The 72,089-nt window shown below is 37.6% G+C and overlaps 1 protein-coding gene across 2 annotated transcripts; it reads left to right on the top strand.

Annotated features, from left to right (window-relative positions):
• The first annotated feature begins 18,159 nt into the window (after positions 1 to 18,159).
• Positions 18,160 to 65,112, top strand: Ptgfr (prostaglandin F receptor). Of its 2 annotated transcripts, none has more exons than XM_013143157.3 (3): positions 18,160 to 18,288; positions 19,590 to 20,459; positions 61,197 to 65,112. In XM_013143157.3, exons 2-3 carry the CDS (start codon positions 19,662 to 19,664, stop codon positions 61,494 to 61,496), a joined length of 1,098 nt encoding a protein of 365 aa, XP_012998611.1. In that variant the 5' UTR covers positions 18,160 to 18,288; positions 19,590 to 19,661; the 3' UTR covers positions 61,497 to 65,112. The 2 variants fall into 2 exon arrangements, with proteins under 2 accessions (XP_012998611.1, XP_012998610.1); XM_013143156.3 differs by lacking the exon at positions 18,160 to 18,288 and adding an exon at positions 18,672 to 18,841.
• Positions 65,113 to 72,089: the final 6,977 nt, after the last annotated feature.

Raw genomic sequence — 72,089 nt, 5'->3', positions numbered from 1 at the left:
CATAGAGACAGAGAATAGAGCAGTGCTGGCCGGGAGCAAGGGAAGGTAAAAGTAGGAAACTTCGGTGAGAGAATGCAGAGTTACAGTGCTGTAAAATGAAGTAATCTGGCTGTTTAATGTGCAGCATGATTAAAATAGCTAATATAGTTTTACGTAGCGGTTTTAGATTCTTTTACCACATGAACCAAGAAAATTGTGTGATAATGGATGCCTTAATTTGCTTGGTTATCACTTTACTACACATACGTGTGAATGAACATATGCATATACACATTTAACTCTGTGTAGAAACATGTTGTACATGGTAGTATACACAGTGAAAATAAGTTCAAGAACTTTTAACAATAATGTACAGATACAGAATTTTAAAGCTAAAAGTGGACTTTTGCTTGGCATATTGATATACTTTGATTACGAAAGGGTTTTACATTCTTTTATTTTTTAATACTAAAAACAAAACTTGTTCAATTTTATCTGACTGACTTAATTAGCTACCATGCAAGTGTCCTGGGTATTCATGGGAAACTGATTCTAGGACTGCGTTGCTACTAAAATCCGGATGTTTATGTATTTTATGTTAAATGGCATAGTAATCGTGTTAGAGCCTACCTCCCAGTACACACATCTTCCAGTATATTTTAAATTTTCTCCAAATTACTTACAATGCTTAATATAGTGCAAAGGCTACACAAATAAATTTAATTAAAGAAACCTTTCAAATGAAAACTTTATTTCTTCTCGTTTTAATAACAAAATGCCTTATAACATTCAACGCTTTACCTGAACGCTTTGTCCTGCTAGTTCCGAGTGGTTCAGCCCTGGCTTTTCCCCCGCAGGCGCTGTGCAGAGGAGAAATAGCGCCGCTCCTGCCCCGCGCATAGAGGATGGCGTGTGGCTACAGAAACGCAGTGAGTTCAGTGGTGCTCCTCAGCAGACACTGTGGACCTCTGCCTCTTGCCTTCCTGGGAATCAGTTCTGCCTTCCTGGTTTTGAGAATGATGGTGGTGGAGGACTAGAGTTAATTTTTTCGTGATACTCTTTACTGGAAGATATTTTGATTTTAAGTGTTAGCTTTCATATAATTTCTTAAATATGAAAATGCTGAGTGAATTTTTAGCCCATTGAATCCCCAAATCTGTCTTCATTGCATTAGAAAGAAAATGCTGGCAGAGCAAAGTAATACCCTATTTGTAGTTAATAGTAGCTAAAATACTTTCCCTAAATTATTACTTGTAATTCAAATTTTTTGTACAAACAAGTATTCAATCTAACATTAAAAATATTTCTCTGGACTATTGTTTTGAAGATTTGTTTGTATTTTTCTAATTCTATTAAGGAGTCTTACAATTTGCTTACATTATATTGTAGCCTAAAGAATATATATGTTGAAATGTACTTATTCTGTTTAAAAAGCTTACACTTTACATTGGACATATAACTATATCGATATGTAGCAGCACTTCTCATTAAAAATGCACTTATAATTCTAACAGACACTACTCATTTTGCATTCAAGGGAGATCAAAGAGATCACATAATTCCCCAATGAAGTATCATAGGACTGTACTTTGCTTGAGCAGCTCTGGAACATCAGTAGACTTTAAGTAGCCAGCTGCCTTTTTTCCTTCCGAGGTAGCATCAGTCTGTTGTTTAAGTGATCTCCATAAACCGTGACATGTAGAATTCTAATAGAACCTCTCTGGGCAGGTAATGTTTGGTTTATACTATGTATTATATACTTTGTATGAAAAAAACTGATTTAAAGTCAAATACACTGGTGAGATACACGTAAAATACTCAAATCAGTTCTTGGATCCATAAGTGCACAAAATTGTTGATCACTTCGGAATGTTCAAGCACTCTAATGACAAAGTAGAGTTGAAAAGAGGGGATGAAAAAAGGGAACGTTGGGAATTTTCAAAATGCATAATACTCCATGAAAAACATTAGTAAATATCTGAGAGAAATAAAGAGCTACATAATGGGATTTCATCATTAGTATTTTGTTAATTAAAAGGTAGGCAATCAAAACGATGGGGAAAACAGAGGGGGAAACTGTATTCCTAATGGTCAAGGCTGCACTTAGTTATGGTGTCAGTGGGGAGAATCAGGCAGTGACTGTTTGTGAGGTGTCCTGATGAGTCACTACAGCAGAATCATCAGATTTAATTGCTGTTAGTTGAGTTTCGTTCATTAATTTTAATAAATTCCTTTCACAGAACTGTTGCTAGACACAGAACTACCTAAGTATTTGTTTTGAATGTCAAGTGTGTGTTGAGGCAGAAAAGTGTTGAAACCGCTTAATCATAAGCGGGAACGCACTTTTCAGCCACAGCTGTCCAGGCCACACCCATCTATTGGCACCTCCCCGCTCCCATGATGCATTGCTTTGCGTCCCTTGCAGGGCTCCCTCTCCACAGTGGTCTGCCCTGTAGGATAGGTATTGCTGCCCATGTCCAGTTGCTTTGCATGCATTCCATAATTTACATTTTGAAATTCCTTGGTATGTATCCAGTAGTAATACTGCCAGACCATATTTTCAGAAGCAGTTGTAGCTTTCACTTTTTTAAGGCATAAAATGTATTTATTGTAAGGAATTGGTTCATTATGTTGATGAAGCTTACCGTTCCAAAATTTGCAGTGCTTCTCAGCAGGCTGGAGACTGGTGGTGTAGTTCAAGGCCACGAGGTTCTTTGCTGGAGTAATTTCCTCTCCCTCATATGGAGTCAGACTTTTATTCTATACAGACCTTCAACTGATTGGATTCAGTTCATCCCCACTAGGGAGGCAATCTGCCTAATCCAAAGTCTACCAACTTAAATGTAAACTTTATACAAAAATTCTTTAAAGCAAACATCCAGAATAATGCTTGACCAACCAAGTATCTGGGGACCATGGCCCAGTCAAATTGGCACATAAAACTGGCTATTCCAGGAGTGGAATCGAAGTGACATTTGAGTTATTTAGCCAAAGGATCAGTAATTGAGAAACAGACACACATTCATGTGGGTGCTGTGATTATTTTCTTCTCGATAGGTTAGCTTTTGGAACACCCTTTGTACAGGCTCTAATGTTTGGCTATGCAAAGAGCTATGCTCTTGTTAAATGGCAAGCAGAGCAATGAGATGAATTTCTTCACACTTCAGAAACAGTGTAAAGTATTAACAATAATGACTTCGAGGGTCCCAAGCAGAAGCTGAAGGTTGGAGATGGGAGTTGGAGATATTTTATCACTTAATCCATTCCCTCCCATCTCCTCTCATGAGTTTCCATTACAACAAAGTCCAAGTTCCCTATAATTTAATGACCATTCAATAGTGCTTTGCATTATTTAGAATTCATTATTGTATTAAATATATTTGGGAGTAGCATTATATCAGATCTGTCTGATTGCTTAAAAAAGTTCCATTGCACATCCACTTATGGAGATGTGTGCTTTCATTAAAACATTTAACTCATGTCTGTGCCCTGAAGTATTAGTAATGAGCAGAGATAATAACATAATACTATGCATATCCATAGTACAAGATACAGAATAATAACTTTAGAAGAAAGAATAGTTATTTTTGTAGAAATTCAAAGAGAGTGAAATGTTCTAGCTTGGAGCAAGATAGGAAGAGGGACATTTGGGGAAGTTTGGATTGAGGGGGTGATGATTGAACAGGGACTTGAAATATGGGTAGAATTCATATGGAAAGCATTGAAGTAAGGGATCTTCAGGAAGACAAAAGAGTGGAACTACATATTCTTTTCTTTCAATTTTTATTGTTTATTAGTGCATGGTTGCAGTACATAGTGACTATGATCCTTGTGGGAAGTTGGTGCATGCATATAACACATCTTAATTCTGTTTTCTTCCTCTTCTACCTCCCCCCATTTCTTGTTCTCCTTAACATTTGCAAAAGATCTGTTTCCCTATTTCCTATTACCTGTTTTTATTTTTTTCATTAATTTTGTTTTTTATTTTGGGCTTCTCACATTAGAGAATCCATGCAATATTTATGTTTGGGCATATGATTTATTTCACAACAGTATAGTTTCAAGATGCATCCATATTGTTACGAATGATTTCTCTATTCTTTGTGGCAGAATCATACTCAGTTGTGCATAGGTGCCACATTTTCTTTATTAATTCATCTATTCCCAGGTTCTGAGGTGTGACAATCTACATATTATTTGGAAGACAGTGAGTTAAATTGTAGGTCAAATGAAAGTAAAACATAGAAGACAGGAGCAAATTTCTAGTATTTCTATTTTACAGGGACTGCTTTTGTTTTTCAAAACTTAACTATTGCTTTGATATTTTCATTTAAATTTGAATATTTTACAATAATTGCCTGTGCCCTCCGTGGGCCCCTGCCCCCATCAAGTCCAGGGCCTGGAGCTGCTTAACCACGTGCACCTTCAGGAGGAGCTTCTCTCCCAGGCCTGGTGCCCTTCTAGGTGACTTCCAGCTCTGTTAGGCCCCACACTTCCAGCGGCCAGTGGCAGTACAGAGTCAGGGCTGGCTCCCAGGACCCTCTGCCTCAGTGTTTGCCTTGGACTGGAGCTCTACAACTACACTTATGGGTGAGTGGAATGGCAGGAGAGGTAGGGTGAAAGCTGGACCAACTATTGAGGGCTGTATCCAGAGAGCACAGCCCTGTTTCTGGGTGGTCCAGATGGTGCGAAGCCAGTGACAGGCTGTGGTGTGCTTACTAACCTCAGCTTCACTGGAAATTTCCCTTTTGGTCTGCAGGCCTGAGGCAGGGCCAACTTTCCTAAGGCTTTGCAGATGAAGGGGCAGCAGATGAAGTGGTTGTGTGAGCCTGGTTGTGTGACCCCAAAATATGCATCATGGCTCCCTCTCAGGGTACCAGGATCACATAGCCCTCTTGGGGTAACCCCAGCCCAGGCTTAGGTTCACCCTCACCTTTGGCACCAGCCCTAAACCAGGAGCACAGGTGTTGGGGATTGTGGGAAGAAGGTTCCCACAGGGGCTGGCCCAGCTTAAGGCAGGCATGAGAGAAAAGCCGTGCTTGGTTGGCCATGGGAAACTTCTCACTCCAGTACCTGGCCAACAGGTGGGATGGCGCACCAGTAGGGTCTCATGGGTGCAGTCCTCCTGTTTGGGCCCATGAGACCCTACTGGCCCTGGGTGCTTTTGGTAGGCTCTAGCTGCTACACAGGACACCGCTGGCCTTGGTCTGGTTCCTCTGTCCCAGGAAAGTGGGAGTAGGCTGTATGTCTGCCACCTGCCACTCCAGAAAACCACTGGCTCCACACCCATCCACAGCCTTGGGTCTCCCAAGATCTCTGAAGGGACTACATTTTTAACTTGATGATTAATTGGAAATTAGTGAAGGATTTTAAATGCAATTTATGTTTTGGGAATTTTTTTACTGTTTGATTTCAACTAATAAAGGTTAATTAATTGAGATTAAGTAAGTGATATTAACTAAACAAGAGTGTGAAGTGTGATTCAAAGCAGGAAGAAAGAACAAACAGGGAGATGAAATAAAGGACTGTTATACTTCAGTGAATAGTGAAGCTCTGTCTCAGGATTTCTAAGTGAAATTGAAGGGAAGTAGACAGATGGGAGAAGTCCTATAGAGTGTACAGTCTGGACCTTCAATATCTCCCAGAAGCCAAGGGTGAAGGCTTGGCCCAGAGCCTGTGGTGTTCCTGGGAGGTGGATGAACCCTTAGAAGACAGGATCTGGTACAAGGATCTTGTACAAGGCAGTTAGATCATGAATGATGTGTCCTTAAAAGATATTTTAGTACCCCAATCACTCCTCTTTTTTTCTCTGGACTTATTTTTGGCTGCTATGAGGTGAACATGTTGCTCTACCCACATTTCCTCCCATGAAGTGATGTCTCATCACAGGGCCAAATCAACAGAGCCAATTGACCATGGACTGGGATCTCCGAAACTGTGAGTCAAAAAAATTCTTTCTTCTTTTTAAGTTTATTTTGTTGCAGCTATTTAGTTACAGCACTTGAAAGTTGAGTAACGCATTGAGAATCACTTGGATTTGAGAATTTAGATTGAAAGAATTTCATAGTAGAAGAAATTTGAGGTGATTATGTTTCAACTTTGAGAGTGTTTTTGTATGAGTCTAACATTTCAAGTGGTGAATTTTGGGTAAAGCAGATTGCCCTTGATGTAACTGAGCCTCTTTTAATTAACTGAAGATCTAATGAAAGTATCAAGACCAGCCTCCACCAGCAGAAACAATTGTCCAGTAGGCTGCCATCAGACTGGAGCTGGAGCCTGCTGACCATTTGTCTGTAACTGTATCACTGGTTTTCTACAGTAAGCCTTGGACCTGCCGGACTTAGTGCCCTCTTTAGATTCTTGAGCTAAACCATACACACATACCTTTTTGGTTTTGATTTCTCTGGGGAACTCTGACTAATGAAGAATCTTAAAGACCCCTTACATTTGTCTTGTTTTTCTACTCTTTTGTAAACAATATAATGACCTGTTGGAAACCTGGTATTGGTCAAAGAATAGACATGCCAGAAGTGTGTACGTATTTTAAAGTACAGTTTTACTCCCATTCAATTGTGTTTGAACGATCAACTGTGGCAGAGATATGCAGAAATTACTTGATATAGCAGAGAGGTATTCAGCAAATAGAGATGTTTCTGTTTGATCATTATCCTATGATAGCAAAAATATGACTATATGAAAGAACAAACTTCCACATGTTTGAAAAAAATTTCCATTTGTCAGACACAACATTGAGACCTTAGTTTTGCTCCCTGTTGGGAATGACTGACTATAACTGATAATTTTCACAAGCCAAGATCCTCTTACTGTCAGAACAATCACAAAAAGTAGAAATTTTTTTAAAACTGAAAAGATTCATAACAATAGGTTATTTTTGATTTTTAATTTGATTTTTGATAATTTGCAATGAAAGAAACAATGCCATTCATGGTAGAGTAAGTTATCACCAGCTTTTAGAAAAGAAGGGATGATGTTTCAGCTGTAGCTGGTATCAAATGTACAGACAAAGTGAATAATTAGTTCTAAAATTTAATCTGAAAATAACTTTTCCCCTCAAATACTTTTCTGCTTCATGCTTTGGGCAGTTTGAGAGTGACAGTTTTTGGTTTCTATTTATTCACTGTATTCTACAGTTTGGATCTTAAATGCCCCTAAAGGATACTGGGAGGAAGTTAGGTCCCTTGAGGCCTGCCCTTGAAGTGGATATTGGAACTCTGTCCCTTTCCTGTCTCTCTTTGCCTTCTGGTTGTCATGAAATTAATACTTGCCTCTGTCCTACATTGAGAATTTTGACAAAATACCAGAGATAATCAACATACGTAGCAAAGATTTATTCTGACTCATGACATCAGCGGTGTCAGCCCATGATTATTGGGGCTGCCATTTTGGGTCTGAGATGAGGCTGAACACCATGAGGACTAGCATGTGATGGAGCAAAGTTGTTGGTCTCATGGTGACTGTGAGGCAAAAGAAAGATAGAGGAGGGTCTTACTATCCCCTTTAAGGGTGTGGAGCCTGATGACTTCTTGTCGCTAGGGTTTACCACTTAAAGGTTCCACCACCTTCCTGTAGTGTCACAGGCTGACAACCAAACCTTTGCCATTGGAGCCTTTGGGGACATGCCACATCCAATCCACAGCACACACTTCTTATGACGTACTGTCTTGTGGCAGAGACTATACTTGATGTGCAGTCTCAAAAGCCACAGGGCCAGCTGAGCACGGACTGAAACCTCCAAACCATAAGCCACAACACATTTTTCTTCCTTACAAGTTATCTCAGATGTTTTGTCATCCTGTTGAAAAACTACCACCTTCTATAGCTTCTGAGCTCCACTTTTCTATTGCTGAGAGTTATTCAGGCAAAAAAATATACAAATGTACCTACTTATTCCACATACATGAATGACAACCAACAGAAGGATTTTCTGAGTTTTATGGAAGACCCATTATGAAGAGGGCACAGTCTACTTGTCAGTTTAACTATGGGGGTTTAGAGGAAAAACTGCTGTATTTATACTAACCAAATATTTATTGTGTTATACCAGAGGAACCATAATAAGAGACTCACTTGCTATATTTAGTGTCTGAAACAGAAGACACAAATGCAAAAATCAGGAAAAAAAGTCCTGTTAAGTGTGCTAAAATGTGAAACAGTTTCTTTCGTGGTCTCTCTTTTGTCTAGTTATGGTGTTTTGTATTTGTTTTTTAGGTTCTAAGTAATGAAATAAAAATATTAAATTATTAGCATAAATTTTATGATTCATATTTATATTGTGAAATATCAATTTAAATGCAAATAGAACATTGTTTGCTTGTGGGATCACCAAAATTACACAATTTGTATTTTGTGGCTTGTCCTCTGGTGGTAAGTCTAACTGGTCAGAAGAGAAAATATTAAGGCACATCAGGAATGTTAAAAGGAAGAATAGGTGCTCCTTAAGTGTGAGATTTATCTGAGTGACCATTTGGGCCTCGGGGTACACATGAAGCCTGTATAGATGCTCATAGGCAGCCAAGGTGCTTCGTAATTTGAGCCAAATTTGGTGATCTAGGGAGCATCTGTGCTTATTTGGGCATGATGACTACAGGGTTATCCTCCCATCAGCCCAGGGACTTGTTTACTGCATCTGGGCATGAAGATGAAGGAAGGATTTGAACTAGTTATCTCCCAATTCCCTAGGCTCAATGCCCCAACCCATGGTACATGGACAACTCCCAAAGACTTTAAACCTCTGTGCCAGCACCTAAATGAGGGTGAATGAGAAGCTTCTTCTCATTCTCCAAGTCTCACCTGGAGTGGGAATGACCTACCATACTCTGTCCCAAGATGTCCCAAGGTGTCCAAGCACAAGATAAAGCTCTTCCCGGGTGTAGAGTGACAACACTCGCTGAGCCTGGGCAGTGGTAGGTAGGGGGAGATTAAAGAGGGCTGTTAGGGGGTGGGAATGGGTAGCTGAAATCTTGTTCCAGGGAGGCTTCCCAAGGAGAAAGGTGTATGCATCAGGAGGAGGTGCCCAGCCCCTCGCACATGTTCTGTTATTCCAGTGAACTTTACTTGTAAAACACAAATTCAAAATCAAGATGGCAGCTGAAGCACGCTGACACTAAGTGTAGATTCCATCTGATTTCCAACTTGGAGGAACTTCATTAGTTAAATGTGCAGGAAGGCAGCTCAAATGGTGAAGTTCAACTCTTTTTATGTTATTGTTCCCACAGCTGTGATAACACCATCTTTCAGAGAAAGCTGTTTTCTTTTGGCACTAAGTTAGAAGAACCATGAGCTGATAAATATTTTTCTCAAATTTTCTTTACTAGAATTGTATTTTGAGATGAATTTTTAATGGTGCTTTAAGAGGTGATTTTCTTGACTATTTCAAGGATAATCTCAAAATCCTTTGTTGTGTTTTCAGATTTGTTTTGGATTTAAATGCTTATATTTTAGGCTTCGGTAATGTGAAATTTGTGAGAAGGCTGTAAGTATTGACTATAATCAGCCAATTTAAATATTGATCAGCAGCAGCCAAAACATCAAGGAATCCAGAAGACCACAATAATAACTTAACCACACAAAGATGTGCCATCACATACCAATACTTGAACAACTCCAAGACACTGGGAGCAGGGGAGTCTTGGTTGCTTATCATCTTTAGTGAGGCACTATGGGCCAAGGCTCAAGGTCATGGGTCTTTGGAGCTGTGCAGACACAAGAATTAGCTACTCTTGTATGGAGAGATGACTTAATGCCCTAATCTTTGTGTGTCATAGCTGCTTTATGTACAAAATGAGGATTATGCTTTTGCATTTTTCATCATGTTGTGAGAGTTAATTGAACAATGCAAGGTAAGTATCCGGTACAGTACTGAAGATATAGTCAGTGATTAACAAATGGAAACTTTATAACTTAATATGTAAGCACGAGCAAAAGGAGTGAAGGAGCCAAAGTTTGGACAGCAGCGATCCATTTTTGCCATCCTGCCATGGAGGCCTTAGCACTTTCAGTTGTTTGTATGACGCTGTATGTGACTGTGTCCGGTCTATTACTTTCTGTGCTACAGAAACTTATTAGTGGAGCACACCAGTGATCCTAGCACTCTGGGAAGCCAAGACAAGACTGTAAATTTGAGGCCATCCTGTAGTTTAGTGATTTAATGAGACCTTGTCTCCATGTAAAAGAACAAAATGGACTGAGGAGATAGCTCAGTGCAAAGACACTGGGCTCAGCCCCCAGTAGCAAAAAACAAAACAAAATTTAAAATAATCCTTACTTGTTATTTTTACCTTTGTCAAACACTGTATGTATTATATTGCAGCTGCCATTAAAACAATGGCATTAAAATAATCAGTGCCTTTAAAATCAGCACCTTTAATACAATCTCTTTGGGTACAGTGAATGGTTTCTTAGTTGAATCTAGATATGTATGTCAAATATCAGTCAGATAAGTCAAGAAAATAAAATTTCAATAAAGCAAATGGAAATCAAGAAAAGATGAAGGTAAAAACAGGAACTGTTAACAACAATATGGAGTAGCAAGTCACTACATATTTTGCATTTCATAAGGTCAATATTTGCATGGTGCCTTTCTCACTTTAAGAATTAGAAAAACTTATAGAATAAATGAATAGCAATGGACACCTAGGTATCTGGAGGGAGTGTCCAGGATCAGGGTTCCAGATGGAGGGTAAGTAGGTTAGGTAAAATGTGTAAGAGGGTCTGCGCTGTTCGCTGGGCCTTAGTGAAGTAGAAAGGGATTGCAAAGACAAGCAGAAACAGCAAAATGAAACCCAGGATTTGGAGGCAGATTGATTTACATTGACAGGCACTGATTGGGATCACTTTTAGAGAATCAGTCCCTGATCTCTGGTAGTCTAGGGCCTATATGGGGTAAGCAACCAGGAAGTACACCGGCAGAATTGTGTGTCAGTTGTGGATTGATTTATACCATGTGGGTCAGAGTGACCATCTAAGCATCATAGTGATCAGCCATTTCTAAGAGACAGAAGCAACTGGAACTGGAACAGGAACTGTTACCTGGGCAACTGAGACACTGAAGTATATTCCCCCGGGTGGGTGTTTGCATTTTCTCTCCACAGTTTAGTCTGTATCTCACTTTCCTGGTGGCTGTGTGATCTTGAGCAATTTGATTATGTAGAACTTCAGCACAGTAAAATATTCACTTGCTGCCATTCATGTGCTCGTTAAAGCAGCTGGTCACACTTCAGGCACAGGATAGGAGAGAGGTACATATGTTGTTTTTATTTATTGTCTCCCACTCTCTCCTTTCTCCCCATCACCCAAATTTTCTACTCTGCTCCTGTCATGAAGAGTTAACAATAAAATGCTATTGCTGGTATGGGATATTGTGAAAAAATGTTGGTGGATTATTGCAAAACCTTCTTCATCAAAAGCTAAACAATACAAACATTTGTCCTTCTGGTGGTAGAGTGAGCAACAGCGAGCTTGTACATAGAGGACAGCACTTCATGTTTTATTAAATCCAAAGGCAGTGTAAAGACCTGGTAAATTATGGGTTCTGTGGTCAGACTTGGCTTTGTCACATGTGCTTGGCATTCTAACCAGCTCAGTTACTTAACTCCTTTGTGCTGGGGTTCCGTTTGCATCTGTAATGTATCTAGTTCATTTGTTCATTCCTTCATTCGTTCCTGACCACCTAACACACTGCAAGTATGTGAAGATGCTGCTGAAGTAATGATGGTGACTGACTTGCAGTTGGTACAGGGTACAGAAATCACACTCACTTGTGGGGGTTTGAACACTAGGACTAAATAGGAGTCAGTTGATGCCTGAGAGGTTGGAGGAAAATTGGTAACGTTGTAGAGAACTGTGCATACGAGAGTACACAGGTTTCAGGAGATGCGGATCAGCTGACACAGAGAGTTCTAAGGGATAGGAATGAGTTAAGCCTGGCTACACAAGTAGCTGGATATGTTAGGAAGGCCTCAGAAGTCACATTAAGTAGTTCAGAGTTGATGCTACATGTGATGAGAGAGCTTCCCAAATGGTACTTCCCCAGGGGGCTAGGGTTCAGTGGAATTCACTGAGCACAATCTCTTTCCCAAAAGAGTTACAATTCACAGTATTTCTATGGTGAGGAATTCTTTTTAACATTTATTTGAATGCTTTCCAAAATCTAAATGATATTAAAAACTTTACTTTCCTCTGAACTGAGGCTCCAGAGAATCTCCTGGGGAGAAATAATAAAAAATGAAAAGTCATTTTACAAATGAGAGTTATAAACTGAGACAAACATAGTAGTATTTGCATTTTATAAAGACACGATAATATCTGCCACATACAGGGCTATAGGTACTCTTCAAAGTACTTAGCTAATTTAGTTCTCTTAACAGTGTAGGACATGGGTAGTATTAATTTTTGCATGGTTAAACTGAAAAGCATAAAAGAATTCAATCATTTTCTAAAGTTGCAGAACTGGTTCTAAGTGGAAAAGCTAGAGTGTGAGCCAGCTCAGTCTGTTTTAGGACTGCGCTTAGCCGTCAGTTTGTCTGGCTAGGGCCTAGGGACACGGTTTAGCATCAAGTAGGACTGGAAACAATTAGGAAGGGCCGATGCAGTAACTCGGCTAAGGGATGGATTTCACACGTTGTGTGTTTAGAAGATTAGTGATCACGATGTAATAGTACAGTTCCTACTATAGGATGGTTGGTGAGTGCTGGTTTTCTCATGCACATATGGAAAATTAATCTATGTGAGGTATATATTCTGGATTAGTGGGGAAGACAGGGTATAAGTTTAAGAATAAAGCATCACCGATGGGTGGATTAAGAGATACGGTACAGGCTCTGGAAGTCTAAAAGTAAGGTCTGACAGGCTGACAGTCTGAAATGGTTGTGACAGTTTGGGAGCTGTGAGGGAGAATCTGCTACAGGCCTCTAGTGCTTCTTGGTTTACAGATGGCAGTGTTAATGCTTACATTTTGTTTGACCTGTTTGCCTGCCTGCCTCCAAATATTTCCTTTTATAAGGACAATAGTCATGTCAGATAAGGGCCCATGCAGTGGCCTTATTTAAACTTGGTCACCTCTGTAAAGATTATCTTCAAATAAGGTTACTGGACATTAACACCTTGACATGAATTTTGGGGAAAAACTCAATCTATAACAGAGAGGTTGTTTAGTAATGGCACCTCAAAAATTACTTATCCACATAGAGAAAAAAATCCGAACTCTTAAGTTATATCATATTCAAGAATCATTATATGAAAGATTAAAGATGAAAATGTGAATGATGAAAGTCATAAAATATTTAGAAAATATACAGTAGAACATCTATATAATCTAAGGTCTGGAGGGGCTTTCAAAACTCAACAATAAAGTGTTAAAATACAACATAAAAGATGAGGTTTAAAATATTTAATACTAACTGTACTAAAAATAAGACCTGTAAAAAAAAAAAGACAGCATAAAGAAAATAAAAAGGCAAACTGTGTTTTATAAAAAGAAAAGTACTTGTAGAGCATATCATTTACAGAAGATTTATATCTGGAACACTTAATAAATCAGTAAGACAATCCAGTGAAAAAATTGGACAAAAGATATTGAACAAATATCGTATAGATGCAGAGGAAAATGTAATTTATATCCACATGAGTATCATTTTACAGACATCTTGTTGGTAAAAATTAAAAAGCTGGACAATTTCGAGCACTGTCATTAAAGTTAATGAAGGAGGACAAATACAGAGTTCTGGTTTGTGTGTGTGACTTGTTACAGCAGTTTAGCATTATGTTGGAAAGTTAGGCATTCTCAAGTCCTGTGACTTAATTATTTTACTCTTTTTACATAATCTAGAGAAACTCTTACCCCAGCTGAAGAGGAAATGACTCTTTGCAATAGAATACCTCAAAAAATTGGGGGTGTAACCCAGATGGCTATGAGTGAATGGTATTTCAAAATTTAACTATCCAAATTGTGTTTGTTAGCTTTCCTGTTGCTGGGACTCAGTATCTGACACCCACAATTTAAAGGAGGAGAGGTGTAATTTGACCCTGCATTTCAGGGGAATAGGTCTATGTCTGGCTGGATCCAGAGACATCAGGTGTGACAGGGCAAAGCTGCTCAGTTCACAGTGGTCAGGAAGCAGAGCAGAGGAACAGTGCCAGAGAGGAAGGAGTGTGGGAGCACAGAGTCACAGGGTCACACCTTCCTGTCCCACCCAGACACACCCAGAAGTGTGCTTTACTAATTCCGAAGGTAGCTCCCAAGCCAGTCAACTTGACATGGTTAAGTTTAAACATACCACAATATAGCACTTTATCAATGAATAAATTACTATGGTATATATCAACATACATGACCTTTTAAAATCTTTTGTGAAAAAAGTGTCAAAACAAGGCAAATTAAATAACATATTGTTCATCTGTTTATTTATGTAAAAACACATAAAATTCCAATAGAATGATGACATTGAAATTCAGGGTAGTGGTTGTCTAGGCGAAGGATGCAGAGACATGGAATAGAGGCAGAGACATAGGAATAGACAAACTGTTCATAATATTGTAGCATAATTCTTGTTATGGGTTGAACTGTCTTCTCCAAGTAAGATATGTGGAAGTTATAATCCCGAGAATCCCAGAATGCTTCTTTATTTGGCAATAGTATGATTGCAGATGTAATTAATTAACATCTTCTCCTGGTTAACACTCTGGAGTAGGGTGGACCCTAACCCAATATGTCAGATGCCTTTATAAAAGGATGGCATGAGAAGATGGCAACATAGAACAGAAGGGAAAAGGAAGGAGTAAGCTGGAGGGATGTACCAACAAGTTAGGGGGCACCCGAGATTGCCAGCGGGTCACGGGAAATAGGCAGATGGCCTGGAACTCATTCTCTCTGACAGCTCTCAGAAAGAACCAACGTAGGTTACACCTTGATTTTGGACTTCTGGCCTCTGAACTCTTAAAGCAATCCTCTCTGTTGGTGAAGCCACCCAGTTTGTGGTCCTTTGTCACAGTAGCTGAGGCAAATAAATACAGTCTTTAACTGGGTAGGATGTCCTTGGGTTTATTTCTTTTACTTTTGTAAATTAAATGTGTTACAAATATCACTTTTTTTTTTTTTTTTGTCTTTTTCCTTTTTATCGGTACCGGGGATTGAACTCACGACTGCCTGCTTGCAAGGCAGGCGCTTATGCCGCTGAGCTAAATCCCCAGCCCCTATATCACTTTTAATATGTCAGATGATTACATAATAAAAACAGAAAGATAAAAATTATTTTCATTACAACCAAGCTGAGACATGTTTCCACTATCGATCTTTGTGCATATGAATTTCTAGCACACCCCTTGATTTGTATGCTGCTGTATTTCAGCCTCAGTGTCACTGAGTCCCTATTTCTCTGACTTTAATCATATTGTGTGCATCTTCAGTGCAAAGGGTCCTGCATGTAATCCTGAAAGGTGATTGCCAAACACACACCTGTCATTCATTATCTCCTGGCAGACAGCCTGGTATCAGCTTTGCCTTCTGGCATCTAAAATCACATCAAAGTTTTGGGGATGTGTGTCACAAAAGCAAGTGCCTTCTCTTAGTATCTTGGAAGCCACACCCCAAGTGTGTGCTGCGTGCTGTTATCTCTGCTTCCAACAAACTCTACTGGTAAAAGCTGAGATCTCAGTGCATTTCTTGAGTGGATGCAAAAGTGAGTAGGTTTATTATTATCCACTTCTAAAAAGTAACAAGAAATTGCACTACTATTCAGAGGGTTTATCAACCTCCCCCCTACTTTAAAAAAAAAAATCTGTCAGTTCCCTTCATCTGCTAAATCGCCAAGTCTCAAAGGTTATCTTTGAGGCCCTGAAAAATGGCTCTAATTTGGGCTGCATAAGGTCAGAAACGATGTGTACATATGTAATTTCCTAAAAGGCAGGTAATTGTTTATTCTTCCTTACAGATCAGCACTTTGTAAAATATTCTATCTGGAAGAGCTGACAAGCAGGTGTTTTAGAATCTTTTATTAATACTCAAGTGGAATAGTCTTAATTAGAGAATGTAATCTAAATGAGGCATTCTAGTTATGTATATAAAGTAGATTTTAAAATAATGTGGTTATATAATACTTTCAAAAAGAAATTAACATGTTTTTGATTACGTTACATAATGAATGTTATAATTTGACATTGAATTAATGAGAATTTCTCCCCCCCCCCTACTCAGTAGTTACAGAAGCAGAAGTTAGTGAGGTGCTCCAGAGAGAGCCTGAGAGTTACTGAAGTGAAGAACTACAATACTGGAAATGCTCAATGTACTACTTATTAATTTAAACATTTGGTGAGTGGCCAGGCATTGTCCTGGGTAAGGATAGAGAGATGAACAAGAATTCCATAGGAATTCATTTCAGTGGAAATGAATACAATGAAACTAATAATTTCAGCGTAGGGTGACTAATTACTATTAATCATTAAAAGAAAGAGCAGTGTCCTGTGTCATTCGTATTTTAAGTGTGACATTACACAGTTGTTCTCTGGCTACCGATCACCGAGGTATAATATTTCCTGCCAACTGAAGCAAAACATTCAATTCTCTGATCATATCCCAGGAACTATTTTTTTTAATAAGTTATATTCAAGTCAACTTCAAAAATCTCAGTATCTACCACAAAAGAAAACAGTGCAATCATGCTTTTCTGCGGTTAATATTTAATTTATTTTATCTAACTTTTGCATCTAACGATTCCTTTCAGGAATTTGAGGTCCCTTCTGATTCAAGAATAGAGAAGCAGAATTTATTTCCACGTGGCACTGGTTTTTCCCATTGGCAGTAGAACACTATACTAATTTAAAGAGTAAAGTCAGTAATAGATTCATATAATGTTTAGCAGGAAAAATGAGACACAGTTAATAGGAATGGATCGATGTAACATTAGCAAAAAAGCAATTATAGTACAAAACGGCCAAAATCATAGTCGTCAATAAAGTGAATGGCTCTTGTTGTACACCGATCTGCACAAAGTTTGTAAAATGCACAACTCTTCGGGTACACATACCACCAGAAATTCTCTCAACAGGCAGTGAACTTTTATAACCATGAAAAGGTCACTAATCTTTGATTCGCAAGGGCTTTTCTAGAATGCACAAGGGTGATCTGAAAATACGGTAATGTTTAAGGAATTATCACAGTAAAGACATTGCCCTGTCCCAACATTGGTCCCTGTCCCAACACCGCCCCATCCGCAGGCCTCTAGCACACTCATCTCATCGTTTCTTGTCGCTTTCTGAAGCAGTTCTGGAAATCCTCTTTCCTGACTGTCTTTAGGAGATGTGATCCAAAATACAACACATGCGGCTGCCTAGTGCGGCCCCTAGTGCAGCATCTTTTCCACTGGATCTCACACCCTGTGACTTCTAGTTCTTATGGTCAAAATGACCATAAGAAGTAAATGTTTAGAACTGATTCCGGGCCTTGAGGAAAAATGACCTTCAGGACTTCTGCAGAAAGTCGCAAGAGTGATGGGATAAGCATATTCGAGAGGAGAGGGAGTGTTTTTTTTGGGGGGGAGGGGTCGTAAAGGCAAGGTGTCTTTTTTACTGTTAATACTCTTTTCAATTTAAACATGCGCTATATTTTTCAACTACCCTTCTTATCTCGCCCCTTTCCCCTTCTCATTCCGTGGACAGCTGGAAAAGTTCCAGTCCTCCATGGAGGGTGAACCCTAAGGCTGTGTTTCCACTCACAGCAGGTGGCTGGAACACCCGCTGTTCACCTCCCGGGATACCGGTCGGGAAGTTCTCCAAACGCCCGGCCGCTGCCTACCTGCTTGCTTTCTGCCTGTCGGGCTGGGCTTGAAACTTTAGTCGCCAGCTGCCTCTGACTGTTCTCAAGAGAGCTAGACTGTTCTCTTGATTCCCATCCCGAAGCCTCAGAAATGGTGGTCCCTTGGCTTGACCATGAGTTTACCTACAGCAAAGCCATCCGCACCTAGTCCTGCTGCCGGGGGCGCGGGGGAGGCAGCTCTGCTGCGCACGGGACAGGCGCCTCGGCTTCCCAGCGCGGAGCCCTGTCCCTCCCGGTGCCGCTCTAGGCCGGTGGAAAAGAGGGCGGGGAGGAGAGAGGGCGGAGGTCACCCGAGCCTGCATCCCGCCCAGGCTGCACAGGCGGCTCGGTGCGGCCGAGTGCAGCAGCAGAGGCGGCCGGCGGGATCCGCGGAGCCGACCCAGCGGGGAGGAGACGCGCGGCGGGAGCGGGGGCGCCCGGGGCCGGGGCGGGGCTGCGCGCCATGGCGCACGGAGCGCGCTGGAGACTCCGCGGACACCGAGGTACCGCCTTCCTCAGCTGCGGGATGCTGGGCTCGGCCCCGCTGGAGTAGCCCACCCGGTAAAACGCCCGGCGGCTGCTGCTGCGGGCTGCGCTGGGAGGCGAGTTTGGACCGCAGTCTCCAGGCTGCCGAGCTCTGCACCGGGGGAAGGGACTCGGGCGCAGCCGTTCCGACCGCGAGCTAGGCCGGTGGGGTCGCGGTAGAGAAGGGGTTTCAGAGGCGGGAAGCCCGCGAAGGGAGCGATCTGCCTCTCTCCGGTGTCTCCCTGCGGGCATCCCTTACCCGGGCCCCTGCAGGCCTTTGGAGCGCCCCAGGCTGGGAGGGAAACAAGCCTTTTTGGTGTTTGAGCAATTGCAGAAAGTTTGAGCGACTGAGTAGGTTTGGGGAGGATGTTGCAAGCAGACGCCTGGGGCCCAGGGTCAGGGACGAGGGAAAGTCAGTGAGTAAGACCTGGGGTGGCTCCACTCCTGCCGGGCGGGTGGCAGGCAGGGCTGGCTCCGGAATCCCCAGCCTCCGGGCAGCTACGTGGGAACCGCCGATCCACAGAGCTCCAGGTGAGTGGCAGTGGTCGTGTGTATCTGGTGCCTGTCACCAGAGCCTCAAATACTCCGCAGTGGATGCCGCTACTCCAAGCGTGTAACTTACCCGCATCTCTGCAGATATCCCGGGAGTGAGCGCGGACCGCCTCCTTCCCCATCACCGACCGGACTTCCTGCACAGGTGGTGGCTAACCGGGACCCCTTCGCACGCTCTCCTCACTCTGCCTTCCGTCGGTTGGTGGTGTGCGGTTTGCTGCTGTGTGATTTAGGTTTTAGGAACAAATTGAGAACCGCTCCGTTGAACACCAAGGAGTTTGCCGGTCCCCCTCATTTGCGTGAGGATCAGGTGGTCCGTTGAGGGAATAACCTGCAGTCTGGGGACAAAGTCCAGCAGAGAACAGAAAAAAGAAATTAAAAAGTGCATTTGGTTAAGTAGATTGTTATACTTTCTACAACCTTAGTGTTTTAAATCTAATCTTCTTAGTGATTTTATAAGCCTTAAAAGTTTTAAGGTGTCAGTGAAGTGTCAGACACTTCGTGGCTGTGGAGAAGGAAGGTAACCAAGAGGTCTCAATTCTGGCGCCTTTTTAGCTTGAAAGGAAAATGATCCCTAGGCAGATGGGTGATGCTCTCAGGATGATGCAACCTTGCTTATGATAGGCTGGACAAATGGGATTCCACCTCAGAACCCTGGATCCTTCAGTCTTAAATAGCAGATGGGCAGAAATTTGGTGTTTATGATTCCTTTCTTTTTATGCCACAGATGCCTGCACTGGGAGCCTGCACAGTTGTGAAAGGACGATGACTTGAGGGACCAGCTGTTATCTCCACAACAATGTCCATGAACAATTCCAAGCAGCCAGTGTCTCCTGCAGCTGTGTTTCTTTCAAACACAACCTGCCAGACGGAAAACCGGCTTTCGGTATTTTTTTCAGTCATCTTCATGACGGTCGGGATCTTATCAAACAGCCTGGCCATTGCCATTCTCATGAAGGCGTACCAGAGGTTCAGACAGAAGTCCAAGGCGTCCTTTCTGCTTTTGGCTAGTGGTCTGGTCATCACAGACTTCTTTGGCCATCTCATCAATGGAGCCATAGCGGTGTTTGTGTACGCATCTGATAAAGACTGGATCCGCTTTGATCAGTCAAATGTCCTTTGCAGTATTTTTGGTATCAGCATGGTGTTCTCTGGTTTGTGCCCACTTTTTCTCGGCAGTGTGATGGCTATTGAGCGGTGTATTGGTGTCACCAAACCCATATTTCATTCCACAAAAATTACATCCAAGCATGTGAAGTTGATGCTAAGTGGCGTGTGCCTGTTTGCTATTTTTATAGCTTTGTTGCCCATTTTTGGGAACAGGGAATATAAAATTCAAGCCACAAGGACCTGGTGCTTCTACAACACTGAAGACATTGAAGACTGGGAAGATAGATTTTATCTTCTACTGTTTTCTTTCCTGGGCCTCTTAGCCCTTGGCATTTCGTTCTTTTGCAATGCCATCACAGGAATTACACTTTTAAGAGTTAAATTTAAAAATCAGCATCACAGACAAGGCAGGTCTCATCATTTCGAAATGGTCATCCAGCTCCTGGCTATAATGTGTGTCTCCTGCATTTGCTGGAGTCCATTTCTGGTAAGAACCTACAGTTTTGACAGTTTCTGCTTTCCTAGATTTATCCATGTTCAATGTAAAACTGCTGTGTTTTTTCAAAGTTGTGGGTCTGAAACTTCAGTCTTTTAAATGTTGGCGTTTCTTCTTACTCAGAACTGATTTCAACACTTACCTCTGGCTTAGAATGAAGTTATGTATGATGTACTTGGTTATTTTTTCCCCAGGCCATGAATTGAGAGAAATATGTTTCTAAGCAATTCCAAGCATAGTGTTAGCTCCTTGTACCCAGAGTGGCATGTAGCATTTTAAATACAACATTTTTATTATACTGAATATCATTATTTTCTAAACTCTAAGAGAGATCAACTACACTATATGTTGGATCACAATCCAGTAAGTTTTGGTAGAAAGTGATACAGATTTTCAATTGGTAGAGGAAGCATAGTGGCTGTTGGATTCTTCTAAACATGTAATGTTTGCTCTCAACTTGCACAGTGTGGTGATGAATTGATATAGTTGGGTAGTTCACATGAGGTCAATGGAAAGCTAAAGTGAAGAAATCTCTCATACACTAACCCAAGAACAGTGCTGATTCTGCAAGACAAATATGATTGGCATAAGGGCTAGAGACTTTTCATTTTTTCTTTCATTTGGTTTAAAAAATTTAGCCAGAAGCTCTGTGTGGTATCTTGGTATTTGAATTTGGAGATGAAATCTAAGTTTAAAAAATCAGCAGCAATGACAAGTAATTTGTACTGTTTTCCAAATAGGAGACAAAAATCATACTGACGAGAGGTAATAGGACCTTGATTCTTCCCCAGCTTTACTTCATGATGGAAAGAGTGACAGCTTACTGTGGAAGAGAAAAATGTCCTTCTGTAGAGAGCAAGTGACAGCAAAGATTGTTTTCATACCTTTTCTCTGCAACTTTGGGGGTAGTGGGCTGATACTCAGAGACAATGCTCTGTATTATACATACAAAGGAAGGAGTGAGGCACAGGTAGACATGACACACAGGTAGACAAAGGTCGTGGTGTTGCCTTTCGTGATAGCATGAAGGTAAAGCACTTGTCCTAGGCCCCTAACAAGTTCACTGTCCGAGGGCTGTGGGCAGTGCAGTTTTGATAAATAATCCAAATGGTATTGCTACACATAAAATTTTCAAGGACTTAGATTGTAGATTAGAACTGATTTTATTTTCCAAACAGACTTACAGTTTTCAAATTTTTTTTTCTATTCATTTCATTGCCTCACAGTTTGAATTTAGGTTTCAATTGTTCAGTTATTTAACATTTCCTATTAGGGTCCACTCAAGAGGAGACTAAATCTATCAATGTCTAGGTAATTTTTAGGGGCCTGATTATTGTTAGTTTATCATATCTTGGGTGGAGTCACTGCAAATATCTGACCTGTGCTTACAGTAGACTTGTTTGAGTCACAGACAAGAGAGCTGTGATGACATTTGGGACCACATCAGTCTTTTTTTTGTCTTTTTCATTTTTATCGGTACTGGGGATGGAACTCACCACCACCTGCTTGCAAGGCAGGTGCTTATGCCACTGAGCTAAATCGCCAGCCCCCCAGTCTTTGTTTTTGAGAAGTTTAACTTTTATCTTGTGGCAAAAGGAATTTACGAGGGGAATCCTTCTATTTTTCCTAGTCAGGTTTCGAAATAAAGTAGTTTTTCCAAATAAAAAATGAGCCTGAGTGAACTGAAATTAACTTGGGGATTGGGAGGGGAATTAGGAAGCGAGTGAGAAGGGCAGTGGCTGAAAATGCTAACAAAGTTTTAAACTGAGGTTCCTAACTCTTAAAACAACAAGCAAGTGCATTAAGTGAGAGAAAAATAATCCAGACAACTGCAGTATTGACTTATGCTTCGTGTTTATTTGTTCTGAGGCCTCCTAAAAATTCTGTTTAGTTTTAGCTTTTGACTATGAGAACTAGAGGTGATTGACTAATGTTACACTTTGGAAAAAAAGGAAAAATTAAGCCTCTTGCTATAGATATTTGAAATTGCATGTTCTCTAATTTCCTTTCTTGAGTTTTTGGTTTCCTTAATTACTAGCATAGATACTACAATTTAATTTGTATTTGAATATATTTTCTAGTGGAAAGACTTTCAGGTTCCTGAAACCTTTTCTGATTTCTCTTTTCTTTCTGAGTTATTGATACTTTTTTGACACCCTTCTATCAATGCTTCTAAACGTTTTCAAGTGTGAGAATTATTTTTGTGTTGGATGCGTCATAGAGGCATTGTAGCACTGCTTAATGGACTGGCATTTTGTACCTTCTGTTTCTTTTGGGGAGAACTTGGGGCTTCATGGCAATTTCTGGCCTAACGGGGTATAACTTTTATGGCTCTGAACATTAAGTTTCTGGGAATTCAGTTAAGGTCATCAGGTAGGTTTAAATGTAAACCCAGGGAAAAAAATCTCAGGCTTGAAAAATAGCAACATAACACCTGCCACTAGCACTTCTTCTTGCACCTGTCTAGGAGGATTTGCATAATATTAGTGACTGTGGCATCATTTTTTCTACATACCTTGTATTTTAAAAGTGTCTTACTTGTAAGGAACCTCTGCAACCAAGTTGTTAAGATTCCCATAGATAGCTCTGTAGAAGGTACAATATAATGGTGACCGCTTCCAGGCAATTCACTACTTTGATTTATCTAAGATGGATCAGTGTGAGTGACTGGACTTGTATTGTGAGTGGACATCTGTTTAGGATGTTTTTCTGTGCTCACTGTCATTGTCTAGCTTCAAATCAAGACAAAACCAGAGATTTATACACTAAAATTAGGAAATGATTAAGGTGCAGAGGTTGATTTCCATGTTTAACAGGACATGGGCATCAAAATCTTATCAATAATGGCATAATTTCTAAAACAACTTATATTTATAGATTCATATTTTACTATTTTTGCAGGCCGAGTTTTTTTTTTTTAAAACTAAGTTTATTGGTGCAATTTAGATATGCATATCGATCACATTTATCATAGGGAATTTGTATCTATTACAGGTTGAGTTTTTACCAGTGAAAAGGTGAATGAGTTTTGTTTCAATTCTATGTTAGACTTTTAAACTTTTTTGAGTGCTTTTAGACTTACAGAGAAATGAGTGAGGAGCATAGCTCACATGTAACTCCTCACGTACATCACCCCTCGTATTAACACTGGGGATTGGTGGAGTACATTTGATACAACTAATGAGACAATACCAGTGCATTGCTATTAGGTAAAGTCTGTTTATATTAAACTTATTTTTGTGTTGTGCATCCTGTGGGTTTTGACAAATGTATAATGACACATTGTCCATCATTATGGTGTCATGCAGAACAGCAGTAATAAATAAATTCCTTCACTGCCCTGAAACCCCTTTGTGGCTTTTAAAAAGTATATGTTTTCCAAAAAAAGGGGAAATGTGCTATTTTTCCCCTAGAAATTAAGATTTAGACTTGTAGCACAAACATTGTATTTTCTTAAAATCTAGCATTAATGACTTTAAAATTTTTACAATATCTGGTTTTTGCAATTATAAACATAATTAAATTATATAAATTGATTTAATTATAATACATAGAGAAAACTTTAGGAAACTAGAATAAGCATTTAGCTTGCAGTACCGTTTAGAAAAATTAACTGCAAAAGTCTTTGAGGGTCAAACAACAACTATAAAATTACCTGAATATTTCCTAGATATACTGCTTCTACTAAGTTAGTAATCTTGAAGACATCATTTTGAAATATCTGTATTGTGCATGGTGGGAAACAATATTGACTAGAGCTTTCAAGAAATAGTTTGTGTTTCTGCCTTTATTCGTGCTATGATTCTTTTTAATGATCTCTTTCTAGAGTACATACATGAGAAGGAATTTATTATGACTGCTACACATATTTTGCCAATTTGGCAGAGCAATAAATACTTGTTGACTGGCTGACTGTAACATAAGTGGTATGAATGTCAAGAGATTGGAAATGATTGACCAGAATATGGATTCTGACTGTTATAGGTAAGAGTTAAACAAACACTGAAACCAAGAGACAATTTGAAATCTGTTTCTTAAGTCGGCGATTACAGATTTATGAACTACTGAATTTCAGCTGACTTTTGCTAGAAGGCTGTATGTGTGATTTTCCGTCTTCAGGGAGAGAAGATCATTTTGAGTGGGGAAAAATATAAAATATATGAAGAACAAAAATTACTCCTTATGTCATGGAGTTTACCCAAGAAATATGTTCGTTCTCTTGTACCTATAGAGTTCAGGTTTGAATTTTCTAAGGTAGCTACACTTACGCTAATATTTTTAGTCAGTGTAGTTAAACACTATTTGATCACTAGGGTAATTGTCATTTTTGGGTCAAAGAATCAGATAGTTAATTGAACTCTGACTGAAATTGCTGATGTTACTGCTGTCATGATGACCAGGTCCTAGACAGCTAATGTCAAACGACGGAACAACAGGATGTCATGGAACATACTGATTATTATGTGATGATTATATTCTCTGAAAGATAACTCTCATCTTGTTAAATATTTTCCAATTTAAAAATTTAATTCTCCATTGGATTTGATACCACCAACTGTGAGGGATTCTAATGTGCTGCGTTCTGTAATTGCGGACAGAGTGGATTCCTCTATAGTTCCATGTAGGCTCTTGGAAAGGATGTCTTTTTGGTTTATTGGATTGATGATAGCAGTACTGTTGTGTGCATTGTTTTGTCTGGTTTCCATTGTAAAGTGGAGCGTCCTTTGCTCTGATGGCAGAAACAGCAGTGAAGTTGCCAGGATACAGGACCTAATGTCATCTGGGCTCTGCGTCTATGAAGTCTTAGATACTGCAGATACACGCAACCTGAAGTTCATACCAGAAGAGAGGTTCCATTACATTAAAGAGATAAGGCAGTCTGAACTCTGGGCATGCAGGCTGCTGTCCCACATTTGGGTGGTCTGGAGGGGTGTCAGAGACAGGACTGGCAGAGGAGTTCTGGAGATTAGGGAGCCCAGGCCTGCCTCAGCCCTGGTATATCTTTCCAGGAACACTCCCCTCCTGACATTCCTTTGACTTTCTCCCTTACTGTTTCTGGTTGTTCAAATATCACCTCCTCTATTTAGACCACCTTCGTAAGTACCCTTTCTCTTGTTCTTTCTTCTCTTCCTCTGCTTTCTTTACCTCACAGCACTTAGTGACATTTAGTCGCATAGTACACTTCTTGGTTTATGCAGCTCTCATTTGGATTTTATCCCGTGCATGTAAACTCCTTGGGGGAGGAGACCTTGTCGATGACTGTGTTCCTTGGTCCTGGCCCAGTGCTGGGCACATTCACTTGGTGTCCGTTAAGTATTTACTAAATGAACTTTCTGTAGAGAATGGCTCATTCAGCAGCTACACTTGCTTCCACTTTATTTGTGAGTAAAATCAGGACCAGATCGGAAGACCTAAAGAATATTTTCTAATACTTGCAATTTGTGACTGGGATTGGAAATTTCCAAGAGGGGGAGTCTATTCAAAGGTTCCCCAGGGAGAATCCATGACACTCCGTTTAAGTCTGACATTAGAAATTAAGAAATCTTTTTGGCATCCAAAATTTCATAGGTGAACTCGACGGTATTTTATTTGGAATACTGCAGTGTTGTTTCTATGTCATTTCCTCTGGTGGTCTCAGTGATCCTTGGAGACAAGACCCTATGTCAATTGTATTTTACTGTCTAGAGATAGTGGACTGTTATTCAGTGTTCAGTGAATCAATTGGTGAACCAATTATTGGAATGGAATGGAAAGTGTTGAAGAGAAGTAAAGCGTTAGGAAATAGACAATTCAATTAACCCTGGTCCATAGTTTTTAGTGATGCTTTTTTCTCTACAGTCACTTTTTTTCCTCATAGTATCTCTATTTTATTGGCGCTCTATCTTTGAGGAAATCATGTCAGAGGACAAGAGTAGAAAATTACTTTGAATAAATACTTCAAGATGTTGTGTGTTCAATGTCATAAAATGAAATCTCTGGGCTAAATATTGAAATTTGCCTGAAAAATGAGTTGCTAAATGTCACGTCTTTCCTAGAACATTGAATGAATATCTATACCTCAACTCTTATTGCCAAGAAGACTAAAAGATTCAGTAATCTTTGTATTAACAAATGATGAATTCTCAGAAAAATCGGGTGGGCCTTTTGATGGACACTGTGGCACCTTACCAAGATGCCTCTTTGGGTGGGGTTTGGGCACATTTCTCTTTCTCTGAGGCCATTCTATGCAGGGACAGGTGAATATTGACGATGCAAGCCTTTATCTCTTGCCTCAATGGTGACATTTCTGAAGGGCCATCGTGCTTTCAGGCTTATTACACATCTGCTGAGAAGCTCTGCTTTTGCCAGTTCTGTTCCCCTTATCATGACCTCCTGCTCGCCCCCAAACTCCCTGCAGACAGATATCTGTCTCAAAACCTATTTCCTGCAGTGTCTGCCTTAGGACAACAATCTTTCACAGTCCATTTGTCAGTATCTCATTTGTATATAATGCATAAGCACATAGGTTTAGAGGATGAATCCTTAATGTGACACACAAGGAATTAAACTCATTTGAGCAGTCTGTCTTTGCCTTCCTGGAAAATGTATGGTGTAGAATTGGCCCACAGTACAATCAATTAAAAAAGGGACACGTCTAAGGCTGAGAAATTACACAAAAATCTGCTGCTTGTAATGATCATGGTGGTCTGAAATAGTTTGTTATTTTAAGATCATTTACTCTTGGCAAAACATAGCTTCCTGTTTTTAAGGAGAAAGACATAAGAAAGCCCAAAGATGTCATAGATGCAGAAAAGGCACTTACACAACATTACTTGAGTGATTTAAGTGTAAGTGACTGAGAAACATGTGGATTAAATTTAGGCTCTCCTGGGGATGAAAATCTTCTGGTTTAATGGGTTTGAGATTTTAATAAGCCCTAACACTTATGAGGAACAATTCAAGATGTTGATGTGCCCCAAGTCTCTCTGGGTTGCTGGTATTGATTTTACTTGCTTAAACTCATCCTTAGAGGAAATATATGAAATGCATTCCATTTTGTGTAAATTTTGGAGGGTTTTTTAGCCACACTATTGGTACCTGATAACTGGTACTTAGAGGACTTTATCCGATAGGAGAAATTCATTTCTTTAACCTTTGTAAATATGCCTTTCAAAGCTTGTATACATGCTGTCATGGGTTTAAGGAGGTTAACACAGCAGAGGGCTGTGTACAGCTGTGGTTCAAACAGACAGGGACATGGTTTTCCTCATTACTCCTCAACCACTGAATCCTCAATCAAAATTCAGACTGTGGGATGTTGACATGGAATGATGGTAAAGGAGACAGAGATAATTGGATCATATAAAGGCAATTATTTTAGGTTTTGTGTCTTGTCTCAAATCAAGCCTCCCCTTGAGAATAGTGCTTTTTCTCTGAGAACAGTCTGGAAATAGGAATCTCAGGCTCCCCATCCACTCTTAGCTATGACCTTGGTGTTACTGTCTGTAAAATGATTTTCACAGTAGTACTCTTGTGTTATCAGATTAAAGGATTTGATTTCTCTAAAGTCTCATAATAAAGTGATTAGCACACAGTAAAATCTAAAAATACTCAATCTGTTGCCATTATTGCTGCCTACCTTAATGAAGAACAAGTATTTGTGTTTAGGTCTGCTGGTTTCCATTTTCTCCACCTTAAAAGAGGTGGTTGCAATGGAAAAAACGGATGCGATTTATAACTACAGAAAACTTTCTGGAAAATGAACTTGAAATTTCAAGTTATTGCTTACTTTATTATCTCATCAGAAATAAAGACATGACCTGCTAATCTTTTACATGTTGTGCTAGTTTAAATATTCTAATAACTAGTAGTTAGAATTCTAATGTCTTGCAAGATATTAACATATAAATAACTGGAATCAAGTTAAATTTAGCAAAAATTGATGAGGACACTAGTTATAAGGCCCTGTCCTTGGAATTATAAGTAGTAGGAGGGAATAAAAGAGAAAGCTGTCTTCTCAAGCACTCTGTAAGTTAGATGAAGAAAAAGATGTCGACATTAGTTCTTGGAGAGGTTATAAAGTGTGTTGCTTCAGAGACTGGGGTTAAGCCTTGTTTCTTTCATGTTGTGGTCACGTGGTTGAATTACTCTGTGCTCATATTTCCTCAGATGTAAAATAGATATTGCAGTAGTACTTCTTTTATACAAGGGGTGGTAAAAAGATACAGTGAATGTTTAATTTAAAAATATTATTACAATAAAAGACACATTAGTGTCTTTTATACACTGCATTGCTTAGCACATGTATACCATCCCTTCCTTTCCTTTTTTCAGGGAAATATTTAATTTGTGACGTGTCATTTATTTTTTTATATCCTTTTTATTTCAAAGAGGAAAAAACAAATTTCAAAACAACAATGTCAGGCGTGGTGGCTCACACCTGTAATCCCAGCACTTGGGAGGCTGAGGCAGGAGGATCACTGTGAGTTTGAGACTAGCCTGGGCTACAAAGTGAGCTTAAGGCCAGCCTGAACTGCATAGCGAGACTCTGTCTCAAAAAGACAAAAACAAAAACAAAAACAAAAACAAAAAACCCAAAAAATAAAAAAAACAAAAAAACCCAACAACAATCAAGGGACAACAGTGGTTATGCGTTGCCATCCCCAAATCAGTCACCCAGAGCACAAGACATCTGCATTCAATTGTCCAAACAATGCCAGCGAAACTCTTCTCTTCACTAACCTCAGAGAAATCAGTAGTACAACTATCTTACCTATAATATGTATATGCACACATGTATTGTTTCTTTCAGCTTCTCACACTAGGGAGACAGCATGATGTTTACATATACATATCTTACTTATTTCACTTATGAGTATAGACTCAAGTTCCTCAGTCAGTGAGCATTTATGTTGCTTCCAGGATCTAACTATTACAAATTGTGCTCTTATGAACATAGTTGCACAAATATCACTATGATACAATGTTTTTTATTCTTCTGGGAACATACCTGGAAGAGAAATAGCTGGGTCAAACGGCACCTCTAATGCTAATTTTTTGAAGAATCTCCACACTGATTTTCACAGTATTTGCACTCCCACCAGCAGTGGAGAAGGGTTCTTTTCCCCCCCACAGCCCCTTCAGCAGTTGTTATTGGCTGATTTCTTGATAATAGCCATTCTTTCTGGGATGAGGTGGAATCTCAGTGTTGCTTTAATTTGCATCTCTCCAATGACCAATGATGTTGAACATTTTTTCATGTGTTTATTTGCTGTCTATATTTCTTCATCTGAGAAGTGGATATGCATCCTCAGATGCCATTTTTGGATTGGGATTGTAAATCTGGGAGGATTGATTTCTTTTGAGTTCTTTATATGTTCTTGATATATTCCTTTGTCTGAGGAACAGATGACAAACATTTTCTCCCATGTTGTGGGTTGTATCTTCACTCTGCACGTGTTTTCTCCTGCTGTGCAAAATCTTTTAAATAAGATGAGATCCCAGTTGTTGATTCTTTGTGATGTGCAGTTGGAGTTTTATTTATAAAGTCTTTGGCTACGCCAGTGTCTTAAAGAGTTTTGCAGATATAATGTTTCTATTTTAATATTTAGATCTTTGATCCAGTTTGAATTTGGTCTAGTGTATAATGAAAGCCTAAAGTTCAACTTTAATCTTTGGCGTGTACGGAGCCAGTTTTTCCAACATCATTTATTAAAGATACTATCTTTTTTTCCAGTGAATATGTTTGGCACCCTAATCAAAGATAAGGTGGCTTAGTGTTCCTGGACTTGTTTCTGTGTATTCTAAACTGTTTCACTGATCTTTGGGTTTGTTTATTTGCCAGTGGCATGCTGTTTTTATTGCAGTAGCTTTATAGTATAATTTCAAGTGCATAGTATAATTTCAAGGAGATTGTGATGTCCCTGTCTTTCCTTTGTTGCCCAGCATTGCCTTTGCTATTCTAGGTCTCTTCTGATTCAGATGAATTTTAGAATTGTTTATTCTGTGAAACATGCTATTGGAATGTTGACTGCCATTGCACTGAATCTGTATAACAGTTTTGGAAGTGAGGTCATTTTCACTGTACTGGTTCTTCCTACCCAAGAGTGCAAGATATCTCTCCGTTTTCTAATATCCTCTCCAATCTCCTTTATCAGAGCACTGTAGTTTTCAATGTAGAGGTCTTCTACTTCCTTTGTTAGATTGAATCCTAGGTATTTCAATTATTTGGATGTCACTATTAAAGCTGCTGTTTCCCTTATTTCTCTCTCCGTGAGTCCGTTATTTGTGTACAGGAATGTTATTGATTTTTGAGTGTAGACTTTGTATCCAGCTATGCTATTGCATTTGCTTATTAAATCTATCAGTCTTTTTCAGTGGAGTTTTTGAGGTCTTCTTTGTAGAGTATCATGTCATTTGCAAATAATGGTAGTTTAACTTCTTCTTTCCTATCTTTATTCCTTTTATCTCATTCTCTTGTCTAATTACACTGGCTAATGTTTCCCGAACTGTACTGAATAAGAGTGGTTAAGTGGACATCATTGTCTTGTTCTGATTTTAGAGTGAAAGCTTTCAGGTTTTGTTCATTTAGTATGATATTGGCTGTTGGTTTGTCATAGATGGCTTTTTTCAGATTGAGATGAAGACCATATATTCCAATTTTCTGTAGGGTTTTCATCATGGATGGGTGCTGGAATTTGTCAAAAACTTTTTCTGAATCTTTTGAGATGATCATGTGATTTTTCTGTTTGGTTATGTTAATATGGTGTATTACATTTATTGATTCACATATACTGAACTATTCCTGCATCTCTGGGATGAATCCTCGTCATGGAGCATAATCTTCTTGAATATAATATTTGCTGCATTTTGTTTTTCAGTATCTTATTGAGGATTTTTGTATCTATGTTCACTAGGGAAATTAGCCTGTAATTCTCTTAATTGGATCCTACTTTGGTTTTGTTGTCAGGAATGGATTTGTAAGTATTGCTTCCCTTTCAATTTCATTAAAAAATTTGAGAAGTAGTGATATTAGGTCTTGTCTAAATTTCTTATAGAATTCAGCAGTGAATCTGTCATGGCCTGGGCTTTTCTTTGTTGGTAGGTTTTAAGTTACATCTTTGATTTCATCTATTAATATTTTTCTATTAAGATTTTCATATCATATCATATTAGCTTTGCTAATTCATATGTATCTAGAAATCCATCCATTTTCTGTATTTTCCGTCTTATTAGAATACAAGTTTTCAAAACAGGTATAGATGGTCTTCTGAATTTCTGCAGGGTCTGTTGTGATTTCACCCTTTTCATTTCTAATTGGGTGTATTCGAGTCTTTTTTTTTTGATAAGGTTGGCTAACAGTTCCACAATTTTATTTGATCTTTCAATGAATCAACTCTTTGATTCAATGATTCTTTTTATTGTTTTTTATTATCCAGTGTGTTAATTTTTGTTCTGCTCTTTATAATTTCCTCACTCATATGAGTTTTGGTTTAGCCTGTTCTTTTTCTAAAAGTTTGAGATTCATCATTAAGTTGTTTATATGTACTTGCTCTGTTTTCCTGATATGGATATTTACTGCTATAAATTTTCTTTAAGAATGCTTTCATTGTGTTCCATAAGTTATGTTGTATTGTCATTCTCATTCAACTGTAAAAACTGTCTAATTTCTTCTTTAATTTCATCTTGTCTCACTGGTTGTTTAGCAGCGTGCTATTTAATTTCTATGTATTTTTGAAGTTCCTGTGGTTTCTTTTGCCATGGATTTCCAATTTCATTGCATTGTGGTCTGATATTATGCATGGGATAATTTGAATTCCTTTGCGTTTACTTAAGCTTGATTTATGGGTTAGTATGTGGTCTATTTTGGAGAATGTCCCATGTGCAGCTAAGAGGAATTTGTATTCTGATGTTGTGGGGTGGAACACTGTGTAGACATCCACTAAGTCCATTTTTCCAAAAGTTGAGTTCATTTCTAACATTTCCTTATTAATTTTTTGTTTAGTTGACCTGCTTTTTTGTGACAGTGGGGTACAACTGAGATTTCCCAATACAATTGTATTAAGACTTACTTGATTTTTCATGTCTGTTAGTATTTGTTTTATATAGTTGGGTGAAATGGTATTTGTTGCATGTATATTTATGATCATTATCTCTTCCTCCTGGATTGTTGCCTTTACTAGGATACTGTGACCTTCTTTATCTCTCTTCAGTTAGTTTTGACTTGAAATTCACTTTGTCTGCTAATAGAATGGCTACTTCTGCTTTTTTTCTGGGTTCCTGTCATATGGAGTGTTGTTTTCCATGCTTTGATTTCCAGTCTATGAATTTTTTTGTGAATTAAATATGTTTCTTGTAAGCTGCATATTGTTGAATCTTGCTTCTTGATTCATTCTGGGAGTCTGTGTCTTTTGATTGATGAACTGAAATCATTAATATTGACACTTATAGTTGATATGTACTGACTTATTCTTGTGATGTTATTTTCCTGTTGTTGAGCCCCCCACTTTCCCCTTTTCTCTAATTGTTTACCTTGCCTGGCACATTCCTTCTGCTGGGGTTTACGGAGCTGTAGTCCTTTTATCTCTTTCTAGAATGTCCTTCAGAACATTTTGAAGTGCTGATTTGGTAGTTATAAATTTCCTCAGATGTCCTTTGTCATGAAAGTATCTTATTTCTCCATCAGCTTTGAAAGATAGTTTTGCAGGTTTCATCAACCTTGAGTTAAAAGTGTTTTCCTTTAGAACTTGGAATATTTCACTCCAATTTGTCCTTAACTTGAGAGTTTGTGCTGAGAAGTCAGCTGTGATTCTGATTGACTTTCCTTTATATTTGTTTATTTTCCATAATGACTTTTAAGATTCTATTCTTGTGTTAAGTTTCTTGACTATGATATGCTGGCTGTAGAATTTTTTTCATTATGGATAATTGCAGTGACAAATGCGGAGTCACACCATCTTTGTGGACCTTGTTTATCTGTGTGTCAAATTATTTTTCTCTACTAGGAAAATTTTTTACCATGAAATCTGTGAACAATTTTTTAACATCACTTGTGGTATCTCCTGCTGTTTCATTGACTCCAGTTAATCTTGTTATTCTTCTTTGTTTCATCTGGCAGCGCTGGGTTGATTTCTCATTATCTCTTGCTATTTTTGAGAAAATTTTCTTTTCATGATCACTAACTATAAGCCTGTCTTCAGTTTCTGAGATCCTGTCCTCACACTGGCCTAATATGCTTTGAATACTTTCAATGGAATTTTTATTCTCCTGGATATCTACTTGAATTTGCTTTATGGCTTCCATTTCTTTTGCATGCCAAGCTTCCATAATTTTCTTAAGCTCATCTATTTTTTTTGTCTCTATCTGCTCTAGCATCACTAAGCATGGTCTTTATCAGAGCAGTCATTTCTGATTTCATTTTTTCCAGAGCCTCATTCAATTGTTTTGTTGTTACCATTTCAGGGAGGCCAGGTGGGAGGCTTTAGGATTGTCCTACCTCATCCCCCTTGGTTTTCCTTTGGTGAACTTGATGTCTGGGGTTGCATTTTGTTTGTCTGTCTTTTCATTTTTTTTTTAGTTTAATTCCTGGGGTGATGCTTATAAATTGCTTATGGTAGTTTGCTTTATTGCTATTATTTAGGATCCGTAGGTGATGACTGCTTCTCTGTGGTGTCTTCCAGGTGTAGCTGGTTTTTGGGTTTGAGTCTGTTGTAAGATCTCACCTTTTTCAGTTTGTTGGAGATGAGAAGTTGTTGCTTGTTTGGAGCAGTCCCTGGTCCTTTGGCACTGTGCTACAGTATTTTCTGTGACCCTTAGTCAATCTCAGACCAACAGCTGTTTAGAACAATTATGCCAATTTTGGCTATGGTGGCACCACAGCATCAAACACATCCTAGAGAATGACAAGCTGAGCTAGCCCTTAATTTTCCACTTTTAACTGTATGAACTAGGTTTGTGGCTATATAACAAAATCTAAATTATATGCAGTATACAAGTCAGTTTTGACCTCAGTTTTGTCCAAATTTAGAATGAATTAAAGAGAGAATGGAGGACTATCCAAAGAAGAGATTAGAAGTAAGGTTGGAAGACAAAAGAGGAGTCACACCATCTTTGTGGACCTGGTGCAGAAGATTGAAGGAAAAGAGAAATGGGAGAGATAAAAGAAAGCACAGAACATAACAGTGCATAACCACAACCACAAGTAGGCTAAGAACCATATTCACACTCATATTAAAACAGGATCAAACAATGAGGGAGAGAGACAGAGAGAGAAAGCCCACTTCCAGGATTCTTTCTGTTTTCACTAGTAGATAACTGTGGAGACAAAGTCCTGATTTGTTCAGACCTCTTTCAGCAAGCCAGCAGTGGCTTTTTTAGGGTAGTGGGTAATCTGAGCAGGCCTGCCCTGAGACCAGACTCGTTGGGCTTGCCACTGTCCAAGCACTTTCCATGAATCTGAACCCAGCCGGGATTTGCTAGATGGAGCCGGCAGCAGTTCTGGGTTCTGTGCTCAACTGGCCTGTCTCCAGATGGCTCCTGGCTAATTGCTGTCTCCTCAGGAGGACTTGGATCCTCTGCACACACCACCAACTAGTGCAGTTCTTCATGCTTGCTGCTCCCCTCCACTACTGCATCCCTGTGTAGAGACCTCCAGGGTCACCAGCTGTCACTGTCACCCTAGATCCTCAGGTTTGAACTAGTCCTCTTTGAAGAGAGTCATCTCAGGGAGAAAGTGCTGCTGGCTACCTCCTTCTTCATTGGAGTTTCCCTCTTCACTCTTTCAGTGGGCTTCAATTCACACTTCAGATTCTCCTTGGGTCCAGTGGACCCACTTTCCTCTTTTTTGTCTTCCTCTTGGTGGTCTGTTCCAGTGTCTGGATGCTGACTCTCAGAGCGGTTGTTTTCTCTGCTGCTTACTGCTCCGCCACCTTGACCTCTTACTCTTCCCACCCTCTGAAGCCATCTGGAAGTCATTTTTTGTTCGTGTCTCGTTTGCCCTGTCATGGCTGTATTAATGTCCTGAATTGATTCAAATGTTTACCTCATGGTAGTTTTGACTTCGGGGAAAAACCAGAAGTTGTATGTTTCCAAACTCATGAATTAGATGGGTGAGGGCACACCATAATATTTTTACTTGACAGAAATTTCCATAAGTGCTGGGGATTTAGCTCAGTGACATAAGCACCTGCCTGGCAAGAAAGAGGTCATGAGTTCAATCACTGGTGCCAAACAAAAGAAAACAAACAAACAAAATTTCCATAAGCAAGTTCAATTGATTCAGGACATTGAGGCAGACATAAAAAGACACTCAGAAAGGAAGACTTCCACACAGCTTCAGAAAGTGGCAAGAATATGTGGGATAAGTGTGCTCAAAACAAGTGGGAATTTTTGAGGGGGATTGATGGCGATGTGTTTTCTACTGTACCAAATTTTTAAAATTTAAATACAACACTACATATTTTGATCATTTCTTATAAGTTACTGTGAGGACTAAACAGATTAATACATTCAAAGCGCTTAAAAGAGTACTGAGATATATTAAGTGCCATATGCTTCATTTGTTTTATTATTGTCATTACTATTAAATAAAAACCTGTTATTAATAATTGACCATGAATAATTTTGTCAAGAGATGATCAGAGGTACTTTAAATTTCATTAGTAAGTGAGTGAAAATAGTGGCAGAAGTGTGCTTTCACTTCCAATTTGATGACCCAGTGGTAATTACTTTTTAATTGACTTGACAAATACTAATTGAGCACCTACCGTGCATCAAACACTGTCCTAGATGATAGAATAATAATCACTGTGGTTTATATGTTCATAATATTTGTCTTACTTTTCTTATTGTTTAGACAAAGTTCCTGACACCCAAAGTTAAAGAGGGGAATGTTTATTTAGCTCACAGTTTGTAGGAGTTTCATGTCAAGGTTGGCTGATTGGCACATGGCAGAGGTATACTGCAGAGGAGAACAGTTCATGATGCAAAAATAACAAAGTAAGAGAAGGGACAAGCCTCTTTCTGTCCCTTATACTGTACCCAGGCTAGTGGGATCAGGGTGGTGTCAGTCCAATCAGTGGACTGATCCAACAATCATGGACCCTTAATCCCAGCATTGAACCATGAATCATTCACAGATTCTGCCTTCAGCCACCTCGGAAAAATCCCCATCTATGACTGCATGTAGCTTTGGGGCGATTTCTAGACATACACCGTTCCAACACTTACGGCCTTAAACAGCAGTGCTTACTGGAAATGAAATGAGTAGGAAATTGAAATAGAAATATTTCCTTGTATTTTCCGTTGTGACAGAGTGACATGAAGTACTGCTAGTTGTGGATGAGATGTATAGGATATTACATGGAAAGAAAAAATTACTTGAAGTAAATATGATCCAAAATCAAGTAATGTACATTATAAAACCAAGGAGAAAGAAGATAATATTGTGTACCATGCCTAGAGATAGAAAAGTGTACAAATGAGAAAAACCCCTCAGTTTTGGGGCAAGACATTAATGAGGTTAGAATGTGGCAGATTGTAATCAATTAATATTAAAAGCCATAAGATTTTTAAAGTAATAAAATGTGAGCAGTAGAAAGATTAAAACAGACAATAAATATCTAATAATTATGTTAGTATTTTGCACCATCATTTGATAGGTAAAATGAATCAAGATATAGGACACAACTTATTGCTGAAATGAAGCATTGCAAAGGCCACTAACTCTTTGCAACAGTGTAGGTGAAGACATTTCTAGAAAGGACTAAATAGAGATGAAATTTAATTGTCGTCAACTTTAGTAAGAGAAACTAGGAAAATAAAAACCTGTGTGCTTTTGTTTATTTCTGACCTATTTGTTCCTTGGACTTACTGAGGAAAAGGTTGAGTTTCTCCTTGGCTAGTATAAAGGACAGAGACTGAGGGATGACCTGGGAAATACTTCTAAGACAAATTCTAGTATGATGCTTTCTAGCTTCCTGCATTAATCCATGCCCTTTGCACTCTCACCTCCAATGTTTGCATATATCCCCTTTTTTTCGTCTTTCCATTTTTAAGATGGGTGAATATAATTGTGTCTGTTTTGCTGGTTCCAGGTAACAGGTCAGGATTTAGTTGCTCAGAACAGTGTAGATGCTCGGGTAGAACCCATAGGTGCACGAGTAAATATTAAATACTGACATTGTTATAGCAGCAGCAGCAGCAGCAGCAGCAGCAGCAGCAGCGGTGCTTATTGTTATTCAGTATTCCTTTATTTTGCTTCTTGGACATGAGTAGTTGACAGATTGTCAAAGTGGAGAGGAGGAACTAAGCAGTGAAGGCTGCAGATTGCTGGTCAAGTAGGGTGGAGAGAGGCATTTTCTTGTTTCAGGACTCGGTGATGAACTGAGATCCTTTTCATTTCCACAGCATCTTCTCTTTGGCGAGGAATATTACATTTCATATATCATATTTTCCCTATGCCACTTAAAAAGAGACAGTGTTTTCTTTAGTTGTAAAATTACATTGTCGAAAAAAGCAAAGTACAAAATTAAATTAAAAACCAATCTTCCAAATTCCACTACCCACTATCCACAGATAAGCATTATTGGCATTCTCAACTAATGGAGAGAATCTATTACTTTGAACCTTTGAATAATATTTTTTCTTACATTTCTTGGGCATGATCTCTTTTTTAAATTTGTAAATGTGCGGATGTTTGTAAATTTCTAAATAGCTTTCAAGACCTCTTTGAATAGCAAAGAATAGATAATTCTGATACATAAAAATAGTTTGAAAATCAGTTGTAACAGCAATGTTTTCCAAGGTTCATTGCTTGCCTTTTAATTTAGTGCTTTAATTTATAAGTAGGAAATCAATAAGCCCTTTTGTGGCTGCTGTCTTCTGTTTCATGTATAAATGCTTTTCTTAGGGGAAGGTGGTGTGTCAATATTCATCTCTTTTTCCTTTCTGGCACATTTACCTTTTCACTTGTAGCTTCTCTAGGTTTCAATTGCAAGTTAATAATCTGAATTTTACTTTGAATTGCTATTCAGTGGTCTTCCTGCAACTGTTTTAAATTACATCCTTAATACATATGAAACTTTGTATGTGCTTGGTTGCATGTAGACCCTCTACCTTTACCTGTGTGTCTGTCTTTCATAGATACTGCATACAGATTTTGTAATTTTCTTTATTATACTGATTTTAATCAGTTGTATTTCAAGTTTTTGAAGTTTCTCTTCCTACTGCAAATAAAATATTATTTTATCTCTTATTCGTTATGCAAGGATATAACAAAATACTAATCTTGATGTATTTATTTTTTATCATAAAATTTACACAACATAAAATTCATTTTAACCCTTCTAAATTGTACAGTTCAGTGCATTTAGTACATTCATAACTTTTTTAAAATTTTATTTTGAAAGTGGTAAAATACAACAGAACAAGACAAAATAAAGCCAACTAAGATCATACAGTGAAATTGGTACAGAACTTCACAGTAGGTGACTGGAATAACAGTAATAGGTATCACAGTATATTTCGTTATCTTTATAATAGTTGTTCTTTCAATCATGTATATCAAAATAAAATGAAATACAGAACATTATAGAACTTATCAAAACAGAATATTGAATAGAGCAGAACCATTAATCAGAATAGAGCAAAACAGTAATAAAAATATTTGCCTTCAAAGAGATGGTAGAAGGAAGTCCCCCTTATTTACTATGGTCAACCTCCCAGGAGATGCTCAGATTTCTGGTTCCCATTTGCTAACAGGAGTGGGGGTGGGGTGGGGGGGGCAAGAGAAAGGGGAGTAGGGGAAGTGGGATGTTTGACTCTAGGCTGTGCACCAGTAGGTTCACTATTGCTTAGCAGGAAGACAGGCTGGTTGCTTGGATTCCCAGCTTCATAATTTCCAGCATGGTGTGGATCTCAGAAGACACTGGTGGTTCCCCCCCGGAGGGGCTGTAGTCTGCTACACTGCAGCCACTTAACAGGGGAGGGGAGCCGCTTGCTTGGTTTCCCAGCGTCCTAAGTTCCAACATGGCACGGATCTCAGGAGCCACTGGTGGTTCTCCCCCTGGAAGGGCCGCAGTCTGCCACACCACTGCCGCTTACCAGGGAGGGGAGGTGTGCGCTTGGCTTCCCAGTGTCCTAAGTTCCCATTCATAACATTTTGTAAACACCACTATTTTGTACAAGACATTTTCATCACGCTAGAAGCATGTCTTATACCCATGAAGCAGTCATTCCCCATTCCCTACTTCTTGAAGCTCTGGATCACTACTCTGTCCCTGAGGATCCAGCTAATCTGGGTATTTCATAAAAATAGAACCTTATAATTTGTGGACTTTTATGTCTGGCCTCTTTCCCTTTTATTTAATTTTTCTATTTTCAATCATGGGAAAATTCTCAGTATAAAACTTTAATCCTTAATTTATATTCTCAAAGAAATTGATTATATTGCAGTAAAGTACAATAGATTCTTTAAATTTCTTGTTAGTATTTTCAACATCTCTGTTTAAAGTCAATTTTGCTTGGCCTTTTTTCCTTTTGAGTGGCTTGGATTCTCTCTCTCTCTCTCTCTCTTTTATTATTATTGAGTAGTTTAGACATAAAGAGTATTACATTAGAGAGATGCTACAGTCTGTTATATTTCTTTAAAGAGTAGATATGTTTCCATTTAGCAGAAATTAATTTGACCAGAGTCAAACTGCAAAGTCTATCTTGGGTAGCAGCTCAAATTTCAGTTAAATTTTTTTTATTCTCACCCAGGTTTTATGGGATCTGCCCCATGAGTACACAGTTTCAGGGTTAACCAGAGATTTATAAGACTTAATGCACAATATTTGGGATTTTCCTTTTCTGAGTTTCTTATTTTCAGGGAAACTTTCTTCTCATACTACAGGCTAGAAAAAAATATCAGTTCATTTTCTAAGTGCTAGCTGCTTTTCATGGCGTAAAATGTGGTGTGCTATCGAGCTAGATATGGAAAGGGAAACACCTCTTTTTAGCATGAAATTTCCTCAAGAACTTGCCTGTGTTTGATTCCTATCCAGTGTCTTCACGTAGTATGATTTAAAAAACTGTTCCCAGAATTTATGGCTGTTATTTGAGTGGAGTTTGGTCTTGCAGGGTTTTTTTTTCGGCCATCCTGGGATGGGATACCTTATTTGGATTTAGATTCAAGTTGTTATTTTTTCCTCCTGAAATTTATGTCATTTTATGAAATTATTTCTGCCATTAAATTTCCACGAGGATATAGTCTATCTTGCTAATCACTTTTTGGAGATTACAACAGTACATTTTGCATAATGAGAAATTGTTAAAATTTGCTAAATTTTGAAGGCAATAAGTTTCATAAACATGCTATAAACAATGAATGACTATGTAGATGTGACATTTTATTTTTATTGGCTTTTTAATTTCTTTTGATCAGATTGTTTCTACTATAATGCTTATTATTTTGACTGATTTTACTAGATCTGATGAAGTGTAAAGTTAGACTAATTAGTGATTAATGAGACAGCTTGCTTTCAAAATGTGTTTGAAAATTTATTTTTCGTGATCATTCATTTTGTTGGTTAGTGAATTTTTGCATTTAAATTGTATTCCTCTAAAGACCTTGTCAATACTTTGTCTACTTTTTCCCTTCTTTTAGTTCTATAAAGAAGAAATCTGAAATCAATGTAATTGTTTTCCTTTTTGCATGGTTTCTTGGAGGATTATACTTGAAATTTGTTTTCTCGTGTGAATATTTGTTACTTTGTACTCCAGTCACCCTTTTAATTAGATTTCATATTCCCCCCCCAGCAGTTTTCTTTTTTCCTCCTGTTAGTCTACTTATCTAATGAAGTGTTATCGTGAGAATATCAGAGCCTTTTGATATATTGTTCATTATGCTTATCTTTTCATGGATTGTATTTATCTTTTTATTATTTTCTATTAACAGTTCTTCAAAAATTGCCTAGGGAATTTGGTGTCTGTTTATATTGCATTCCTTTTGTACATTTTGAAATCTGGAAATGGCACTTTTGCTCCGGTGAGTAGCTGGATCTTCGTGTTTTTGCTGAGGAGCCTGTTTCCATGCGCAGTACTGTAATGCGTAGTTCCAGGAGCACTATCCTCCCGATTCATCGCACATGAAGCGTGTGGAGCAGCTGTAGCTCCATTTACTGCTCCAAGAACAGCCTGGGAAAGAGTCACTGTCCCCCAGAGAGCTTGGCTCCTCCCACTTTGACGTCAGAGAACATCTCTGAACCCCTCTGGACTCCGCTATGCCTTTGCCAGAGTTGGCAGGCTTATGGTGGGCTTCTAATTTTGATGATTTCAATAAGCATTTGGACAGGAAGAAGGTGAAATGTGAAGATTTCTCACCATTTTAAACTAGAGAGGTTATTGTTATTTTAAAACTTGTATTTCTTAAATATATTCTGTGTGCATTATAAAATCTGTGTTTAAAATGGAAAATTAACATCGCACAGAATTTATGCCCTTTCAGTTATTTTGTTTTAAGATAGTGAAGTGAATAATGTAACCAATTCCTTTTACTGAGCTGAGTTTCAGAACTCCTGGTGGGGTGTTCTGGTACTTAGGCATACTTAAGAAGCACAGAACATCATTATGTTTCATTGTTTTTTTGTTTTATTCTTTTTGGTGCTGGGGAATCTAACTCAGGTCCTCATAAATGCTAGGGAAGCCTTATCCCACTGTGCTTTTCTTAAGAATAGATTGCAGTGGCATGATTTCATTCAAACAATAAAAAAAATTCTTTCCTTTTTTTTCTTACATGTTCAGTGCCTCCTGGTTGGCTCTACAGTTTTGACACTTAAAAACAGAAACAAAAAATGTGATCAACCTTCCTATTTCTATTCTTCTGCCTGTGTTCTGGTAGCTGTTTTAGTGAGAAATCATGGAATTAAATCAGAAGTGAGCCTGAGGCCCAAAGAACGTGGGTAAGTTACCAATTTAGAAAGAGAAGCTATTCTGCCCATGCCATGAGATTGATATTGACACCAGTGGACCTCAGTACCTGTAATTTAGTCTGTCCTGGTCTAAGCCAGCCCTAGTTTTGGTTTGGAATTTCTCAAGACCTCTGCATCAGGAAGAAACTTCTAAAAAATTTCCTTCAATCTAACATTCCAATAGGTCTGCATAAATTGGAAATGCTCATTTTGGAAAAAGTTAGATGGTAGTTGCATAAAGAAAGAAAGAATTGCATGAGTGCCTTCTTATTTCCCATTTCCTAATATAAAAGCTTATTCTATAATGTAACAAAAAAATCAGCTGGTATCTCTCTGATTATTTTTATATACACTGCAGTGAATAGAGAATTAGTTTCTGATACATTTTAATCTTCATATGCTCTCATAATGACTTTCTTATGCCTGAAAATTTCCATATTTTCTACTATACTATCTCTGAATTAGAAAAATATCTCACATACCAAATAATTGAAAAATTATGATCTTTATACACCTGTAAAATAGATTTTGAAGCTAGTATGGAATGTAAGGTGATTTTGCTCTCCACTGAAAGTCCAAAGACAGCTAAGACGGACTCTTACTTTAGGAGAATGTAAAGAATTGCTCCTGCCAGTCAAGGAAGAAAAATAAAAACAAGCAAGCAAACAAACAAATGAAACAAGCAGAACCCAAATAATTTCTAACTGCATGGCTTTTGCCTTTTCATGCCTATCTCTAAAAGTATAGCAACTGTACTCGGGATGCAGATGCCAAGGCTGCTAAAGGCTTCCATAGATGTAGAGAGGACCGTAGTCTGACTAGGAGTAATTCCATCATGTGCTCTTGACCTTCTCCTCCTGATTATCTACTTCAGGTGTGTCTAGGATAAGCCACATGGTCATCACACAAAAGCCAGTCTGATCATTTAGATAGTTTTGGATTGGTGTAGACATCCTCACAGCCAACTTAGGAAGCCATTGTAGGTGAGCCTCTAATGATGAGGAGACTGTTTTACCTGGATCAATGCCCTCATCTTGACGGTCTCTCTTGAATGCAGATTGACATTAAGATATGTTAATGTTACTTGAGGTATGACAGTTTCTTCTTGGAATTCTTGGTTTATTTCATTTAGTTACCAAAAACTCAATTTCATGTCATTTCAACTCACCAAGATCGTTTATCTGCTAAATACTATAAAGAGACAAGTGAGAATCAATAAAAATTCAGGCTTTACTGTGATTTCTGAATGACTTGTTGTGGTTTCAGATACTGAGCAAAGTCACAGAACCTAAGAAGCCTCAGAGGTTTCTCAGCTAGGTTTCCCCACTCCCAGGCCAGAGCACTCTCCCTGGGTTTCAGCTGGAGAGATGGAGCTTTCTCCTTTGGAATTAACGCACTTTTCCTTTCTGAAGACCACCAGCATCTGTGGGATATAGCTGGAAGCCTTTCTAGTGTTGGCTTGAGGAAAAATTACACTTTGGTTTTCTCTACTCAGGGACAGACCTATACCTCCTACTACCAGGAAAAGATTAATGCACTATCATGACTTTAAGTACAAGTAACTACAGTTTATTAATACTTTATAATTAAAGTATTAATATAATACTATTAATTAAAATTTATAATTAAAATAAGAGCATTCATGTGAGTGTTAAGTTACTGAACACTTTTTGCATACAAAATTGCTTCCAGAAAGTCTAGTCTTTCATAAATAAAAGGCCAAAACTACATGACTTAACATAAAATGTAGTCAAATGCATATGTGACTGGTGGTCGACATGTCACTTCCTTAAAAGGATATTACTGTGGTCCATTTTCCAAATATATCTGTTCTGTTTGACTTACAAGAATTACAATTCTGAAATTCTGACTTGGCTTTACATGCTTATATTTGTAATATTCTCAGTGAAACTTATTCTGCTTATTCTAGTTCACATGTATCTCTTTTTATATGGATAATACAGAGCATCTAACTCTACTTATAATTAGCTGCTTGTTTTGGTGACTGTCTTATCCCCAGTGAGTGTGGAGTTCCTCTGTGATAGAGCCAGTGCATCTGTTTCTACTGTTTCCTCCCGTGTCTGGTACCCTGCTTGGAAAGGTGCAATGAAAATGCAGCTCATCCTTTAGACTCCTTTGATCTCCAGTGAAATTGGTGAATGAAATAATATCCTTTGCTAATAGTTATTAAACACATATGGATACCACATAAGGCTTTTATTTTTTAAATGTTATGTTTTGAAAAAAAAGCCATAAAAATCTTTTGAACTGTAATAACTACCATTATGATGATCACATTACATTTAAGGCTTTTAAAAGTTTTGCTTCATAGTATGAGAATTAATTAATTAAATGACCCACATATATGTCTTTTACTATGTGCCAACTGGGCTCAAAGTGCTTTACAGATGTTAATGCATGGAATCCTCATGTTTTCCTACGTATATATCTTTGGCCATTGCAAGGACTTATGACTGTATGTTCAGAGGGTTTACCCAGGGTATATAAACATGTAATACTTGCATTGTTTGCATTTAGTCACAAGCAGTTGCACAACCCGCCTGTCCATATTTTATATCTGAAATTGCATTGAGTTACTGTTATCTAATATTTACTCAGTGAAAATTAACATTCTCTGGTTGTAACCTACGTTCTCATGACATGACATGAAGAAAATGTAAAGATATAAAGTGGCTGTGATTCGTGGAGAAAGATAAATTGATTAATTAAGGATCATTTTGTAGTCTTGGTAATGCTTATACAGGCCTGGTTGAGGCTAATATTTGAGTAAATTTGCTAAAAACACTGCTACCAATAATTATTTTTTCATAAAATAATTGTTACTTCTGTTTTTTTCTTCCAAAAGATTGACAATTTAATTTATTACATCATCTGTCCCCAACTTAATTGTCTCTAATTTATATTTGTAAATTTAAAACTTCCAAACTAAGAACATTAGACAGCTCTGCTAGTTGGCATTGAATGTTGCAATTAGCACTGATTTTATTTAAGCTCCCTCCAATCTGCCCTGACAAGTGATTTTACTTTTGTCTTCTGTCAATGGAAGGTTAAAGAACCATGCAAAGAAAAGGAATAATTGCAAGTGCTTCAGAGGAGCTGTCAGTCTTTGATTAAAATCAGAGGATGCCATGAGGTGCCCATTTCAGAATTTTGATTACAACATTGCAAACTTTTATCTGGACAATGTGTTCATTTTTCTTCCTGCACAGCCTGTTCATTATTCCGAGTATTGTGCAAAATTTGATGGTTCTACTATCTGTACATTGCTGTTTGCACCCATACTCAGGCATATTTGTGCATGGAAGATACCAGACTCCTTGATTTTTTAGAGAAAGCCAAACATACGGCCTTAGTCACTATGGAAAAATTAAATCATATAACATAAACATGATTGTTAATCTTGATGTATCCACTTAACTGGGCTCAGAAATGCCTTGTGTGTGTCTGGGTGGATCATTCAGGTGCGACCCTGGGCACCTCATATGAGGTACCTGTTGCTTGCTGACTCTCTTCCCTTGTTCTGCTTCCTGGCTACCATGAGCCGAGTAGCTCTGCTCCTCCATGCCTTTCTGCTATGAGGTTTCTGTCAGGGAGCTTTCAGACCATGCTCTAAATTTCCTGGAACTCTGGGCAAATCTTTCCTTCTTTAAATTGTGGGTGTTGGGTACTGTGTGTCAGTGAGTACAACAAATATATTTAGTAGTATTCATGAATATAGTCAGTATATGTATTTCATGTGCATTCCATGTTTTAGACAGTTTCAAAGTGTTAGAACTACAGTGTTGGACCAGACCAGAAATATCTATTTTCTTATGAGTTTCTATTCTTGGGTAGGAGGAGGGCTTACAGGGGCAAGGGTAGTTTGGAGAGGGATAGATAACAAACAGTATACCAGCTGATTTTCAAGAGTGATAGGTAATGTGACTGAAGGTGGGGACAGGGTTATCTTTGATGGTCAGGAATGGCCTCATGATGAGCTTCACCCTTTATGCCCTAAAGGAGCCAGTTATGGGCAGGATGACTTGGAAGAGCCAGTAGCCAGTGCAAAAGCCTAGTAGTGGGGCTTCTTATAATGGGAACAAACAAGGGCTTTTAACTGGAGCAAAGAGAGCACAGGTGAAAGTGGAAGGATTTGAAGGTAAAGAAGGCAGGAGTCACATTGTCTTCAACTTCGTAAGTCATGCAAGTTTGGGTTAAAACTTGTTTAGAAGCCACTAGAGAGTTTCTTAGCAAAGGACAGACACGATCTGATGCATGATTTAAAAAGATCTCCTTGGCTGCTGGGTGGAGAGTGGGCTCTAATGGACTGGGATGAAGAAAAGAGTTGGGTTTGTTTTCCTGGAAATTTCCTTTTTAATGCATAAACAATAAATAAGATACTTTTCTCCAACTTATATTGGGAAAAAGGAAAATAATAAATCACAATTAAATGAAAATTAGATTGTGAGTAACATAAGAAACATTTTCAAAATAATCTTCCTAAAGGCTTAAAATCCAATTATATTTTGTGGTGAGAAAAACTAGAACTATTTTTTCATATCCCAATATACATTCTCTGCTGGTTTAGCAAAGGACATTTTAATAAGCATTTTTAGTTGAAATATGTACTTTGGAATCTATTTTTCTCCTATTTGATATTAGATTACTTGACTCCCTTTCAACTGTATTATTATTTTGCTTAGGGTTTGCACAGTTGTACATATACAAAAAATAGGTAACTCCGTGTTTTAGTTAGAAATAGTTTGATGTTTCTTGACCCCAGCAAAACCAGCTTTGAGGTACCTTAATAATCAGTACAAAAGAGAAGTATTCTACCATTGCTAAATTTGTGGTTATGGTATGAATGACACAAATGTACAGCAATTTACAGGACAGTGTGTATTGCACGTCAGATGGACCACAGATTGGACATGGTTAGATAGCTCGGGATTGGAGTTTGGTTAAGGCTTGACTCTACAGTTAAAAAGCCATCCTTTTGGTTGGAGGAGTTTCTCAGTGGTAAGTGGTTGCATAGCATGCAAAAAGCCTTGGATTCAACCCCTAGCACTTCACCCCTCACCAAACCCTTCAAGTCTTTTATTATTGATTTTAATACCACAACTCTTATCATTTAAACTGTGTAAAACATAAACAAGACATATTTTACTTTTCAGAGTTTTTCACCAAAGGACTTTAATATTTTAAAATTTGAGTTCTCTGCAGGAACAATTTTTTCTGAGGAGAAAGAAAGGGAAGGTCTAACTATAATTAGGTGCAGCAAATTATAACATGAGAAGTTGTGATTCCTGAGTCAAGGTGTTTGTTTTTCAGCTTCTTTTACTGGGAGAAAAGGATCAGATTCATTCTCGGTAAATGAATTCCCAGAATCCTCTGACTTGGATTTAAGCTGGTTGCATTTGATACTTTGGTTCTGCATTAACTTACCAAATATTTAACAGGCACCCATCCATGCAGAGATAGCTTGTTTTCTGCTGTTTATGTCTTTAGTAGCTTCATCCGTGGTGACTCCACATGTGACTACCTGAGGCTGTCTCTGTGAGACTAAAAAGCCAGTCTCCTTAGTCCATACTTGAACCTCAGCTTCTGTTAATGTATCCTGTTGTATTTCCCACTATCTGAGTTTGAATATACTTCACCACATGTCCCTTGTCAAATTATTAAGAAGCTATATAGGAGCATCAGTTTTATTCCCCTGAAAAAGTAGGTAATAATGTACTATAACCCTGATGTAGCCAGGTCACATGAGTTTTCATGTGATATTGGGTAAGTACACACTAAAAAGTGCTACATGACAGGTAACAATACTGTTATGACCCTGATGCTAAATGGCCTTGTAGTGAAACTGAGTGATGAGTTGAAAAACATGTATTGAATGCCCACCATGGACATTGGCACATGTGCTACTTCAAAATGTAAATAGGACTAAGACAAGGTCATAACCACAAAGAAAATGGGGAATTCTTCAGAGAGGCATGATTGGGACTGTGTTACAGAAGACCCTGTGTGCCCAGGCTTTCCAAAGAGCACCTTTGCTGAGAAATTGCATCTGCAGTTTGTGCCAAGTTCCTGCACAAAGTCCTGGGTTTGGGTTCACTGTGCACTCTGGTTTTAGTGGAATGAGTTCTTACCTTCCGATCATGGGACTGGTTCCTCACCTAGTAATGCAATTCTTGTCTTTTTATTTAACTGTTGGCTTATAAACTTTCTCTTTTATTTCTTGAGTTAAATTACTTCATCCTTTCTTCTCACTTACTTTTTCCCATGAACTTGTAGTAAATATCAGCGTAGGCTTATACCAGCTCCTTTCTTTTCATGATACTCTTCTTCATATTAATATATTTGATAAGATCATTTTTTTCTGTAAGATGCCAAGATACCATTTTGGACTTTGGTAGTTTAGGTAGAGAGAGGTTTTGGATTTCACATCTGATTAGTTAACCTCTAATCAGAGAAACCTGGGTGTTAGTCCATAGTATCTTTTTTTATTAAGTCATTTACCTGAATGCAAAGCCTCATTTTAAAAATCTCTGGTTAGTTTCTGTGACAAACCATATTCTTTTATGTGAGGCTAGTTTTGTGCTATTACTTGCAAAACCTCCAATAATAAAATGTCTTCCACATAACTACAGAGGAAGGGCTGAGATTTTTGGTACTGCAAATAATAACACAGAGTTTGGTGGCTTGATGGAAAAAATAACAGAGAAGTAATACACTGGAAAGAGGGTAATGGAACTGGCCTTGCAGTTTACAGTCATGGAACAAAGAAATTTCCTGAGTATTTGCCGGCAGTCTCCTAAGCACAGGAAGACAGCTGTTGGTGGGATTTCTGGGGTTACTTAGACCTTTCTTAGTGACTGGTTAATGCACTTTTGTGATGATTCATCTTCAGTTTGGGGTTGGTCATACAGAGTGTATCGAAGGTGTCTCTTTTGTCTATCCTGAATGTATTCGCAAAGTAAAAATAATCTGACATCTTAAGCAGCTTTTCAGGTTTATTTGAAAACCACTCTGGTGAACTTTTCAAGGTATTTATTAAATATGTAAGTGTACTTTAATTGCTATCTTTTGATTGCTCTTTGGGGGTCTGAGAATCAAGTTCCATGCAGGCCTTACAGCTTTGTAATTTCATAATTTGATAGCAGATAATGGCACAGTGGTGGCACAACTGTCAGTTCATGCAGAGGGATATGCTCTGAGCTACATGCTTTGCACTGTTCTCAGACAGAGTAGAATGGTCAGAGGTGGCCAGGTGGGACAGTAGCACTGTCCTAAGACCATTCCCCAGCTCTATGGAAGTGGTCTTCTCGCGTCTCTCTGGCTACAACTTTTGTCCTGAACATCTCTTAAATTCAGTGTCTTGCCTTCTCGATGTAATTTAGCTGTTCTCTTCCCTGAAAATAGGGAAAGTAACTAATAGAGAAATACTCCATTGAGAAGGTGGAAGGCTGATGTTTGTCTTTGTCCACAGTTTTAAGGAGAGAAATATAATATTCAATGAGAAACTATAAGCTATAAGGCTTTTGGTGAGCTGATGCATCTCAGGATGGCTAAGCTACTTGTTTATTGACTTTGCCATTAGTATTGATGGGTATAAAATGTTATCAATTTTTAAAGTATGACCTCGGATATGATATATTGTTATGAAAAAAATGATGTGTTCATTGTATGAGATTGAAGATAAAGAAGTTAAAATTTTAAGTTTCAATGTATTTTTTTAATTAGATAAGTTTCTGGATCATTTATAATATATGTGATATTTTGAATGGTACTTTTATGCTATATGCTATCCAGTAAAGAGAAATACCTGATTTTTTAACTGCGTCATTGCGATGGTTTGGATTCTGAGTATCCTCCAAAGGTCTATATGTGAAGGCATGGTCCTCCAGGTGGTGCTGCTGGAAGGTGATGGTTTCTTGGGGGCGTGGTATAGGAGGAGGCCGATATGTCATTGGGGGTATGTGCTCAGAAAGTTGTTCTTGTGGGACTGTTACTCCCTGCAAGAGGATTATTACAAATGCTTGAGTTCTGCCTCTTCCTCTGGTTTGAGATGTAGTCATTGGTTGCTGTGTTGAAGTTGTCACTGTCATTCAGCACGTGTCATAAGATATTGCAGTGAGGAGTGGACTCTGTCTGTGCTCTGCTATGTAGACTTAGCTTCAAAACTTGTGAGCTAAAAAATCCTTTCTCTTTATAAAGTATCTGCCTCAGGTGTTTCACTGTGGAAGTCAAAGATGACTAGTGCAGTTTGACATATATTTAGCAACATAGTGGTGAACTCTTTAATTGATTTCAAATATTTATTGATTCTAATCAGGTGTCTAGGTACCAAAAGTTTTTCTCTTTTTCTGATTGTTTTTGAGGTTTTAAACATTTTGCCTTTTTAAAAATTGTAATTTAGTTTTAAAAATTTTATTGATACATAATGATAACATTCATTATGGGGAAATTGCTCCTGTACGTGGTATATTTTGTTTCTTTTTCCCCCATTCCTCTCTCCTCCTTTTAACCTCTCTCTCCTTAACAGAAGATTTGTTTCCATGTTTTGCTTCTATTCTCTCCTTGTCCCTTCCTTCCTCTATCCCCTCTTCCTCGTTGCCTTTCCCATTTGAACATTTCCTTCTCTTTTCCTGATAACTCTTCTTTTTCTTCTCACAATATTGACAAGAAATGATGGTATAATATTACTGTGTTAAGTAGTGATAGTGATAGCAGACATACATCTCTGGTTACAAATTTTCAAATGTATCTACATTTTCCCCAGTAAGCACAATGACAGTTACATACATAATTTTTGATACATAATTGCACTAAGTTCCCTGATCTTTATTCCCTCCTAAAACTCACATTTGTTTTCTATTACTGTGTAGTAAGTTTGCACAGCTCAGCTCTATGAAACAGCTCTGGGTTATCTCACAGTTCTGCAGGTCAGGAGTCTGAGTGGATTTAATTTGGTTCCCTGCTCAGGGTCCCATAAGGCTGAGATCAATGCAAAAGTGGGGCTGGCCTACTACTTTATAAAAAGATTAAACAAATTTGCATAATACTTCCTCCCCAAAATCTCACTCACTTTTTAAAATACTTTATATATGATAGAGCAATGTCCATAGAGAATGAGTCTCAAAACATTGATTTTAATTCAGGTCTCCTGGAGAAGTCATCACCAACCAAAGTCCGAGTCTAAAGAGTCCAAGGTTTCGGGGCAAAGGAAAGTGTGAAAAACGAGTGTGAATACCTTTGGCTTTTCCAGATGTTACCACAAGCCACAGACTTGAGCCCTCATGGGAGCAGATATGATTCATTTTACTCACTATGGGTTTTCGGATAAGACAAACTGCTTCATAAAAGATGATTGAAGAGAAATTCGGCAAACAGTGCTTTTTTTTTTCCCCCAGAAAGAACAACCTGAAAACTTGTAGGAGGTATGATGGAAAACTATGTTAAATTTTAAGACTATTATGGAAAAAGACACATTGCATTAATCTTTCTTACAATACAGTGGCCCGCTTCGCTTCTCCTTCGTGTCTCTAGTTCACTATCAGGACTGCCTTGATGTCCGGAATTAACTCAAAATATTTACCATTCTTGGTCAGTTTGACTTGGGGAAAAGGCAGAGGGCATGGCATCAGAGCTGGTGAATAAGCTGGGGTGAGGATGCTCTGTAATGTTTATAGAAGCTCATCTTTTCTATGGATGCTACTTGGCAGCAGAATTCACTGTACTTTTTTTTGTCACCTCTCAGACACTAATGAAAGAGGACTTCCAGAACTGCTTCATAAAATAGTAAGAATGACAGGAAAAGTGTGTTAGATGGGAGGGGAAGTATGGTGAGAAGAAGGATGAATGGTAATGTATCTTTTAGTGTAATACATTTTTAAAATTTAAACATTCACTGTATATTTTGATCACCTCTTGTGTACTACATTGTGACATTTGTTTTTATTTAAAAGTTACACACTTGTGATTTAAAGAAAGCACTATGGAAATCTTTATTTAAAAGTTTAAATGACATAAAGGCAGAATGTTTTCACATGGTAGTAAAATTTTCTGATTTTAGGGGATTGGGAGTCTCTCTGTCTTAACTGTATTTTTGACTAACAAAAACTTACTGTAATAATTAGATCATCATTATTGCATAAATACATTAGTAAGTGGCAAGCTTTCTGAGTTTAGTAAAGGACTGATTAATAGAATACAAAATTCCATTATAATTGCATCTCTGAAATCCTACCACAGAGTTTAGTGCATGCTGCTTATGCTAATCTTTTGAAGAATCAGGCAGGATACTACTTCAGTAATTTGATTTGTTACCTAACAGAGGAAAGAAAAGATTACCTAAGAAGTGAAGTATAATCCATTGGCTTATCTTTATTGTGGTTTAGCATTATAAATTCAAGAGGCTGGTGAATACTAGTTAATCATTTATTTATAATGATGCCACCAAAGCCAGTCTTATTTTATGCATTACAGAGAGGATCATATGCTGATTGACTATCAGATCCTCACTAAATGCCCAGCACAGTGTCAGGTGAGAATCATGGTTTTAGAGTCAATTACCTCTGGAAATTCTTCTCTTTCATTCATTTATTCCTTTGGTTATGTATATGTATATGTACATATATATATTTGTATAAATGTATGCCTTTGATATTTGTTGATTGCCTCTTATATGCTCAGTTCTGAGCATGTGTGCTTGGGTTTGTGTATTTTCAAAGGAGTTTATAGTTTAATAAAACACAGAATATGCTTCTGAAATAGCCAAAGAAGGAACAATACATAACAACACGACAAAAGAACCAAGACAGCAACTGCTATAATTACTTCCAAAGAAAGATAGATGTGTCAATGAACTTTGAACCTAGTATTTTAGACTGTGATACATGTCTATTTAGAATGCTGAAAATTACATGAGAGAGGGTGAATTTGATCAAAGATTTCAGCCAGAAGGTTGTCATCTAGAAAATAGTAGGTTTGATTTTAACTGATAACTAAGCAATAAAAATTTCAGCCTGCTACTTAGGTATCCTGAAGAAAAATTAATAGGGTTATTATATAATGTCAACAAAATTAGTTTGAGGAGTGAAAAACAAACAAACAAAACAACCAAAAAATAAAACTCAGTCCATCTTATCTTTGTGACCAAATAGATTGACTCAAGTACTGTGATGAAATGGAATTATTTTTAATTAAATTAGTTGGATATATAGCAAGGCCTTTCCCCCCTGAAAAGTATATATTTATTTCATTTTAAATAACACTTGCATTATCATTTGGGGTTAAAGAAATATTGGACCAGTCTCTTAGTATAGGTTCTGTTGTCTCAGTTTGTCTGTCTATAAAGAGAATCACATAATACCGTAAGGTTACTGATGGCGTTCACCTACAATGTGGTCTGCAGACTTAGGTTAGCTTTGGCTTTTCTTTTCTTTACTGTGCTATCTTGCTATGTTCCCTAGGCTGGCCTCAAACTCCCGAGTTTCAAGTAATCCTCTCAGTTCAGGTACCCAAATGCTGAAACGACAGGTGTTCCACCCTCCCTGGCTTAGGATAGCAAACTTTCATATGTGTATATCTTTTACTTTAAGGGACACCTATTTCATTAAAAGTTTCCATTCAATGATGCATTGTACTAGAACTTAAAAAATGCTTCAGGAAATCTTTCCAAACACCAACTGAGTAGTTGGGAATTTCTTTCTGGAAAAACATAATGTGGCTCAGGGCAGATGGGTTAGTGAAACACCTTACTGGGACTGTTGCTTGTTGTAAACGCTCAAAGTCCTCCTCTGGTCCGGAAGAAATTTGCTTCCAATATGGTAACTTTCAGTTAGTTGTTTTCTCTTTAATTTATAGATGATCTGCTAATGGTTACTTTGGCTATGGTATTTTCAGCTTTTTTGATTATGATGAAGATACACAATGCGTCTGTCATTCCTAGTATTTATAGTGTAGCTAATATTTTTAGCCTAATTGTGGGTTTAGTGATAATAACCCTAACTGGAAAGAGCCATAACTTTCAATGCTTTTGAAAGCATAAAATAAAATGCCTCAAATTTCTCTTATAACAAGGCAGCATATATACACAAATACAATTTATGTACATGCTTTCTTCTAAAACTTAAAAAGTTTGCCTACTTTAAAATTTTAATTTTTAAAAAGATTACAAATAATGTACTAATCATGTCATTCATTGTAGAGTAGATAAGAAGGAAAAAAAGCAGATGCTGAACACTGTCTTATTCTCTTGCTTTACATCTGTTTGTTAATAATTTGTAATGTACCTGCTCATTCTGGGACAGGTAGCTTGCTTTTGCTGTCTTATCATTTTGACAGGCACAATTCTGACAAGATACCTCTGTTATATGGTGCTGTCAGTTATGTCTGTTTTTAGAAGCACAGGAGATGTAACAACACATTTATTAAAATTGGTGTTTGAATGTAAAAGAGACTACTGAACATCTATGAATAGAAACACTGGATTCAGGAGAATGCTACAATCAGCCAGGAAGACAACGAGTTATAGACAGATAGAAATAGAAATGTAGAGTTTAATATGAGATCTGCTAAGATAAAGGAGGCTGATGTGTGACTCTTTGCCCAACAGCTTTCATTAATGAACAGGGACATCACCACATTTTAATTGGGTGATTTTAGACAAATTAACCCTTCATGCCTTGGCTTTAACCTCTTAACGAAGGGCTAATACCACTTCTTTCATAGTTCACTGTAGGGTTAAAAAGAAATAGATGTAAACATAGTAAGTAAAGAAGAAAGAGATGTAAACATGGTAAGTACTCAGGCATTATTTTTTAATCATCTTGCGTATAAATATGATACCCTCCCACTAGTCCCTTGCCTGGAATAAGGTAGTGAAAGATCAGAGGTTTTGAAGCTGGATAAACTTGGGTTTAAATTTTGCTTCTGCTTCTTTCCAGCAGTGTAAACTTGGGGTAGCTAACATCGCTGTGACTTGGTTTTGTTATGTCCCTGATCAGAAAAACAGTAACTAATCCTGGTAGGTTTATGAAGGTAAAATGAATTAAAATATGTAAAGGGCCAGTATGACTTTTTCTTCTGTCCTCCTTTCTTTTCTTTCTTGAAGGCATATTCTAAGAATTTTTCCCACCCTTCATTCTATTCATAAACCTGCTCAAGTTGGTATGAAGGGATGAAATAATTGAAATATTAAATATTGCAATATTGTAGTTTGTGATGGTATCATTTTAAAATGAACAGTATCATCACAGTGCTGAACCTATGGCTCATGGGCCACAACTGGATTTTGTAGCATTAAAAGCTGTGGGGGCTTCGTCATGACTGCTGTAGTGTGTCATGCTTTATTTCTGTACTACTCTGAAAGTCTTTAGGCAGAGGCAGGAAAGTGCTGTCAGTTGAGCCACGACTTAATCCTCTATCAGCAAATCAAGCAGAAAAACAGAGACTCTTTCCAAATATTTCTACTTTGCAGGACTAGTGTATATTTTGATGATGGGCAACATTTCACAGCTGTGACATGGGAAATATGTACTCTTGTCTTCTTTCTTCCTGTTGTACTATTTTGGTCTTAATTTTAATGCATACTCAATAAAAGGGGAATGATGGGAATATTACTACTCAATGTCATTAACAATGTGGAAATTCATATAACAGGTGTGGAAAAAGTTTATATTTGAAAAGATATATCCTGTGAGAACCTCGACATTTCAGTTTTTTAAAAGTATATTTTTCTAAAGTTGTGCAAGTGTTAGCTCTTAGTCACTGTTAAAGTTTCTTATAGCAAAAGTAAACATCCTGTGCTTAGAAATAAAAGCTACAGAGGTGAATTCTCACAAAATACCTAATTCAAAAATAATCCATTGAATTGAGATGCAGTTGGTGTTTTATACGTTGTGTCTTTTCTCAAATTTCCATTGAAATTAATTTAAAATGAATATCTCATTTGTGAATATTCAAAGGTGCTGTGTCATTTCAAAATCTATCTTTTACACATGATTCTTCAGTCACTTGGTTGTTACCTAACTTAACACAGAGACGAAATTCAACACAAAGACCTCATGGAGTGCTCCTTTGGTGGAATCTCTAAGTGAATCATTTCTATTGTATGGTAAAACTGGACTGTAATTACATCCTTCCAATTGGTGCTATGCTTTATGGTTACTTAAGTGACAGACTTAGATATTAATCTTTGGATGATAAAGTTTTAATGGCCAATAGCTTTCAAGTCAGCAAACTGTACTTCTGGGCACACATTTACTCCTCAGGGGAAGTGTCCTTGAATTAGTCCTCTTCAGTGTTGCCTAAGGAACACTTTTTTGGGGTGAGATGAACTGAGGGTAACATTTGTTTCAGTGACTACTTGAGAACCATGTGTAAATATCACAGACATCGTCCACATAAAAATAGATGATGATAATAGCCTAAGATATGTGTCGGAAGTTGGACATTACACCAAAAAGGAATTTGATTATGTATTCACTTAAAATTCCTTGTAAAAAGTTCTGCTAAGGAAAAATTCAACCTGTGGCACTATCACTTTAAGTTCAGTTAGTCAAACCTGAGTAATGGAAATATTTATGTCCCAAATTTCAGAAATACATGCTTTTTGCTGATTACATCTGTGATGATGTATAAGTAAATAGCCCTACCTATGACACCTTTTATTTATTATTGCTATTGTTTTTGAGATGAGGTCTCATTATGTCACGCAAGCTGGACTCAAACACATGATTCACACAGCTTTCTGAGTAGCTATGACACTAGGCATGTGCCACCATGCTCAATGCAACACAAATACTGCCACCCTGGGGTGTACCAAATGCTAGGGATACAGAGGAGTCAGTCAGACAAAGATGAGTGCTCTCAAGATTATATTTTAGTGTCAGAGACTGAAATAAAACTAGCAAAATATATCATCAGGTAGGTAGGTAGGTTCTGTAAATATCCATCTCTTGCAACATTGTCACCTAGCACACTGGCTAGACATAGATGACACTCAGAAACTTCTCACTGCTAGGTTTATGCTCTTCTGTGAATATACAAAGGGACAGAAGCAAGCTTCTTCAATGTAGCATTGTTTTTTCCTTGTAGACACTATGGGTGTCCTCATTCTGGAAAACGGGGATATAGACATGGGGTAGAGGATGCTGAATAACTTCCAGAATAAAGTTTTCGTAATCATGAGTCCTCATGTCCCTGTGTAAAGTAGGCTGGCAGGTTGGCTAATTGTGGTGAATTTAACAGCTGATATAATTGTACCATGTGGCCCAAATGAATTATATCATCTATCTGCTTTGCTCTTGAAAATTTTCTAATGCACATAAACTCTCTTTCCAGTGTATCTCTTTGACTTCATTGTTTTTCTCTTGTTTAACAGTGAGCACCTTAGAGATATAAGGTTAATTAACTGATTTAATAGACCATCAAGCCACTTGTTCCTGTGTATCTTTCAATTAGAATTGTAACCATTAACATGGATGGGCACCTGTAAGGTGCCAATAGAAAACATTTTAGAAAATAATATATATTCCTCTGGTGCCGTATTGTGTGGCTTTTGGAAACTAGATGGAAGGTATCTGTTTGATGAGGATCCACACACAGCTACCTGGAATGCAGGTGGAGTGTGCAGATCAGAGAAGAATGTCCGAGAGGCTGATGAAGTGACTGTCATTGGGCTCTGGGCACAATGACTCCAAACCATGTTTGCCGATCCAGTTTGCAGACATTCTTTTTTCTGTCCACAATTCTCACACATCTCCTGCCAGTTTTATCAAAGCTAAGTTTCCCAGGCAATTCTGTGCATCCTCGTTACCACCGGACTCACATTCGCATAGACATGCATAAGTAATCCACATGAGTTCCAGCTTTTTAGTAAAGTAGTGTATTTTCACAGATTACATGGGGGAAGATAACTTGTAAAAACAATGTATGATCAATAAAAAATTGCTAAATTAGAAACAAACCAAAGGAGAGAATCAAAACCCTTCATATTTCTGGAATCTAAAGTTATTCATTGAAAGTATTGTTATACACTCTGGTAACTTTTTTCTCTCTGGAAAAATAACACTTTTTTTTTCCAAATTTGGGTACAGCATCCATAAAACACAATGATTTGTTTTTTAAAAGTTACTAATCCCAAACACTAATGTCTGCATATTTTTCATTACGGGAAATTTCCACAAGTATTCTTGGATTATCAATACTATGTTGTTAGCAATAACATACTGCACATAGTTCTTGTACAGAAATATTTCACCTACATTTTTATTGGTAGATAAGTAATAAGTCCATCTCCAAGCAGCTAGAGCAGCCCTTCTTCATGGCTGGGACTGGCAGATAAAGGAGGGAGAGGAGAGAGTGCCTATGAATTCCTGGTCACGGCACTGGTTCTGGGGTTCTGCAGCAGGGGACTCTGTTTTTTCTCAGCTGGTGACCCCTTCCTGTTTATAGGACATAGAGAAGAATCAGAGAAGTAAGTGCAGTAACTGAAGTGCTTCAAATTTACCTATTTCCAAAGCAAAGCCAGTGGTGCTTGGAAATTACACAGAGAATATTTATTACCATTCACACAGAGCATTCTCTTAGCTAGGCTGACATACCCAGGAATATACCTAGTCATTATTAGAATGCATTCATTTCGTATGTGTAAGGTAAGAGAAACTGTTATTAAATGAAAACTATTTCAGCAAACAGATTAGAAATTCTTCAGTGTTTGCTTTGGTCATCACTGTAAATCCAGTGCCTAGCACATTTCCTGGCATCTAGCAGATAATCAATAAACATTTGGCGAGTACATAAGAAACATAAAGTGCAAATGTCTCAGTCTGACTGCCAATTAAATCTTGGCTCTGGTTTCGTTTTATGAGAAACTAGAGCCAATAGGTATACGTCTTCAAACTGATTGGATAATTTAGGAAACAGAGATACAAGAGTTTGTATTGGACCTGGGTGTTATTGTGCAGGAATTACCATTTTTATTTTTGTTTTTTAGCTCCAAGATATTTAGGTCTCTGGTTTAATTCATTATTTTCCTAGAGAATGGACCCCAGGGAAGTTGGGGAATAAACATTTTCCAAAGAATTTGCTTTGTATGCAAAATCTTATTTCTTTCAAGTAGCAATAAATCACCCTGAGACTCAGTAGTTGTTGTTGTACTGAAACTTTTAGAAACATTTAATGACTCAAAATATGAGACCTTTGTGATGGGTGGTCCGAAGCATCTCTGCTGATTAGATGTTCTTCTCAAAATAGTCTGAAGGAACAAAATAACATAATTGAATTAATTCTCAAACTTACCGAATACATTTAGGTGTCAGCTCTGTACTCGTTATTAGAAAAACAAAGAAAAACAACAGATTCTCATAGATGTAGAAACAAAAGCATAATCGTTACATGTTATTGTAAGTGATGGAACTGGATGTGGACAGCGTGCTGTGGTGACGCAGAGGACAGAGACACTGATAATTCATTTTGGTGAAGATGGGAAAACTTACATGGGTATGAAACTTACTTGGGCATGAGACAATGATTATGTGGAGTTTGCAGGATGCACAAGAGTTGTCAGGCAGAAAAGGAGTTTAAAACAAAGAGTTACACAAGCCAAAGTGTGGAAAGGCCATGACACATTGCAGGGACAAGTGAAACCGTCACTAGAGGTGGAAGCATAGAGTATTTGTGGAGAAAATGGTGTTCCTGAGATGGACTTTTAGATGTATCCTCAACGAGCCAGCTGAGGAATTTACACTTTGCTGTATCAACAATGAAAGTTTTGATAAGGGGTATTTATCTTCCAACTAAAGATCTCATCAGTGCAAATAAAGGCATTTCTGACAATGGTCTCGATTTTCTTTTCAGTTGGAATTTAGATTTCATTATATCGGTTTTTAATCTTGGTGTTATAATCGTTCAAATATCATGTAATTTTTCAGTTTCACCTTCTGATCATTTATGTTTCACTTGTTTTCATAGCCAAGATGTTTTCAAATCCCCTGTGTTTGTCTTTTCTGCAACTATTTGGAAGTCAGATGTGGCTGTGTGATTTGACTCATTTATCCTGTAATTAGGACTATTTATGGAACTAGTTCTATAAATTGATCTTGTTGCAATCATGAGGTATCAGGAAATGGACACAGAAGACCAAAATATTGTTATTTTTAAGGCAAAATGGTAGTACAGAGGTGAACTCATTTCTATAAGGTTCTTAGAAAATTATTTGCATATTTTTAGGAATATTTTAGCCAACAGTAAGATAGGAAATATAGAAAGGAAATGTAAAATTAAAGACATCAGAATCATGGTGACTAACAAGCAGAAAATTCTAAAGGTGATATTCCAGAACAATATCATATACCATCTATAAATTAATATCAAATATTCAAAATTCATTTTGAAAAGTTATCAACTTATCTATTATTTACTTAAATGTACTTCAGCTTTTCATTGAAATATACATTTGTGTTTTGGCCTTGAGATTGTTATTCCTAGGGTGAAGAGTCTAGTTACTCACAGTAAGGTGTGTTTTTCCTTGATCCATTCTATTTGTGCACATCTGACTTACCATTGGAGTTATCATTTTTGAATATCAATCAGAATGACATCATTCTGATGCCAGTTTGAAAGAACTTAAATGTCTTTATCAGTGATGCTGATATTGCTCATTTATTTTTGTCAGTATTTTGCAAAATAACATAACTGTGGAAAGTGGAATGAGTGCCATGCACATAGCTGGTTGTTAAAGAACTACAGTATAGGATTGTACTGAATTGACTTCCTGTTTGTGTTTGTTTTCTAGGTAACAATGGCCAACATTGGAATCAATGCAAGTAATTCTCTAGAGAGCTGTGAAACCACACTTTTTGCTCTCCGAATGGCAACGTGGAATCAAATCCTAGATCCCTGGGTATACATTCTTCTCCGGAAGGCCGTGCTTAAGAATCTCTACAAGCTTGCCCGGCGCTGTTGTGGGGTGCATGTGATCAGCTTGCATATTTGGGAGCTTAGCTCTATTAAAAATTCCTTAAAAGTTGCTGCTATTTCTGAGTCACCAGTTGCAGAGAAAGAAAGTCAGCAATCACCTAGTTTAGTACGATAGTAAATCAATATAAGGGAACAAAATTAAGACTAGTTTGGGCAGTATTTCATTTAACTAGACAAATATACGTAAGCTAACTGGAAAACTCAGACCTCAGCATGTAGTTTGGGAATACTTTCATCAGGTTCAGCTTCTTAAATTTGGCAAATTTGCTGTATGATTGCAGTTTTCCTTCTTTGGCAAGTGGATGTAGAATGAGACAATGCCGTGAGAGTCAGATAGACAATAATTTTGAGCTTATCTGTGTGATTCATGCTTTTGGAATAAATGAATCTGTTGAGGTCTAATGCACTTAGTTGGCCCATTTGCCACAGAAGGTCTTAATGGTACCTACACCATAAAACTGCTATTTTGAGATCACTACTCTGCAGCTATTCCTTATTCCATGTAAATTAGGCTCAGTGAAATACAGCACCATCAATTTTTTGGTTCTGATCTGTTTTAGCAGCCATTATGTAGCCTCGATCAGTCTATATGTATGATCATGACATTTGGGATTTACTGTGGCTGACAGGTCTAGGTGATAAGTTGTCTTATCTTGTAAACCTCCTTAGAATGAGCCCATTTTGTTGCATTTGACAAATACGACTGTTTGCATTTATCATAAGGAAGGTCAGTCTTTTGTTTGAAAGCTTGTTTTTGGCAAATAGTAGATATGCAGTTGTCAAACAGTCTCTTTTTTCTCTGAACATTTTAGTGTGCTGACCCACAAGAAGGTCAAGAAAACCTGCATAATCAGTTCCTAAAAAGCTCTACCATGGATAACACAAGTAATTTAAATCCAAGTGATACATACAGAGAACGTAGGCAAGGATGTTTTACTGTGAGCCATAGTTTCTGTGTCAGAGAGCAAAAAAATTCATAATATATAATATTCACAATCTGCAGCTAGCGTGTTTCTGGTTTACACATACATACTTACACATCACACTCATGGGTATCGGAGAATTCTGCTGAAAGCAGGTTCACAAAATCTGTAAGGTGGCATCTTGTAATGTTTATGCTACCAGTGTCAAGGGGACAACTGGAAATTAGCCATACATTTTGGAGTCATTTTAATGTGAATCAGAAATTAAGGAACAATAATGTCTCCCCAAATTTCCGAATAAATCTAAGACTTTTCCTTTGCTTGTTAGTATAGTTCTAACCACATTCTAATTCATTCGGTAGAACGTATGAGTACACATTCAAAATGTCCTGGGTCTATCAGAAATTAGGTTAGGTAAGCCTGCTTTAGAGAAGGGAAATACATTTCCATAAAAAATTTCCTACTTTCATTAAGCTAAACCCATTTAGTAATTAATTTAGCCCTCTGAGACTGATGTCAGACTTTCAAGAAAATCTCTGAATTCAACTAAACTTAAAACATTATGTTCATATATTTCTGCTTTTAGTTGGTAGTTTACATTGCAATTGTTAATTTGGGGAAATTTTGGAATATTCTTACTAATGAACTAAAAGAAATTAAGCAAACTAAAAGAAATTAAGCAAAATTAGTGAGGACTGAAGGCAATCATTTTCTCAGTGAGTTCAAAGAAACATATGAAATGGCACATGATATTTTTAAAACCAGTAAATGATTAAACACATAGCTTCAGTTTATTCTCCTATAAATAGCACATAATAGATGCTAGATGAATACTTGACAAATTGGATTATAAACAAGAATTTCCTGGTGTAATCTGAACATGAAATTGCGAAGTTTTCACACATTTTTAGTTTAAGCTAATGGCTATTATTGTGGTGTATATATGTATGTATATATGTATGTGTGTGCGTGTAGGTGTATATAATGCATATTTCTAAAAACAGCCATTTTTAATTTGTGATGTTAAATTGCATAAATGTTTTCATGTGTCTCAAGAGCACTTAAAGGGAAGAAGAACTTTCAGATGTGTCACTTACTTTCAGACCAGTTATTATTTCCTGGAGCTGCTTAAGGGTGGTAGTATTCTGTGAGATAAAGCACAAGGAAGCAAATCTCTCTCCTTCCTCGCCACATTGGATAAAAACCTGCAGTGAATATTTTCATGTGCTTTGACTGGGGAAAGACACTGGGAAGAAACTGATTCACAGGCCACAGCCTCTTCTCTGGGAGCCTGATCCATTGACAAGAGTTGTTTGTCTATTGCTACAGTGTCACCTTAGCCATGTGTGTCTGCACTGAAGAAATCTTGTGTGCCATTGTGTGGGATGCAAATGTTTGTTTGGGGAGTAACAAAGGAGTCACTCTGTGCATATTCTAAAGGGTTATCTATGTTACATAGGCATAGTTTTAGAGCAATAGAATTGGCCTTAAGGGGTTGAGGATTTAGCTCAGCAGGCATAAGCACCTGCTTTGCAAGCGCGTGGTTGTGAGTTTGATCCCCAGTACCGATTAAAAAAAAAAAAGGCCTTAAAACAATGAGAAATGCACCAAGTAGACATTGAACATTGAAAAAAAAAACACTCAAAGAATATGTGTTTGTGTTGTTTTAGGTTTTTCCCTACCAAGGAAAACAAAATTATAGTGAACACACCAATGTGTTCAATTCGTACCTGGCTTCTGAATTCTGTTTCTCTTATTCTATGTGCTGCCTATAGTTTGGCGGTTTACCATATAGTGATCAATAGAGGGAGCATACACCAATAACTTCCGTATGTGTTCCAATTGGATATTGTTTGTCCTGATTTTTGGGAGTAAATAGTACAGAACGTTTTAACAGGCTCACCAGTTTGGCTGAGTGAAACTCTGTTTTAAAACTCACAATTTTATCTAATGTGTAACTGACTAGCTCTGCATACTATAAAGCATTGCAGTGCAGATTCACATAGTATTGCAACAGATGATTTTTGGAGATGATATTATTACAAGCAAATGCTAAACGTATCAGAGCTATTTTTTTAGAGTCTAGTTTGTTTAAAAAATGAGATAAAATTGCCTGAAGGTTTTAAGATTATGAATACAAAGACAAAGAATACTGACTCATAATTAGCCACGGGTACAACTGAAAACATCAGGCTTTTTACTGATGGGTTCAATTACATGATAGAAACAGGCCCTTTAAAGTTTTTTTTCTGGAGACAGAAAGTTGCTTTTATCTGTGTAGCTTAAGTAGAAAATCCCTAAACATTGATACATACACATATATAGATGTATCAGTGTGATGTAACAAATTGTGTTTGTTTACATTAAGATTTTAAAAGACAAACCTGCCTTAGTTTTGTGCCTAATTTGAGCTTAGAACCTAAGTCACAACACTTGTTAAACATGTGGCGAGCTTTTGTGAAAACTGTTGCTGTCTTTACCTACACCACCATGGCTCCAGTCGATCCTCTAGGAACAGAGTGTAAAAAAAAGGATTCTATATTTTCCTTCTCCCTTATCTGGATGTCAGAAAAATTTATCACCTGGTAAATAATGTTGGACTTCAGTTTATTACTGATACACTTTAGCAAAACATGAAATACATTCTCTGTTATGTGAATAATTGCATTTTGTGCTCTTCTCAATATAGAAGGTTAAATAATGATATGTATATGTTGCTGGTTGCACTGGTGTGGAGCTCATGTAATTTTAGTGCTTTGACTGGCTTCAAACTTCAAGTGATTTTTATAATAAACATGGTTTAATGTTTATCAAGAGTGGTTATTTAAGGAAGATCCTATAAAACTTGAAATCCTGAACACAAAATCCTATTTTTATTTGCTATCTTTGTTATGACATCTACGTTTCCTTCTCCTGTGCCTCACTTTTACTTAGGCAGGGCACAATTCACATCCGATCATTTTCAAAATCTGGTGACCGACAGACGGTTAGGGTAGCCTAGATATGACCGTGACAACTGAAACCCCGCAAATCTCAGTGCTGCCAACCTCATGAAGGTTTATAGCTGACTTGTGGCTCCTGTCTACTCTGAAGGGGCGCTCGGATCACTACAGTCACTTCTGAGCGCTCCAGTAACAAGGTAACTGCCATTAGATTTGCCGTTTTTCTTCATACTAGCAGGAAAGATACCAGGTCATGGTGACTCATACATAGGGCCGTAAAGCATCTTGAAGCAGGTGACGTCAAGGGAGCAGGTAAGTGCATCTGGGCTACACAGGGAGAACTGACAATGCTAATGATTTCAACCTTGGGTAAAAGAAAGTCATTCTTGTCTTCCTACTCATATTTAAACAGGAATCTTTTGATTAAAAATTTTTTTTTTAACTTAGAAACATCTTGGACATGAAACATTCAGGATTCACTCTTCACGATTACTGAGAAAAGTGGTCCTGTAATCTCTGAAAGCAGAATGAATGCTGTAAGGCTGAAGTAATGAATAGAAAATTAGATTCCAACAATGGAACAGAACAAAGGGGAATAAGTTGATTCTTAAAACAAAACTTTCTGTAAATTGCCCAGGCTTTGCCTGTTGCAGCAATGTCTGAAATGATTGCTTTACTACTAAGGAAAAAATGACTGCAGCTTTGTTTTTGTGCCTTTAATTTCCTTGTGATAGAATGTGTTTACTTGGACACGCCTCCCCTTCTTGGATTCTGTCAGACTGTCAGAAAATCCAAATAGCGTAATAGCACCCGAGCAAGATTCAAGTACATTTCTTTCCTTTCCTTTCCTTTCCTTTCCTCCGAGTGGGAACTGTACCTTCATTTTGAACTCAAACATGGCAGTACATAGAGTAAGTCAGGAACTTGGTTAAAACAAAATCTTTGCAATCCTGTTATGGATCTAGCTATATTCTAAGTGTCCTGGTCTAAGCTGCTGTAGGGAGTTGTTGCACAGATTTTCTGGTAGGGCTGTGCTGCCCTGTGTAAATACTAAGCAATATGATCAAAGATTTGATTTTCAGTTATAAGAAAGTAGTACTAAGGTTTTTACGTTATAAAAATTTAAATTTGCTGATGATATATATTTACAGCTAACAGTCTAGATAAAAAGAACAGTTAAACTGGGTGTACACAGCCTGTAATCCCTGCACCTGGGAGGCAGAGGCAGGAGGTTCGCTGTGAGTCTGAGGCCAGCCTGAGCTACAAAGTTAGTTCCAGGCCAGCCTGAACTGCATAGTCTCAAAAATGAAAAAAAGAAAAAAGAATAATGGAAAGTTAATCTTCTTTTACTAATGAGTCATAACAAAGTACTGGCAAAATTATTGAAATCTGAAGAAAGCGTAGTTTAGATTTGCAGTGTACATTATTTTTTAAAAAATGTTATATGTTTTGGTTCCCTGGCCCTGAAGTGTACTTTCAAGTTCTGATTTAAAGCTGCAAACTCAGTGTTAGGATTTCATATTTAATTTCATTTGAATTTTCTAATCGCCTGATTTGTAAAACCTCAAATTAACAAAATGTATTTTGCGGTTGTAGTGTTAACTTTCCTATGTTCAATAACTTAATTCTACACTAATAGATATCTACATAATTATAGTTTTTAAAAGTGAGACAAACTTGAGTCATTTACAGTAAAATGGACCATAATGTGAAGGGAGATAAATCAGACACACAAGCTTAAATATCACATGGTTTCTCCAAAGAAACCCAATCTATAAATAAAGAACTAAATAAGGCATAGATTATAAGAGGTAAGGAGACAGATCTTTCTCAAATGAAAGGAAATCAAGAAATGGAGTGAGAGGGAGAGAAGGAGAGTGGATAAAAGGAATGAAGACATGCTGTGTATGTGTACCAACTCCACACAAGGAATATAAACACAATATGTCACAAACATGGACTAATAAAAAATTAAAAAGGAAAAAAGTGAGGTTGTATTAGACATGCTTCTGTAGCTTTTTTTATCTCAATAGTCTGTATTAAAATTATTTTAATAACTGAATAATATATAATTTACCTATTGATGGAGAAATTGTTTTTATTTCTAATTATTTTCAGCTTTCAAATATTGCAGTTTCACCAAGTATATCCTTATGAATTTATTATTGTGGTTTATGGAGCTGTTGGATTAAGACAAGCTCATTTACAATGCTGCCATGTGCTGCTAAAATGTGCAGTGTATACTACCATCGTGTTCCAGAAGAAAACGTCTAATTCCCAACATTGCCTACTGTGTATTTTAGCAGACTTGTAAAAAAAACAAGTAATATTAAGCCACAGATTGTTTGTATTTTCAGTTGCTCATGCAGTTGAGCATCTTTTTCTACCTTTGTTATTCACTTGCTCTTCATTGAATTTCTTGTTCCAGATCTTTTTGCTGTCAATATATTAATGTTTTTCTTATTGACTCTTGGAGAGTTGTCCTTGATAAGGATATGAATGCCTTATTTATCCATATTATGAATATTTTTCTTCCAGGCCGCCATTTTATTTTGCCCTGAGAGTTTTTTTAAAAACTAAAATAGAGTTTTACATTTTTGCTTAGGCAGAGTAATCTTTTTTATTTTAAGGAGAATAAAACCAAGAAAAATAAAACATAATTAAGCCAATCAAAACAAACCAGTGTAAGTGATACAGGACTTCAAAACAATATGAAATCAACAATGGTAACCATAATACCTCTTGTTGTCTTCAAAATAGCTGCAGATACCTTCAGACATAGTAAAAATTAAATAAAACAACAGAATAGAGCCAATAAAAACTAAACAATGGAATTCAATTAAGGTCTTCAAAAGAAGACAAGAGTAAATCCAAAATGGCTATCATAGTATATCTTTGAAATAGCTGCCCATGCCATTGAATATAACAAAATGAAATAAAACAAAACAGAATAAAACCCAACCCAACAAAACAATGAAAATGACACAAGGCTTCAAAACAAGATAATAGGGACTTAACAATGGTCACCATATTCAGAAGGAAGTTCTCCCATAAATCTATACTGCATACCATTATCCTCTGAATAGATGATGAGACCGAAAGTCCTAGACCTGCAATGTCAGTGAAACACCAAACTCCACAAGCATCAAATTGCAGTTCCCCTGAATACGTATCATCACAGCCTGTGTTTCTCCGGATCAGCTGGTTATGTAAAGGAAGGGGTTGGCTCTTCCTGTTTCCCAGTGAGCTGGAAGCTGGGTCTGGCTGTCTTCCTGGTGGCTCATACCTGGCGCTGATTTGCAGGGAGGGGTTATTTCTTGGTGACTTCTTGTTCACTTCTCCTGCAGTCTGTGAGTGGCACCGACTCCTGGGAAAAGGCTTGGGTCAGGCTGTCCCCCTGGCAGCCCACACATGGCTAGGCAGAGTAATCTTTTGTGTATTCTTTGATTTGTTTCTTATTTAGAAAGAGGTTTTCCTTCCCTCAAAGATTATAAATGTAACTTCCTGATCCTTTTCTACTATTTGAGTTTTACTTCTTATCTTTAACTTTTTTTAGTTATCATTGAATTTATACTTTTGTGTCTCATGTCAGGTAGACATATTAATTTTTGTTCCTCAAATAGATAAAAATATCTAGTTCTATTTGTTTTTGTAAAGTTATAGCCTTGAAGTATTGTCTCAGGTAGATTTGCATTAGAATTTTTAAGCTAGTAAACTTAGCTCATCTGGTTTCCATTGCTAACCCAGAGAGGAAACGCTAGTTGGCATCATAAAATATGAAAAATAATGCTATTTTTAGTGTTTTATATTGATACTAAGACGTATCACTGGTTTTTTTGTACAGATGGTAAGTATGCAGGGTCATTTTCTCTTTTTACTCATTGTCTCTATGACTGATGTCACAGAGTTTCTAGGAGGTAACCGGAATAGCTGGGCATCATATCTACTGTCAGAGCTGCCAAGACAAAGTACCGTGGACTTCATGGTTTAGAAAACCAAAGCTTTATCCTCAATATTACAGGTTTCAGAAGGTGGGAATTAAGGTTTGGCTAGAGCTGGTTTTTCCTGAGGCCTGTCTCCTGGCCTTGTGGCTGCCTGTGTCTTACCTTTGTCTTCAAATGGCCTTTCCTCTTTGTGTCTGTGCCTCAGTCTCCCCATCTGCAAAGGACAGAAGTCACATTGGACTACAGCTCATTTGAAGGAGATTATTTACCCTTAATTCCCTGTAAAGACCCTGCTGACAAAAACAACCATATTCTAAGAAGCTAGAGATTTGGACTTCAGTGTAAGACTTTTTAAAATTTTTATTTTAAAGAGAACAAGACAAAACATAATGAAACAGAACAAAGCAAATCAGAACAGAACGATGCAAGAAACAGAGGACTTCAAAACAAGACAACAGGAAATCAATTATAATGTCTCTTGTTTTCTTTGAAATAGTTGTTCATAACCTTTATACACAATAATGTCAAACATAATGAAACAAGATAAAACCAAGAAAAAAGAATTAAAGCATTACAGGACTTCAAAACCAGATAACAGGAGATGAACAATGTTTACTATAATGTCTCATTTTCTTCAAAACATACTATCCACATAAAAAAATCAAATAAAACACTACAAAATAAAACCAATCAAAACAAAAAAATAAAAGCATAATAGGACTTCAAAACAAGAAGACAGGAAATCAGCAATGGCTACCATAATGTCTCATTTTCTTCCAAGTAGCAGTTCATAGCATCACATATAGTAAAATTAAATAAAACAAAACATAATAAAACCAATTACACAAATGAATGAAAGCACTGTAGAGTTTTAAAACATGACAAACAGGAGAACAAACATGATTACCGTAGTACATCCTATTATGTTCAAAATAGCTGCCCATACCACCAGATAAAATAAAATCTAAACAAGACACAACAAAACCAAACCTAACAAAACTGTGAAAAACAATACAAGATTCAAGACAAGACAATAAGAAATTAACTGTGGTTACCACCTTCTCCTCCTGGTGCTTCCTCCTCTATCACTTTTATATTTATTGTGCTTTTTGGAGCCCATTAACTCCTTCTGTTTTTTATACTAGGGTTTACCTGTATGAGTTCAAACTATTTCATCCATGAACTTGATCTCCAGTTGCATCCATTTACCTACAAGAGCCTCAAGATTATTTTACTTCATAGCTGGGTAGCTTTCCATTGTATGAAAATACTATATCTTTCTTCTCCATTCTGTGGTTGATGGGCAGGTTACCCTGGCCTTTTTTTGACCTCTTGTCACATGGAACAATTGCTTTTTCCCCTTTGACTTTCAGTGTATGAATTTCCTTTTGAGTTAAATGTGTTTCATGTATACAGTATATATGGATGGATCTTATTTCTTGATCCACTCTCTGTTTCTTTTTATTGCTGAATCGAAGCCATGTCCATTAACGGTTACAACCAGCATGCATTGGTTTGTATCTGCCATGCTATCCTCCTGATGTTGGCCCTCCACTTTTCCCCTTCATTCATTCGCTATTCTGTTTGTTGATGCGCCTCTGTTGCTGTTCCTGGAATCAAGGTCATCTTTATCTTTCTCTAGAATATCCTTTAGCACTCTCTGTAGGATTGCTTTGGTGGTCATGAATTCCTTCAGTTATTCTTTATCATAGAAACATCTTATTTTTCCATCAGTTTTGAAAGATAAGTTTCTCAGGGTACATCAATCTGGGTTGGAAGTTGTTTTCTTTCAGGATGTGAAATACCTCACTCTAAAGTCTTCCTTGACTTGGCAGTCTGTGTTGAGAAGTCTGCCATGATTCTGATTGGTTTTCCTTCATAGGTGATCTGTTTCTTTTCTCTAACAGCCTTTAATATTCTGTTCTTGCACTGAATTTCTGGAATCTTGATTATTATATATCTAGGTATAAATTTACTTTGGTTATGGCTAGTTGGAGTCCTATATGCCTCGCTTATCTGCATGCCAGATCCTTTCCCCATATTTGGGAAGTTTTCTGCTGTTACTTCTGTAAATAGCCTTTTAAATTTACTTGTGATAACCCCTGCTTCTTTGCTGATACCTATCACTCTCAAATTATGTTTCTTTGCCTCATCTTCCAGCCATTGTATTATGTCCTTCCTTGTTACTTTCCTTCCACAATCACTAGCTGCAGTGCTGTCTTCAAAGTTTGAAGTCCATCTTTTGTTTGAAGTCCATCTTTCGAGTGGTTTTGCCAGCTTTCAACTGACTTTTTAATTTCCTGGATATCTTTTTGAATCTGTTTTATGCATTATAATTTCTTTCTATATTATAAACTCAAGGTTTCTATCATTTTCCTATGCTGCTCTTTTTAAAAATTTTTTATTATTTTGAAGGTAGTAAAATACAACAGAACAAGATGGAACAAAGCTAATTTAGACAGTGTTATTCCTCTTTTTTTAAATCTATGCCTTCTTTAGATATTCTGAGCAATTCTTTCATCATGTTTGTGATTTCTTCTTTTTACCTGAAACATTATTTCTGTTTTGATTACTTTTAGAGTCTTATAAAGTTGTTTCCTTATTTCAGTTGCTATTCTCTCAGACATTTCAGGTGTTCAACTTCCGTTTTCTTCCATGACTGTGTCTCCCAGAATTGTTCGGTGTGGGCTGGAGATCTGAGATTGTCTTTTGCTCGTTCATCTTGACATTCTCCTGGGTTCCTCCTAACAAGTTGGTTGAGGGGTCTCAGGCACATTGGCAGCCCCTCTGTGGTATAAAGGCATGGGACACCTGGTTTCCTCTGACCCCAAGTTTACAGGGAGGTAGCAGGGAATGGGGTGGGGCTCTCCAGGCCTATGCAGCTATACTGGGACTTCTC

The sequence above is a fragment of the Cavia porcellus genome, unplaced genomic scaffold, assembly GCF_034190915.1.
Source record: "Cavia porcellus strain 051 isolate PalLab524CR breed Dunkin Hartley unplaced genomic scaffold, mCavPor4.1 scaffold_1, whole genome shotgun sequence".
In the NCBI taxonomy this organism is placed as follows: domain Eukaryota; kingdom Metazoa; phylum Chordata; class Mammalia; order Rodentia; family Caviidae; genus Cavia; species Cavia porcellus.
This window is presented reverse-complemented; position numbering and strand designations above follow the sequence as displayed.

Bases quoted from the DNA above. Each gene is read 5' to 3' on its own strand.
- Ptgfr (XM_013143157.3), top strand. From the start codon at position 19,662: ATGTCCATGAACAATTCCAAGCAGCCAGTGTCTCCTGCAGCTGTGTTT. The intron at 20,460-61,196 runs GTAAGAACCTAC...TTTGTTTTCTAG, and splicing joins TTTGCTGGAGTCCATTTCTG to GTAACAATGGCCAACATTGG.